General features: G+C 40.8%; 2 protein-coding genes and 1 long non-coding RNA gene across 5 annotated transcripts; all 3 read left to right on the top strand.

Moving 5' to 3' along the window:
* Window positions 1-3,787: 3,787 nt before the first annotated feature.
* LOC119785118 lies at window positions 3,788-6,673 on the top strand. 2 transcript variants are annotated; one of them, XR_005281010.1, is made up of 6 exons: window positions 3,825-3,935; window positions 4,030-4,106; window positions 4,335-4,426; window positions 5,651-5,784; window positions 5,890-6,033; window positions 6,617-6,673. It is a non-coding gene; the product is annotated as an uncharacterized LOC119785118 (long non-coding RNA). The 2 variants fall into 2 exon arrangements; XR_005281009.1 differs by lacking the exon at window positions 4,030-4,106 and having other exon boundaries at window positions 3,788-3,935.
* A 5,840-nt stretch (window positions 6,674-12,513) lies between these two features.
* LOC119785079 (HERV-H LTR-associating protein 1) lies at window positions 12,514-42,833 on the top strand. 2 transcript variants are annotated; one of them, XM_038287475.1, is made up of 15 exons: window positions 12,517-12,659; window positions 12,860-12,948; window positions 13,172-13,228; window positions 17,461-17,544; window positions 18,155-18,238; window positions 19,595-19,678; window positions 19,755-19,838; window positions 21,381-21,437; window positions 21,719-21,799; window positions 23,341-23,373; window positions 23,477-23,566; window positions 25,487-25,960; window positions 37,391-37,532; window positions 38,867-38,949; window positions 42,259-42,833. In XM_038287475.1, the coding sequence occupies exons 2-15, from the start codon at window positions 12,864-12,866 to the stop codon at window positions 42,300-42,302; spliced, it is 1,482 nt and encodes a 493-aa protein (XP_038143403.1). In that variant the 5' UTR covers window positions 12,517-12,659; window positions 12,860-12,863; the 3' UTR covers window positions 42,303-42,833. The 2 variants fall into 2 exon arrangements, 1 of the variants encoding a protein (XP_038143403.1); XR_005281006.1 differs by lacking the exon at window positions 42,259-42,833 and having other exon boundaries at window positions 12,514-12,659; window positions 37,389-37,532.
* A 335-nt stretch (window positions 42,834-43,168) lies between these two features.
* Window positions 43,169-58,925, top strand: LOC119785065 (otoconin-90-like; the record flags this gene model as incomplete). The annotated part of the gene is made up of 11 exons (XM_038287463.1): window positions 43,169-43,679; window positions 49,383-49,445; window positions 49,610-49,678; window positions 50,730-50,904; window positions 51,150-51,256; window positions 51,336-51,467; window positions 53,627-53,692; window positions 55,642-55,710; window positions 55,899-55,976; window positions 58,191-58,346; window positions 58,839-58,925. Coding segments are annotated over exons 2-11 (982 nt in total), but the record flags the coding sequence as incomplete, so codon positions are not given.
* Window positions 58,926-63,027: the final 4,102 nt, after the last annotated feature.

Here is a 63,027-nt window from a genome sequence, read left to right as displayed (position 1 = left end):
TGCAAATGTATTCTTACTTGATTTTTTTTAAGTTTTTGTCTTTTTAATTGCACCAGTTATTAATAAAGTAATAAACTGAACATAAAACCTGTGCTTTAAGTTTTTTCTATAAATAAACATTTTTCTGTTGTTGCATTTCATTGGCATTAAATGTATAATTTATTTTGATGTCATACGGTAAACTTCGTCTATAGGCTACAATACTCTTTCTGCTGTGTCCTGTTTAGCCAATATAGCTCTGGGACATCGAAAGGAATAAAGGGAGAGAGAAAGAGATAGAGACGGTAAAAAGGGAGGGGTAGATTAAAAGAGAGAAAACAAAACAGAAAACATAAAGGACACAGAAGAACTCCAGCCTCCTTGAAGTCTGCTTCTGTATAGTACCTGCATGTGACTAGAGTGAAAAAACAGCAAAAAAAGACAACAGACAACCAGAGTAAACATCAAAATATCTTTCAGAGCAGTAGGTATCCCTCAGATATCTAATCAGTATGATTGACATATTTATGCATGAGCATCAAGGGCGTAGGTTTGATTTCAACTTTGGTAGGGACACTATTCTTCAGTTTCATTGGTCCTTTGCAAAAATATGCATGCTCTTTTTTATGCTTAATGTGAGCTTCAGGGCTCATTTTTTTTAAAGAGAACAGCAGCATTTCTTGCTACATTAATACAAATCTTATAAGCATTACATGCACTAGATGCTGTTTATCAATATTTAAAGCATCACTGGCTCTGATGAATGTGGAATTAGGACTTTTTCCACTTTGAAAAGGATTGCATTTAAATTTACCTGCCACTAAGACAGTGTCTGTTTAACCAAACATAGTCTATAATATGTGGATTTATCCTGTGTTTTCTACTGAAGATAGAGAATTGTGCAGAGGTAAAACCCACTCTTATTTTTTTTTATCTAATATGCTCTCTCTGGATCATGCAAAATAATACATTCAAGGGACGGCAAATAAATGTATTGTATTTACATGTGCACTGGAGGAACTGACACTGAGCATTTAAAGTATTAATATTAGAAGTTGTACATCTGGGCTGTAGTTACTCTGTGTAGCTAAATTCATGTATTTTATCTATGGCTGAAACAATTAATCATATTAACAAATTATTTAAATAATCGTGAACTAATTTAGTAATTGATTAATCGTAAACTGGAGTATAGGGCCACTAAAATGTGCCTTTAACCGACAGAGAGACCCACTTAGAGCAGGAATTATACCAAGATTATAAAAAATATGTAAACATTTTTGCATTTAAGAAGTAAAAAAAAAAAAGTTTTTGTCTGTCAATATTCTCCATCCAGAACTCCTCCAAAGGAAACGTTTAAACGTTTCGGTTTCACCTGGTTTCATTTCATAAAAGATCTTTAAGGAGCCTTTGGCTATCTGATTAAAAGATAAAATAAAAGAAATCCTAACGTTGTTCACTTACATTTCTCAAGTTCCACAAATCAAAAAAATCTCTCCTGCTTCTTTACAGAACTCCAATCAGAAGCTTTCGCCTGTTTAGCGTAGATAATATTTTTTTTAATTCGGACTAGTTTCGTAGCCCAATAACAATATTAATTTATTTTAACGTCTTTTTTTTTCGCGCTCCAAGCACCCGCGCGCACATAAAGACTAGAAAACACGCAATCAGAAAGAGAGAAGGCAGAACTTAAAGGGATAGTTCGGTATTTTTGACATGAATCTGTATGGCATCCCGATCACCAGCGGCATGCAATCACACTGACTTACCCCTGGCAGCGTCCTGTGAGCAGAGTTATCGTCCAGTTTTGGTCAAGCCGAAAGTAGTCCTGCAGGTTTTTAGGTACAGCGAAATAAAACGTTTCTCTTCCCAAAACATTATGTGTCCAAAAGAGTGATATTTTCGCATCCCAAAAACATTGTAGTGGAAAAAGTCACACGTCGTTATCAATTGGTCCTATTTTCTCTCTGTTCGTATCAGTGCGCGCCGTCATTCCTTCCGCGGCGGAGGGAGACATGACTGTTGTTGGGCTCGCTGTCTGAATGACGGCGCGCACTGATACGAACAGAGAGAAAATAGGACCAATTGATAACGACGTGTGACTTTTTCCACTACAATGTTTTTGGGATGCGAAAATATCACTCTTTTGGACACATAATGTTTTGGGAAGAGAAAAGTTTTATTTCGCTGTTCCTAAAAACCTGCAGGACTACTTTCGGCTTGACCAAAACTGGACGATAACTCTGCTCACAGGACGCTGCCAGGGGTAAGTCAGTGTGATTGCATGCCGCTGGTGATCGGGATGCCATACAGATTCATGTCAAAAATACCGAACTATCCCTTTAAGGCAGAATAATCAGAGAGTTAAACCGCGCTGCTATGTGAAAGGGACAGGAAAGAGCAGGCAGCTGCAGCTACCAGGCAGAGAAGCTGCGAGAGGAAAAGAAGCGGCTGCTGTATTGTAAATTATAAACATGTTGCTCACATCCAATTATTGGTAGGGACAAATAGGTCCTTCCAAAATTTTAGTAGGGACATGTCCCTATGGTCCCTATGCAAACCTACGCCCATGATGATGAGCATGCTCATGTATAAACATTTTATGCCATGAAGAGTGGACAGATTGACCCAGTATTCAAGGAGAGACAGTCAGTAGGAAAGTTCACAACGTTTATTAAAATAAAACAAAAACTGAAGTGGAGCTCAGGCTCATGGACACTGCAGGAGGGGGGCGGGGCACCGCCCAATCTCAGACACTCTAAGGGAGAAACAAAGGTAAGTGATCACGATCATCTGACAGAAGGTGATTATCTGAGTTGGCCACTTACCTGGTTTACAGTCCAGTGCTGCAGTCCCAGTGGACATGCTGGAAGCTGATCCTGGTCAGGGATCCAGAACAGACAGGAACAGGATCCAGATCAGACAGGAACAGAACAGGTGGCAGGATCCAGACTTCTAGGCATCCACCATCTCCCAGGAGGGTTCAGAGTCTGACTGGGACCACACTGTAAATAATATCCGTAGAATTAACAGTAAATTCCTGTAAAATCATGACATAAAAAAACTGTAGATGCAAAAACAATGAAGCATTGTGTAATTTACAATGATAAACTGTAAAACTCCTAACCAAATAAAACTGTTCATTTTACAGTAAGAATATGTTGAATAGATCAGAATTTTTTGTATAATTAGCAAATTAATGTAATTTAAACACAAATTAACTGTAATGTCAAAAAAAAGTCATACAGTTAAAATTACATCATTGCCCTGTTAAATAAAAGTCAGTGGCCTAGGCCCTTTGGCACATTTCATAAAACGAGTTGTTGCCTCGGCAACCGCCCGAGCCGCTTGTCGCTTGGACTGCCGTTACCAATCAGCTACCTCTGGAATCCCACAGTCAGAGAGCACTGAGTCCATTAATGGTACTCATCATAAGGGGTCTTTGGGCTGCGCTTCGACTGATCCCTAACCTAATTTTGTTTACCATTTCGTAAAACTCTAAACCAAATAAAACTGTTAATGTGTTGAAAAGACAATACTTTTTATTTTTGAATAAATTAGGAAAGGGAAGCTTTATGTAGGTCTAGTTAACACGGGATGCCTATCCATGATATTTGAATGGAAAACACAGCTGAATCAAACCATGGCCATCTGGAAGAGGACTTATTGAATTGATTCGCTGCTCTACATATATTGGAATTTTTCATGGAACCAATCATTGGTAAGTAAACAATTCTATTTTCTGTTTATTCCTGCTATGTAGGTTAGTTTATTTTACAAATACTTTGTTCTTTGCAGGAGAATATCAAATTATTTTGGTTCAATGTTAGCTCCGCCCATTCACAGGCTGTATTTGCGCATCAGCGTCAGCGTCCCACGCAGTGGCTACTAGCTAGGTTGGTAACACGTGCGTGTTCGGCTCTGTGGCAGTGGCACTTAACAGACACCAAGTTTGAGTAAGTAATGTCTCTGGTTCTAGCATCAGGTTAAGTCAAAAGACAATTTTGTGAAACAAAACAGCGCGTTTTTATAGATTTCAATGGCTGATAGGCGAACTTCACATTGCTACTGGCTGCTAGCAGCTAATAGCTATTTTGCCTGTTTCAAGCTCCCCACGCCATGATTCAGTAAGTAATGTCTCTGGTTCTAGCATCAGGTTAAATCAAAAGACAATTTTGTGAAACAAAACGGCGCGTTTTTATTGATTTCACTGGCTGATAGGCGAACTTCACGTTGCTACTGGCTGCTAGTAGCTAATAGCTATTTAGCCTGTTTCAAGCTCCCCACGACATGATTCATTGTCATTTTTGCGGGAGAACATTGCACACGTTAAAAGGTTCTGTGTTGCATTGTAGGGTTGTGATGTTCCATTATGTGGAGGACACTTGCCTGGCTAGAGAAGTGGACATGAACAGAGTGCCCTTGACTCCCACCATTGTTGTATGTGGTAAGTTACCCTCACTCACAAATATATCCCAAATTTCTTCATTTCTAATTTAAATTATGTTCATGCATCATCTGTAATTGTTTTTGTCTCAGCTGTTAATTTCAAATACCCCCACTCATTCTCTCACACACTCACTCACACATTCACATGAACACTCTCACACACACACACACACACCTGCCTTCCAAAGACTGAACACATGCTCTCTCATTCACACACTGACCTCTATCTCTTAATTGTTTCAGTTTTTTTCAGATTTTTTTTTTTCATTTGCATACATATAGTACACACACTTGTTTTTACACTTGAGCTACGAGTCACCCCTTGCTCACACTGGCTCCGGTGCAGTTACCGAGCCGACGGAGACCGCAACTCCCGCACACCCCCTCTCACACCGCCCTTTTGACTACGGTGCGGCTCTGCGGCTCCGGCAACAGGTCCGGAGATTTAACAGAAGTTCACTTGAGTTCACGTAACTTCACGCGATAACACGGCCCAAATAAAGGATTTTTGCGAGAGCTTGTTGCGGAGGGCTCCGGCACGCCGCAAGGATAGCTTTCTTGCGGAATTTTCTGCAGCGCCGGAGTGTCTCGGTAACCGCAGCCGGACAGCTCAGCAGCCGGTGAGAGAGGTTTACGTCTTTTTAATGACTTGGAATCACTGCGGCGCCGCACCCACCGCACCGCAACGGTAAGACCGGAGTCGGTGTGAGCCTGGGGTTACTGACATGTTAAAATGTTACCTAAATTGGTGACCAAAGTCTGACCATGCTGAGCATGAATCAGAATGTTAACACTGAACATTTTGGGTTGCACTACATGTTTCAGGTAGTCAATGTATTTCCGTACATTGAAAATGCAATGGAAACGTATTACAGGAACATGACTCTCCATGAACTAGGGGAAGATGCAATGCAATTTGCAATGTTTGGAAATACACTGACTACCTGAAACATGTAGTGCAAAATTTTCAATGTAAACATTCTGATTCATGTTAAGCATGATGAGACCTTTAATAATATATATATATTTTTAAAGTTGCATTATGTGGGGGGTACACGGTTGGCCCCTTAGCTCCCCGCCTACCAGTTAAACTTTAATTAATGGAAAACTGTAACCCATATTCTCACCTTTTTTGTCTTTTCCTTTGTACTGATTTGACTGGTTGAGATGGTTGTATCATTTATAGTGGTATATGTGTTTCTTCTCTCTTCTGTTAACCTAGATGTTTCTTCTCTATTAATCCGGAGAAGGGGACGAAAGTGGAACAAACAAAAACAAAATGGCTCCATGTGAATCCAAGAGTCCTTACTTTGATTCAGGACTTCTCAGACCATGAATGGCAAGCTATTTAAAAAGGTATGTGTGCTAGTGCTAATGCTACTGCTGTCCTTGATTATTGACTGACTTTACTAATGAAACTAATGGAGATTATGTATTTCTTTCTCTTCTCTATTCCATTAGTTGTTCCTTCAAGTGACTGCAACAGTGAACACCCATATGTTTCTCTAGATGTTCTTCTAGAAGCAATGCAGTTGCATGTTAATCTAAGCTTCTGTAACTTGGTTCATGACCTTTTCAACCATGAATGGCGAGCTGTTTGAAAAGGTACAGTACAGGCCAAAAGTTTGGACACACCTTCTCAATCAATGTTTCCTTTATTACCATGTCTATTTCCATTGTAGATTCTCGTTGAAGGCATCAAAACTATGAATGAACACGTGGGAATTATGTTCAATGCATCCAGAGAGTATTCACACCCCTCTCAATGTTTCAGCATTTGTTGCATTGCAGTCATGTCCTTCAGTCAAATAAGTTTATTTTTTCTCCCTGATCTAGGATCCGTGCCCCATAATGACAGCAAAATACAGAATTGTTGAAGTTTTGGCAAATCGTTAAAAAAACTGAAATATCCACATGGGCATAAGTATTCACACCCTAGCTGTCATTATGGATCACTGAGTCTAGATCAAGGAGAAAAAAATAAACTTATTTGACTGAAGGAGATGACTGCAATGCAACAAATTGTGAAACATTGAGAGGGGTGTGAATACTTTCTGGATGCATTGAACATAATTCCCACGTGTTCAGTGTACGTGTGCTAATGCTAATGTTGTCCTTGATTATTGACTGACTTTACTAATGAAACTAATGGAGATTATGTATTTCTTTCTCTTCTCTATTCCATTAGTTGTTCAAGTGACCGCGACAGTGAACACCCATATGTTTCTTTAGATGTTCTTCTAGACTTAGACTTAGACTTAGACTTCTTTATTTGTCATTTTGTATGCACAGGGTGCATACAGAACGAAATTGCGTTACATACAGCTTATGAACGTTGCATTGATATTTCACAATGGCACGAGTTATAGAAAAATACAAAAAGTGCAGCAGTGGTCAAAGTGTGAACAGTGCAGAGGATAAGAGACAGTGTGCAAGTTGCAGTGGTTCAGTGCAAAATGGCATTTGTGCAAAAAATGCGTTATTGAAAAATACAATGAGATGAACAATTTAAAGGGCTAAAAGTTAAAAGTTCAGCAGCATTTGATGCCCGATAATGTGCAATAGGTGCAGAGTTCGGATTGTGGATCAAAGGTTCAACAGTCTGATGGCAGTGGGGAAGAAGCTGTTGCACAACCTGGTGGATCTGCAGCGGATGCTGCGGAACCTCTTTCCAGAGGGCAGCAGGGAGAACAGTCCATGGTGGGGGTGTGAGGGGTCTTTGATGATATTACGGGCTCGGGACACACAGCGCTGTGATGAAATGTCCTTAATGGAGGGAAGAGGAGCCCCAATGATTCCTTCCGCTGTCCTCACCACCCTCCTCACATTCTTCCAGTCAGAAGCTCTGCAGCCTCCACACCACAGAGAGAGACAGCTGGTCAGAACGCTCTCTATGGTGCTTCTGTAGAAGGTTGTGAGGATGGGCGGGGGCAGGCGGGCTCTCCTCATCCTCCGCAGAAAGTACAAGCGCTTCTGTGCCCTCTTCACTAGAGATGAAGTGTTTACAGTCCAGGTGAGGTTGTCCGTGATGTGCACCCCCAGGAACTTTGTGCTGCTGACCACCTCCACAGCTGAGCTGTTGATGAGCAGTGGAGCATGGTGGGGGCGGTTTTTCCTGAAGTCGACGATGATCTCCTTCGTCTTCTCCACGTTCAGGATCAGACTGTTTTCACTGCACCAGTCCACCAGCTGCTCCACCTCCTCTCTGTAGTCCCGGTCGTTGTCGTCCCTGATGAGGCCCACCACCGTGGTGTCGTCCGCAAACTTCACGATGTGATTGGTGGTGAACCTGGGGACGCAGTCATATGTCATCAGGGTGAACAGCAGGGGGCTCAGGACGCAGCCCTGAGGGGAGCCCGTGCTGAGGGTGATGACATCAGAGGTGTTCTGACCGACCCGGACTGACTGAGGTCTGTTGGTGAGGAAGTCCAGCAGCCAGTTTCGAAGGGGTGTGTTGAAGCCCAGATGTTCCAGCTTTCCCACCAGGTGCTGTGGGATGATGGTGTTAAACGCTGAACTGAAGTCCAGGAACAGCATCCGCACGTGGGTGTTCTTCTCCTCCAGGTGGGCCAGGCTCAGGTGAAGAGCAGAGGAGATGGCGTCCTCAGTGGAGCGGTTTCGCCGGTAGGCAAACTGGAACGGGTCGAGTGTTGGGGGGAGACTGGAGACGATGTGTTCCTTTACCAGCCTTTCAAAGCACTTCATCATGATGGGAGTCAGTGCGACGGGCCGGTAGTCGTTGTAGCAGGTGACTTGAGGTTTCTTTGGCACTGGGATGATGGAGGCAGACTTGAAGCATGCTGGCACTGTGGCTTGCTCCAGCGAGGTGTTAAAAATGTCCGTGAGGACACCAGCTAGCTGACCTGCACACTCCTTGAGCACCCGCCCAGGTATGTTGTCGGGACCTGGGGCCTTCCGCATTTCTAGAAGCAATGCAGTTGCATGTTAATCAAGCCTTTACCGTGATTCTCAAGCTCTCCATGAATGGCGAGCTGTTTAAAAAGGTGTGTGTGCTAGTGCTACTGTTATCTTTGATTATTGCTGACTTTGCTAATGAAACTAGTGGAGATTATTGTTTGTTTCTCTTCTCTATTCCCCTAGGTGTTCCTTCAAAGTGATGGAGCCGATGAACACCTATATCACCTTTTTTCGTGGCTCTATATTAACAAGGTTCACATTTATTCACTCACAATCCCTCTCTCTCACAAACACAAGTGCGACCACACACACACTAATGATCTCTTTCTCATTATTTTTTCAACAATAAATTTGCATTATTGTGAATTGTATATTGTCTGACGAGTGGTTTGTTACAGCCTGACTTTTCATTTAGAAGTAATTTGAAGCAATGTAGATAGTAAGACTGTAATATATATATATATATCCTGTTGTTTTTCCAGAATGATTTTGTTAAAAATACAGTACAAATGTAAACATCTTTAAAAAGAAATGTTGTTTTTACGGAAAAAAACTGGCAGCTGTGGTTGCCAGAATAACCCCGTTAAAAATACAGTACAAATGTAAACAACATTACAAAACAACTTGTAAATTTCACGTCCTAAAACTGCTTATTGTACATTGAATAACTGCAAAATGTACATTTTGTCATAATTTATTGTACATTAAATCCCAGTAAAATGTACAAGTTGTTCCGTAATGTTGTTAACAGTTTTGTTGTATTTTCTACGGGATTATTCTGGCAACCACAGCTGCCAGTTTTTTACCGTAAAAACAACGGATTTTTTTTTACAGTGCAGAAACATGACCAGGTGGTCACGGAGCAGACAGGATGAGGTGCAGATAAGCAGGCTCACTGGAAGAGGGTAGCCGAGACGGGACGTGGAACCAGAACTTGATGCAGGACTTTAAACGGGTCTCCTCCCTGGAGCTAGGCTTACTGGAATAAAAACTGAACCTCCCCACATATAGAGCCAAAAACCCAGAGGACTCTGTGGGGGAGGAACAGTGGACGATCAGGAGACGAGACAAACACAAAATCCCTCTTTCCACTGGCTGCCAGGATCCAGAGCATGAACCAAGGCAAAAACTGAACAGACAAACTAACAAAAAGACAAGTACTGATCTGGCACTGAATGCTCAGGCTGAACTGAATATAACCAGCCGGAAACAGGTGAGAGGAATAAATTATAATTGAGGCAGGGAGGGAAAACGACAGGTGAAAGGAATGACTAAGGGAGGGCAAACAGGCCAGATCATGACATTTTATGCTCAATAGCAGGTGTGGGCAGCCCAAGAAACGCCCCACAGGGCCCAAGACCCACAAAGAGGCGACCAGAGCCCCAGATATCCAAAGGCACCCCAATTCACTGGGACAAGGAGAGCAGACATAGGGATAGCCGCACTCACCAGATAAGGGCAGACAAGAGCAACCCAACCCCAGGGGGCCCGGTCCTTGAGGGAGCCAACCCCGGAGGCCACAGTACTGAGCACCAATGAGGTCGTGGTAGTGAGCCCATGGGCTCCTTCTATGGCCAAGGTGTACCCAGATGAGAGATAGGGGGCCTAGGCCCAGGGGCACACATTCTGTGGTGGAGACCATACAGGGTCAGAAGGCCTAGGCCCTGGCCAGCAACCACCAGGAATGAGAAGGCATCCAACGAAATACTCAGCCCCGCACCTAAAGAAACATCAGCGCACCAGCAAACACAGGCCCCTCTCAGAATCAGAAATACTTTAATAATCCCAGAGGGAAATTACTCACCTGCGGGGAGCATAGGAAGGCCAAGGAGACGTTCATAATTTGGGCCTATATTGTTTCAATAGGTGGGAAGGGAGGCAACACTCAACCTGATAAGTAGACAAAGACAAATTCACATGGATTCAGTCACATTCACACAATCCCAACCTATCACCCTAATATATACAAGCACTAAACAGAAATTCTCAAAGGGGCAGACGCTAAACATACTCTTACGCTCCTCATGCATACACTATCCTCCAGGTCTAGGGTCCAGTCCCTGTGGGGGAACAAGCCCACAGTGTAAGAAGGGGGCAGTCAGCTGGAGCTGTAAAGAAAAAAGGTCTGGGACCGGGCACCACCTGAGCGTGGAGAACATCAGTTTAGCCAATGTCTATAGCCCCAAACACTGCCCAAGACCCACCCCTGTGAGGGAACCCCCAAATGGCATTGACCACAGCCTCTCCACAGCATCCCCACCTATGTAAACTGCACATTCACTACCACGGACGCTAAAGCTGATAGCAAACCTGTTGAAGCACCGAACTCGCCCTAGCCTGTCAACGATGTTCCTGGCCCCCACATCCAATTGAACCTCTGATACCCAAGGTTGCAAGGCAATTGCAGCCCAGCCCTGCCCCTCTTGACCAAGCAGCCAGATGCATCCACACACTGTGGTTGTATCCCAACAGACGTACAGCAAGGACCAGGCCAAACCCTCCAACATCCTAGATGCCCCTTCCTTCAAGAACTTAGATAACACTTTCTCCAACTTTCCCAAAACTAAAGGACTGCTTTTCAGTAATACTCAGGTTGCAATAATAAAAACTTTCGAAATACAATAGGCCTTCGCAGCGCTTTGCTGCTCGGGCCTAATAAGGATGAGCAGTGGGCTGGCATCATGGGGCACCTGGGAAGCAGTGTGGGTTTAAGGGTGTTGCTCAGAGACCCAGAGTGGCAGCTCTTGACCAGGGGTGTCAAAGTCGTTCCAGAAAGGGCTGTGTGGCTGCTGGTTTTCTTTCCACCCAAGCAGTAGCACGCCAGAATCCAGTCATCAGGTTAAGACTAGACTCACCTTGATGAGATAAATGGAGTCTGGTGTGCTACTGCTTGGGTGGAAAGAAAACCAGCAGCCACACGGCCCTTTCTGGAACGACTTTGACACTTGTGCTCTAGACCCTAACCACTAGGCTGCCAATCTCAAATCCAATTGTACTCTCCTCAAGGGGTTTATGTTTCAGGAAGTTTCAATCTTTTTTGTGGAGATCATTTTCTATCCCAGTTGTTCCAAGACAAAGGAAGCTACAGATTGAATCATGCCCAGGATCCAATCTTTACCTTCAGGTTAACTTAAAAGGCATATGAGTTACTTTTTAAAGTAGCCATGGAACTTGCAAGATATTTCTCTGTGACTTGGATAACCTTTCTAAGTTATCAAGTATTTGCTGTGCCATAAGCCATGATCTTATTTTTTTTATATAAAGTATATTGTAACAAAAAAAAAAAATCATTATCTCTTCCTACAAAGTGAGGAGCCACAAGGGGCAGTCTAAATGATGAAATTCATTCAAAATTCATCCCCAGAATTTTGCTTTGGTCAAAACTGATATTTTTACACTGAAGTCAAGAAAATATAATTTTTTTAATCATTTTTAAGAAACTAATTACAATCAGCTGGTTAACAAAAGTTGACTGTAACACTGTCTCCTTAGAAACTTGCTAAAGTTACTTCAGAAAGCCTTTTTTTTATATCGTTATACTGTAAATAAATTCAAATATATTACATGCATTTTTATTTCCTGTGTGCTTGTTTAATGTAAATTCACTCTATTGTAGAAAAAAGGTCAAGTACATGAAAAACAATGCAGACTGAAGCGTTTGTTAGCTCAGTGTTTACCTAGTCAACATGCCATCCTCTAAAGCAGGGGTGTCAAAGTGGTTCCAGAGAGGGCGTGTGGCTGCAGGTTTTCTTTCCAACCAAGCAATAGCACACCAGACCCCAGTCATCTCATCAAGGGAGTCCAATCTGAAAATGATAACGTGATGAGATGACTGGAGTCTGGTGTGCTATTGCTTGGTTGCAAAGAAAACCTGCAGCCACACGGCCCTGTCTCGAACCACTTTGACACCCCTGCTTGAAAGTTTTGGACAATTTCAGCCAATAAATTATGACGATTGACGGGGCTTTAGAGTTGCTGATAAAGATCAATAATACTTTAACAAGGTTTTTACATGTCAGGTATGTAGTTCTGTGCTTGATTTTTGTGGTGCATTGCCACAATTGAGCAAACTGAACTACAGCTTTCCCCAGAGGGCTGATATTTTTTGCAGCAAGCTGTTGAAGGTGGTGAAGGATCAGTGTCCAGCATGCAGCCAGACACTGAATTCTTTTGTGCGGCGCTCTACAAGATGCCGGCCTGCTGCCAACAGCTGCTGTTCAGAGGGGAGAAAACAGGTCTGGTTTAATCCTCACCTGACCGCCGCTGAATGCAACGCACACAGAAAGGTTGCATTCTGCATCCTGGAACACAAGGTACCATCTTTGTATCCTGATTAGCGCTTTAGCAAAATGCTGTGTGGCGAAATGTAACAATTCTTTATCAAAAAATGACACAAGTGTAAAATTGGATTGTTTACCTTCAAGAGTAGGAAAGGAAACAATTTAAAGTTTTTTGGGTGTTTTTACCTTTTATTCCACATTTTGAGCCTTTGTGTGTTCCATGGCTCCTGCAGGACAATGGCAGGTTTAAGGAGTTTTCTGCACTATCCTCGCTTCTGTTGTTTTGTTTCTGCTGCTTTGCTCTTCATGGTCTTCAGCCAAGGTTAGTACTCTACATCTTTATTGATAGTGAACAGGAATATATTTTAACATAGGTTGAATTTTATTTGGGCAAAATAGATTTTTTTAGATTGATATTTAGACTGCCATTGCAGGAGTTAAAATTTGTTAAAAGGTTTATTAAAGTTCCCATCTTTGCTGTGGTATGAAATCTGTAATAGAAAGTGACTTCAAAAGTAAAAATTGTGATTCTTCTTTCTCTACAGAGTTAAGAAACAGGTTGCAAGAAGTGAGGCACAAGAGAGACTTCAATAATTTCTCAGGTATCCCTGTTTTAAGCTTGAATGAGTATAAAGTCCCCCTCTTGAATCTCAGTATATATTATTAATTAGCAATACATTATCTCTGCTTACAAAAAATAAATATATTGATTTTTACTCAATTTAGAATCATTTTGTGGAATACATGAATTTAGAGCCCACAATTTTACAGAGATTACATTAAAATGTCCCGATGCATGCAAAGCACTGTCTGCAACTTACAGGATATTTCAGCCTGAAACACTCACTCAAACCAAGAAGTCAATTAGAAGTTTATTTATAGAATATTTAAATCGTTAGCGCTCAGACCTCAGCGGGGAAAATTGACGCTTGAATTTAATTTGCTATTAGGCATGAGCTGATGAATGAGGATGAAGATGAAACTCCAGGGCTGAAACTGGTGGTGGAAGAGAGATAGAAGGGAGATGGATGGCAGCTGGAATGAGACGCAGAGTCATATGAATATCTGTCTGTGTTGAGCAAGCATGGATCGACGGTGGAGTGAAAAACTTCCGCTTTGGGAAGAAATCTCTGGGAGAACCAGGCTCCCACTGGACTGGCTTGGGATGCCTCGTAAATGCAGTGAAACCAGAGGAGTCATCTGATGGAACAAGGCAGTAGCAGAGGGAAGAAAGGGAAAGATGGAGCTTGTGACAAAAGTGGAGAATAGGATGGAAGAGGGTGAATCTAGGACATTGAATTGAAGTCCGACATTGCAAGCAAACGTAGTGGAAACCTTGTTGGGTATCAAGTTTAGCTGGGAATAAAAATGTCTTTTAAAATGGGCTTTGAGGGCTGATTGGACTTTGTGGAGGTGCTATCTGACGCTGCTTGGGTTGCTTCGAAGATTGGATGGGGTAAGTGATTTAGTTTTTTCAGTTGAATTTTCACCGATGCTTCATTTCTACATGAAAAAAAAACTTAGATATACAAAGAAGAAAATGAGAGGAATTTTTTTGATACCATATTTAAATCTTTAGCGCACAGACCTCGGTTGGAAACATTGGCGCTGAAAGGGACTTAGATTATAGACATGAGGTGATGAGAGTGATGATAAATACCACCCAAAAATGGCCATGCTGAGGCAGTTGTGTGATCAGTTGTAAAAGGTGGATCAAGTGAATAGAAAAACCTGGAGGTTAGAATAGAAAATGAGCAACAGAAGGGTGCTGTGAAGGATTGCAGGGAGAGAGGAGCCACAAAGGCTCACGGCAGAGAGGCGATCCCAAAAGGTTTTGAGAAAGGATGCTGAGCCACAAAGCCTTGCATAAGGGATGTTAAGCCGGTAAGGCTTGCAGAAGGGATGCTTTGCCATGAACGTAATAGATTACTTAACATTGCTGAGAGCAAGAGCATGTAGAAGTTGACAAGAGACAAATTTATGAGAATGGGGTAAGAACCACCACTATTAATCACAGCAAAAAACGTACCTAGAGGCTTTGTGGCAAGCATTGTGCAAAAATTAAGAAATGATCAGAGCAGATGTATGAGCAGATTTTTTTTTGCCCTTTTCTCCAGTTGTGCAGAAATCTTTAGATCGGGCTGACTTTCAGCCTGATCTTGCGTCGTGTAGTGTACAGGAGGTAACAAGTGGGGATCAGCCTCTCCTGACCACTAAATTGACAGACTGTAGTAGTCACGTTTGCTCAGCCATGTCTTTGTCCAAATATGTCGCTTTCTGCACATAAAATTGCACAAATTGCCAAGGCAGCGCGTTTCTCTCTAGTGAGCTTCATATTCCTCTTCTACTCATTTGGCTTCCGGGTAGACGAGTCCGGCAGCGCCATCTCACTGTGGAGCTGAGCCTGACATGGTTTTTAGACTTACAGTGTGAGCAGATAGATCACATCAGAGTGGTGGGCCGCACAGTGTGAGAACATCGGGGCATGTATGCCTGGCTTAAATTTGAACATTGAGAGAAAGGGGCAAAGGGGACCTTCAGTTTGAGCGATGAAAACAGCAGGCGCCTCTCTCTTTAGAGTGTTCTAGAAATAATGTGTAATAGTTCATATGAAACTGATGGTCGGAAAGAGATAAATCTCTGTTAGGATTGAAGTGAATATTAGGTGAAACAAAATCCTCTTATCTCAAAAAACCTTGAAGGCCAATAGAAAAGTATAGAGAGAAGATGCTGAACTAAAGGATGAGTAAGAAGGAGAGTGAAATTAAAAGCTCCCTGAGGATCGGAAGAGTTATTGGTCTTAAGGAATCAAATGGGGTTGAAGAATATTTAGCTAGACCTTTAAGAGTTTAAAAGAGTAGTTTGCAAAAAGGCTACGAGAGCAACAATTGAAGCATTTAGAGAAAAAGGTGATACCTAATAATAAACTAAGAAAGTAAGAAGTTAACAGCAGTGACTGTTAGCATTATAGACAAGACCACACCAACCAAGACCAAGGATTACCGTGACCGAGACAAGGCCAAGACCTTTATAGGCAGAGATCGAGACCAGACCAAGAAATGTAGTGTGCTCTAAAGACGGGCATACACTATATGATTTTTTTGCCCCATTTCAGGTTAATTTTTCAGTTGTGCGAGAATTTTTCAATTAGGCTGACTTTCAGCCTGATCTTGCGTCATGCGTAATCTAATGTAATGTGGTAACGAGAGGCGATCAGCAATTCACAACCACCTCCCGATCAGGAACCGTAAGATCGGGAGAAAATCAAACAAATTCAATCAGCCGTTGTGGGCAAATCACTCAGTGCGCAGCCCCAAACAAGGATTTCTCTTCTTCCTCTCAGACGAAAACACAGAAGCATGGCGGGAGTACGAGTTAAATGGAGTTCTTTCTGTAAAATTGAAAGACCACGTTTGCTCAGCCATGTCTTTGTCCAAATACGTCGTTGCCTTTTTTTTTCAGCCTTTCAGGCTTTCAGCACACAAAATTGCCAATGCAGCTATTTCACTCTAGTGAGCTTCATATTCCTGTTTTACTGGTTAAGCTTCTAAATAGACAAGTCCGAGTAGCTCCTTCTTACTGTGGAGCTGAGTCCGACGTAGGTTTTAGATGTATTGTGTGAGCAGGTAGATCGCATCAGATATTTGGGTCCCACAGTGTGAGGACATACATCGTAAGCTGTGAACTCCCTGTGATTTCATCATACAGTGTGAGCTGTAGATGCGTCCAGCGTTTGAAAAAATTGTACAGTGTATGCCAGGCTTAAAGGTCTTTTCTCTGCCTCCTCGATTTTGGTTGGTGTGGTCTTGACTGCAACACTAATGATTGTTAAAGCATTAGGAAATAAAAGCCAAAACAGAAATAATGAGCACAGGATATTTTAAGGCCTGAAATTTTTTTTTTGCAAATAACTGCCATACAAAATTGAGAGTAGAGGGAGCTAGTCCTGATTTAATGTAAAAACTGGCCGAAAGCAGGTACAGTTGTGGACATTGGGACGTTCTTTTAAAATAAGTTCCTCCAGGGAAGAAGGGTTCTGAACCTGTCAGCAGCAGATGAAGCTGAAAAGCAGCATGTAATTAAGCACACAGGAGACGCAGTCTGTGTTACTCCAATTTTTCTCAGCTTATGGCTGGTTTATGAGATGACGTTTACAGTTGCTTTCCATGACTTACTGCAAGTAAAGTAACCTGCTGCAACTGAAGGATTGTTTCCAACAACTTGAAGGGAAGTGGTCTGAGAGTGTTGGATACTTTCCTGAACTTATACGTTTTCCAGAACATATTTAGTGAATTTTAAATACTCTTCTTAAACAAACAAGGTGCTTTCCAGAGCTTGTTTCATGCTGCACAATTTGTAGAATTTACAGGTTCTTTCTCAGGATATAGAATATCCTCACCTAGTCAAGCTTTGATTGAAGTTGCATAAAGTTTTCTTGAAATTAGAGTGAAGTTTATAAGAAAAGAAACTTGTATGGTTTAGAAAACAAAAGTGGATTCTAAAACAACAATCTTTAGTTATCTGACAACTTTTTGTCTGCAATGTGTTTTTTTCTAATTATAACTTGAAAGCTAATGGCTCAGTAATGTCAGGTTTTCATCTGAGCTCTCAAAGGAATAAAGAAAACACATACCAGCTGATATAGACAATATAAATTAAATTTGACTAAACATCAGCCTAACCTATGTGTGTCACCATTAACTCCATCCTGGTGAAAATGCCGATGAACTGTTCCCTTGGGACTAATCCCCACCCATCATTCTCATTCTGATGAATTTGCCAGTCTCATCCAGAATAATCTCCATTTGATTCTCGACCTGCTTTTTCTCCCCAGAAATTCCAGCAGAGAACATCATCGATCCCACTGCCATCGACCTCACTCCACTGGTCAATACATTAATAAATTCAAGCCAATCTGGTAAGTTGTCATAGCATCACTATACCTTGGCTCTAAATCTATCACCTGCCCCAGTTTCTGTCCTCTAGAGGTCAACTGTAGGCTGCGCAGCTTCAGATTCCACCTTGAGAGGAGGACGGTCCGTTTTTTCTTAGATCAAATATATTGGACCATAGGTGTTTGTTTGAAACGTGTAATACTAAGGTTTACTACTGTGTGTGTGTGTGTGTGTATGTATTTGTGTGTGTATATATATATACATACACATTGACCTAACAGTCATGTTTTTGGACTGTGGGTGGAAGCCAGAGTACCCGAAGATTACCCACACATGCTGAGGGAGAACATCCAAACATATACATATACATATATATATGTTAGGTATTCTTTGTGGTTCCTCCCTAACACTGCTGAAGACTTTTAAAACAGCCTCAGTCAATTGTTTTACATTGCTTCTGAACAATCTTTCAAAGCTGAAAAAGGACCCCCTCCCCTCCAAAAAATAAATAAAAATCACTTTGAAGTTTTAAGTTGTGCATGTTTGGAAAGTTGGAAATGTGTGTTGAATAATACCAAGCTATGCTGTTGTGGTAATTATGATGGTGGTTGTATAATGCTGTTTGTGTTTTAGGTTCACGGCACCTCTTCTCTCTGCTCAGTGTGACCTCCTACAGCTCCCTGGACCTCCATAAACTTACCTTGTTGGTCTACAACAGTAAATATTATCTAAAAAACTAAAGCACTCATCACAGTACCTTTAAGTCTTATGCCTGGTTTATACTCAGAAATCAGGTCGTCTACATGTGTGTCACAGTTAATAAAGATATGCCCCACTCCATTCCGCAGTCACTCTGGTTCACCTCCCCAAAATTGAAGGTGACCACAGACAATTCCGCAGATAGCTTCGCAGGGAGGAGAGAAAGGAGGCCTCTGATTGGTCAATTCAATACAATTTGGGGAAGTTCCACAATCTCCAGTAGTCAGCCGCAATGTCTTCCCACATGGCTGGTGTGGGTAATGGCAGAAACTCTGGCTGTAGTGCAGTCCACAACACCTGGCACACCGCAGACACTATCCCAGACACCGTGCAGGACTTTAGGTTGTTGCTCTGTGCAACAGTTGTTGGTTTGCACCCGAAGCCAAAACACGCAGCCCCACAGCAATTCCTTTCGGGATCACTCACGGTTGAACTGTGTTATCTGCCGTTGGATGAGGGGTTGTAGAGAGTTTGTGATTGTCTCTCTTGCGTTGTGGTGTGGATAGCGCAGACCGTGCTTCACAATTGAGCATAAATCAGAAATATCTGGGTCATACCTGCGACAAGCTCAAGGCTGGTTTATGCTCAGAAACCAAGTCTCCTGCATGTGTGTCGCAGTTAACGCAGATATTCCCCCGCCCCTTCTGCAGACACTCTGGTGCACCTCTCCAAAATTGTAGATGATCGCAGCCAGTGTCCCAGACAGCAGGTCTGACTGGTCAAATCTACATCCGCTGGTACCTTACCGGCCTGTTTTGTTTGTATGACATGTCATTGTGGACTCGTAAAGATGGACCAGCTAGAAGAGTGAGGTGCGTGAGAACGCTGGGACCCTTTTTCCACCTGGATCCCTGCTCTTTTTTTGTCCTCATGTCCCACCTCTGTCGCACAAACCTTCCCCTTGCGTTTTTCCACTTCCTCACTGCCTCGGCCATATCTAGACCTACAGCTAGTTCATGATTGTCCCTCTTGTGTTGTGCTGTGGAATAAAATAGCGCAGACAATGCTTCAAAATTGGGCATAAATCAAAAATATCTGCGTCATACCTGCGACAAGCTCACCTCGACACACTGCTGCAAGTGTATACACAGCCCAATAGTTGCACCGACTCGTTCATTTGTAAATATTTCCACCTAGTGGTGGTAATCTGTTAAGACTACGTTAAGTCTTAGGACAAGTTTATCTTGGGATTAGAAATTGCTTTCTTTCATTATTGCAAATGTAAAAACATCAAGAAGAACTAGAAAAGTTAAGTAAACACTGATCAAATGGATTCTTGACTGCTCTACTTTCTTCTTTTTTTGTGCTTTGTAGTTTCTGACATCAAAAGTTTAGAAAGCAGTTTGTTCAGAAGGCGGTTCTGCTATTGTGTCACTAATGACACAAATGACCTAACAGGTAATATATGTTCATCCCTTCAGATCATAACCAGCAGATCCTCTTGTGAATTTTGTTGTCACCTGTATATTCTAAGACTTCACAGCAATTCTTTTGGACGTGATGGGAAACTCAACAAGTTACCTGCATGAGTTGTTTAAGTCTTCCTCCATTCTGTCAGGTGGGTGCTTCTTGATACAGTCTATAGAAACACCATACATCCATCATTACAAAAAAAGTTATTGAAGTGATTCAATTGATGGAGAAATCCCCCATCTTCTGTTTGTGCTCATAGATCAGCTATTATTGTTGAACCTGATTAGGGGCAGATTAATCAAAAAATTATCTATGTACTTACAGGATTTATGGCATCTTTTATCCCACAAAAATCAGCTTACTCAACTCAGAAAGTTAATGTTTGATCTAATTATCACATAGATAAAAAGGAGAAGCAGACGATGAAAAATCCTTGTCTACTCCTCACCAATGGTCACCCCACTCCAAAAGAAACATGTGTTACTGTCATCATTTTTGCCTCATATGCAGGAAACTGGGGTCAGTGGCATGCATCGGGGGACAGGTCGCCCCCCGAGTGGCCTTATTGTTGAAGAACACTTGCTAAAGTGCTCTCTCACAGGAGCCAAAATGTCTGATTTAAAAAAAAAATTCGGAAGCCAAAGCTCTTGCTAAATTGCCTCCTTGGGAGCTAAACCACGTGGCAAAGTGTCCCTTTGGGAGCTGAAACATGTGCTAAACTGCCCTCTTGGGAGCCAAAGTTCATGGTAAAATTGTCCCCATGGGAGCCAAAATGCATGCTAGACTGCCCTTTCGGGAGGCAAAGCGTGTGCTAAAGTGTTCCCTTGGGAGTCAAAACGCATGCTTAAGTTTCCCCTTTGGATTAAAAATGCATACTTACATGCCCTCTTGGAGCTAAAACATGTGAACGGTAGGAACCTGCATAGGTTTAGGAACCTTGGGTTCCCAAAATGTGTGCTAAAGTATCCTCTTGGTGGCAAAAGTGCACTCTAAAGTATCCCGTTGGGAGTAATAACCCTTGCTAAAGTCCCCTCTACAGTGGTGGGTATACCTTTTATGTACCCTTTTTTTTCTTTATCCCACTGCCCTTAAAAAAGGTATGTGAAATCCAATGCTTCTGGTTAGGATTAGGCAGCTGTAACGCCAGGACCTTTAAATAACAAGTAAGTTCAGGCTGAGAGGCTTCAAGGAGGACAGAAACCAAAAAAAAAAGCAACTTTTGGAGCCTATTCCAGTCGCCAGTGGGTGAGAGTTAGGGTACACCCTGGACAGTCCACTACAGGGCCTTACAGAGATGAAAAACCATGCCGCTCACATTCACTCCTAAGGGCATTTTGGAATGTTCAATCAACTTAACGTGCAGGTTTTTGTACTGTGGGCAGAGAACCCAGAGAAGATCTATGTAGACACATGGAAAATGTGCAAACTCCACACAGAATGGCGCTTGATGCCCCAGGATTTGAACCCAGAACCATCTTGCTGTGAGGCAATGGTGCTAACCACCATACCATGGTGGTATGGTTCATAATGAAAATATTTTTGTTTAACATCTCTGATAAAATGCTTGTTTAACAGTTTTTTTAATAGATTAACTCCAGTTAAATTCAGCACTTGCATTCCTGCCAGAAAATTTAACCATTACTGCAAACTTCACCCTGTTAATGAAGTTCTTCTATCTGTGTTTCAGTCAGTCAAAGGAACAACTCAGAGTGTATTTATATCTGCGTGATGGCGGGGAAGATGGGTAGGTAAAGATCTGCCACAGTGAGTTTAGTTCAGATCAGAAATAATCTTCAGCATTTTAAATGTTTATATGCTGCCATTGACATCTCTGTGCTTTAAGTTGTATGAATGAATAAGGGTTTAACAGAAGATGTTGCTTGCATTAAAAATATGGGGTTGGGTGGTGGTGGAGAGGGTTTTATTATCTTTACCTCAAGATAAGGGAAAAAAATGTACGTTTTTATGTTGTGGAAGTGACTAATCATGTAGTAGTTGTTCTGATTAAATGTGTGTTTTGTCCAGGCAGAGACCTGTCTGGGCTGTGGGACGTCGGCTCCATCACTCCCCTGTTCAACCAGACTATTGTTGAAGGACCAAACAAAGGTTTATTAAAGCTTCAAGAACAATTTTCAAGAGAAAACTCAGCACTAAGTTTGACATCATAAAATAAATCTAGTAGACTTACTCTTAGGTAACGCTGCCATCTGCTGTTTGTTTATTTAATTTATTTATTTTCCTTTTAGGGATTAATATAGTATTTGTGAAATGAATTGAATTTTCACATAAAAATATTATCAGCGATCTTAGCAAGAAAACATTAAGTTGCTGAATGAAAATGGAATAACAAGTTAAAGAACCAAATATCAATCGAAATTTTTATAACTGATATAGGCTGTAATTGTAAACTATGATGTCATGAATCTGATTCAGAAAGTTTCTCTGATGTAAACTTGGTTTTACAAAATACACAATATTTTACTTTCCAAAGTAAGAACTTCGTGTAAGCCAATTTTTTATTTTTGTTTTGTTTTCCAGAACAGTGTTTTTGCTGCATTTTGTTGTTTTTCATTTACATTGGTTAGAAAGCTTATTTTTGTTGAATCAGATCACTAAACTAATAGACCACCGATGGCTTTTGTGATTACACCGTCTGAATGTCAACAAGTTTAAGAAGTGTTTAACAAATTAAAATTATAGATTAAAAAAAATTTCAATTTCTTTTAATATCAAGTAAACCAGAACTGCTGGCTGCAAAGCATATTAACCAAATTATTTCCATTTTTAATGAAACTAGATTTTAATCTGCATTCATTGAAATATTAATTCTATAAATAATCTTTTGGAATTGATATTTCTCTCAGTAACAAGTTTGAATAGGTTTTTAATGCATTTTAAAGTTTTGCTCTTTTGTTAGTATAAGGAATTGGTGTTTACAAACCCAACAGACAAAGCTGTAGTTTAGTAATAAAGTAAGTAAAATTTTAACAATAATATGTGTTGAGGACAGTAGAGGTGAATAAAATTCAGCAAAAAATTGCAAAAAAAACCTTATCCATCAACGCCACTGCAGTTCTAGGTGCGCCTTCCTTCTTACTGTGAGTCATAATGAAGGAAACTGTCTTTCTTAGTAGAGCAGAAATAAGTCCTGCACAAACCACTAAAAGTCTTCTAAACAAAAAACAATGAGTCACAAAGAAGAAAGTAATAAAAAAAACATATTAAGGTGCTTTTAATGCTTTTTAAAAAATCTGGTGCTTTGATCCCCCTTTTTAATGCTTCCCAGGAAACCTCCCCATGATGCCTTTTATCAAAAAAAAAACATTTAAATAATACTTTCTCAATGCTGGCACGAATAAAACCCAAGATTATTAAACACCGTTATTCTTCAGTTGATGTCATTATAAAACAATAGTTTTTTCAGGGAAGTTGGTTTATTTCTGCTTGACTTATGCTTTAATGCTGCTAATAATTTTTGCTGATGCTAAAAATCTAAACTGGTGTTTTTTTTTCAAAAACATTTGTAAAACTCAACGCATTTTTTTTTCATTTCATCATCAATCTTTTCATCTAAAGTTTTACTGCAAAGCTCTTATAAGTTTATCATCTGAAACTTAATGAGTTTTTCTGTTTTGTTTCTTTTGAAGTGACTAACCTCTCCTCACTTCGACTTCCGGATGGTTGGTACATCTGTGCCTTTAAAGTGTCTTTTAAAAAGCTGCACTCATCGCTGACACATTAGTTATTCAGTTCTCTTATCCAAATGTTAATTTTAACCCTCAGAATGGCACCAACTGCCCACCAATCTGAGTCATGTCTCTCCGTCTAGAATGAGCTCCATGCTGAGCAGCCGAGTCTCCTCTACTGCTAATGGTGAGTTTTCCCCAGGGCAGCCGTTGAGAAGAAGCTAAAAAAAAAAAAAAAACTGCCAAAACGTCTGTGAATGTCCCTGTTATTCTGGCTAGCTTTCCTGACCACAGTTTGTCCTGAGCCAATGAAATTTTAGGCCCGCTGCTAATGTTAGTATGTTTTTCTTTGTGCTGCGTGGCAATGAAACTTATAAATCTATCCTAATATTTAAAATTAGAATACATCGTTGACCTGTGAATCAACTCTTAAACACAATTTTAGCCTGAATGGGACCATTAGGTTTTTGTATACCACTAGGTAAGTTCCCAGAAAGGTTACCAATAACTGGCTGTCCCGAATCTAGTGTTTATTCACTTATAAAGTACTTCTGTCAAACTTTTACTGTACTTACCTTTTTTTTTTTTATCTTAACTGGTTAAAATACACACAGGGTCTTAACAGCACATAAGGAATGATAAAATAACTAGGAAGGTTGCAAGAAAGTTGCAGAAACTACTATGTAATTTCCAGAAAAATACTGAGTAAATTAAACAAGGCAACTAAACATATAACAGTTCGGTTCCTGAAATAAATTTTAAAGTTCCAGAGGAGTAGTACGCTCCAGTCAATTACTAAGGAAGTAGTTTTAAAGGAAGTTTTACCAAAAAGGTTCCTAGAATGTTATTGGAAAGTACCCAGTTCAGTCAAAGGAAGTACCTGGAAGAACTTCTGGTTCCAGAAAAGTACCACATGTAATATACTGTATGAAACTCAACATCTCCTGCCTTAAAGGAATAGTACACCCAAAACACGATTAGCCTTCATTTTCTACTCCCCCCCATGCTGAACAACACTCTGGAGTACTTTTTTGATATCTCAAATGCATCTGGAGATCTGGGAGGCTTCTTGCTGTCTGCTGACATTCAAATAATGGAGGTCTATGGTGCCTGAGGCAGAAAAGGTCCATAAAAGTCCACAAAAAACGTGTCAATATTCCTCCATACTGCTCGTCCAATTTATTCCAAGTGTCCTGAGTGGGTAGCGTCCATAATTTACTCGAAACCAAGTCATTCAGAATGTTTTTAGAGCATAAACAGTAGTGTATAGGATTTCCTAAAAGCGCGTTCACGAGTCTACGGAAACCGCGGCAGACCAAACCAGACGAAAGTGTGCATTCAGCTCGGCAAAGAACTCATGCTCTTCCTCAACACTGAAGTCCTCAGACATTTTTCTTTCGTTGTTTCTTTCTTTGCACAGGTAAACAGCACATTTCTTCTTCTACGCTTGCATTATCGGCAGAGCAGACGCTGAATGCGCACTTTCATCTGGTTTGGTCTGCCGTGGTTTCCGTAGACTCTTGAACGCGCTTTTAGGAAATCCTATACACTACTGTTTATGCTCTAAAAACATTCTAAATGACTTCGTTTCGAGTAAATTCTGGATGCTACCCACTCAGGACACTTGGAATACATTGGACGAGCAGTATGGAGGAATATTGACACGTTTTTTGTGGACTTTTATGGACCTTTCTGCCTCGGGCACCATAGACCTCCATTATTTGAATGTCAGCAGACAGCAAGAATCCTCCCAGATCTCCAGATGCATTTGAGATATCAAAAAAGTACTCCAGGGTGTTGTTCAGCATGGGGGTGAGTAGAAAATGAAGGCTAATCATGTTTTGGGTGTACTATTCCTTTAATTAACTGATCAACTGATTACAGAAAATGTAAAACTCAAGCTAACAGTTTTCCATTTAGCCTTCAAAGACAACCAACCTTGTGACTAAATGAGAAGTCAATTAGACATAAAAAAAAATAAATTAGGGAATTGATAATATTTCTGCTTCCTTTGCTGTTTACGTCTTTAGGTATTTCTCTGCACGGTGAGGCCTTATTCGGTTTAGAAAGTGTGACCATTAGCATCCTTTTTTTTTTTTTTCCTCAGCTCTGCCAAACCTGAGCAGAACATCTTCAACAACATTAAAGCTCACGGTCACTACCCCTGAACACCCAACATTCTCAATGTCTACAGAAATCACAGAAAGTCTGTCAACGGTCTGGAGACCAGAGACGCCAAACACCCGGAGCAGCCAGATATTAACCACTCTACTGAGCAGGACGACACAAGCTGCTCCACAGGCAGTGGTGATAACATCAGCTTTAACTGCATCATCAACCAGAACCACCAAACAACCAACCACTGCTACAGTAACGTCAAAGTTCACATCTACACCTCCTGCAGCCACAGCAGTCCTTTCAGCACTGATGAATCTGATTGAAACAAACACGTCTACAAGTGAAAGATCTCTACAGACAACCTCCATGAGACCTTCAACCATCCGACCAACAGGACACCCTACAGCGCCAACAACCAGCGGAGCAACAGCAACCAATCAGTACAGAGAGACAGAGAGACCAGGTAAGCTCCCATTACACCGAAGAGGTTAAATTGAATGGAAAAAAATAGATTTCCTGGTGTGAAGAAAAGGTAGGAATATTTTGAAGTATTTAATTCAAGGTTGCTAGACATTCTCAAATGAATTCCAAAATTTTTTTTTCCCCTGAGTAAAACAGAGTTTTAGTGTTTCAGATTAATAAGCACAGGCGGATTTAGAACGCTGGTTTTTAGTTGGTTTTCAATTTTTTTTTTGTGGTGTATCATTAGAACTGTATGGATAATTAAGGAATATTAGATGTTTACCAAGGAAATGCTGCAGATGTAAGCAACGCAAGGCAAGTTTAGTTGTATAGCACAATTCAGTACATGGACAATTCAACTGGATTTAAATGAATTAGACAATAAAATAGAAGAAAAATAAAAGCAGAGTAAAAGCAAATAAAGATACAAAAAACATGATAAAAGCAGGTAGTAAAACAAATAAAACAGTTGGTCTCAGGCTTTCAGCTCTTTTACAGTCTTATGGAAGTTTGTTCCTGATAAGTGGAGCATAGGAACTAAATGCTGCTTCTCCATGTTTGGTTCTAGTTCTGGGTTTACGGAGTAGGCAGGAATTTATAGAATAATAGAATGATTTTAAAGTCTATTCTCTTAGCTACAGGGAGCCAGTGGAAGGACTTCAGAAGATTATCTAATCCAATAAAAGGGATTTTATCTTGAATTACCAAAGTCATTAAAGGTTAAAGTCATTAAAGCCTTGTCTTTTTTTTTTTGTCCTGTTTAGCCAATATAGCCGTTGGAATCCATGTTAGCTAGATGATAGCCCAACATCTTTTCTTTTACAAAAACACCAGTATGGCCTTTACCATAAGGTTCTGCTTGATACTTGTATATTGAACTTTATTGAACATTATTTGGGGAATAAATCGTATACAATGGACACGGAAATGGAGGTGAGAAAGAAAGAGGATATAAGAACTAACGAGAGAGAGAGAGGATGAAAAGAGAAAATAAAACAAAAGAGAGAATTAACAACGCAGAAGATATAGTCTCTCCCAGAGGTCTGCCTCCATACCTGTATGAGATAAGAGAAAAAAGAAAAAAGAGCACAACAGCAAAAAGAACACAACAGACAACTGTGACGGGGTTCTATTATGACTTGGTCAAACACATAAATGACTGGCCAATGCCGGAGATAAGTTTAGTGATTGTTTTTTATTCAGTGATCTTTTCTTCTGGTGAACAAAGACGGTTGGTGCAAAAATATTTACATGGACATCCAAGGCAGGTTAAAATCAGAAAAAGAGCAGTACCTTCAAAAAGTCAGAATCCATCACCTTCAGTGTGACATCTCAGGAGTCCAGCCACAGACTGACTCCCTGTGGAAAAGAGGCCTGCTTTTAAAGCTATAGGCTCCACCCACAGAAAAAAAAAAAATAAAAATAAAATAAAAACTAAACAATTACTTCTAATTCACTAAGTAAACAAAAATAATGATTTTGATAATGATGACAATAATAATAACACCATGCTAAAGAGAGAGAAAAAATAAAAATAAACTTGTAATCAAAAATACAATACTCAATTTAATACAACACACTCTGTACGTTCTGATGACATCACTACGTCATCACGTGACTCCCTCCCGGCGAGCTACAATCCGGAAATAAACCTGTTTGAAAATAGATGCAGAAAATATACTTGGCTGAAAATAAGCAGGTTAGAATAAATGTTAAATGAAAACCGGACCATCGCGTGTGCACCCACGATGAACGGCGCCAGCCCAACCTGCAACAAAAGTAAGTGATTGCGTACGTGTATGTATGCGTGTGTGTGTGTGTATGTTTGTGCGCATGCTGACACTGACTTATTCCTAAGTCCCAGCTGATGACGGCTCCTCCGTCACACCACCCGTCTCCTCTCCAAGGTTGGCGAAACTCGGCAACCTAGAAAGAAAGTCTGCCACTTTATTAAGTCTGCCACTTCTATGACAGATGTTAAATTTGTAAGGTTGCAAGGACAAATACCACCTAGTTAGACGATGGTTACTATCCTTCATGGTGTTGATCCAGGTTAGGGCACGATGGTCTGTCTCCAAATCAAATTCTCTGCCCAGAAGATAATACTTGAGACTTTCCAGAGCCCACTTAATGGCCAGTCCTTCTTTTTCCACCACAGAGTATCTCACCTCCCGAGGTAGCAGCTTGCGACTCAGGTAGAGTATGGGTTGCTCCTCTCCAGGATCTCCTTGAGCCAAAACAGCTCCTAAACCAACTGTGGATGCATCTACTTGGACCAGAAATTTCCTGCTGAAATCAGGACTTCGGAGGACAGCAGATGAACATAGATGAGCTTTCAGAGCGTTAAAGGAGTCTTCACACTCCTTGGACCACACAACAGGATTCTTCTGGTCTTTAGCTGTCAAACTGGTGAGTGGAGAAGCAAGTGTAGCAAAATGAGGCACAAACCTTCGATACCAACCAGCTAGCCCCAAGAATGATCGCACTTCCTTCTTGGTTCGAGGGCGGGGGCACTTTTGGATTGCTTCAACTTTGTCCATCTGTGGTCGCACCTCTCCTCTCCCCAGCTGGTAACCCAGGTATCTGGTTTCCTGTTGTGCCCAAACACACTTTGATATGTTAAGTGTCAACCCTGCTCCTGCAATCTTTTCCAACAGTCTTGCTAGATGTGACACATGCTCCTCCCAGCTATTGCTGTAAATGACTACATCATCAAGGTAAGCAGCACTGTAGTCTTCACTTCCTTGCAGCACTTTGTCCATTAGCCGTTGGAAGGTGGCTGGAGCACCATGGAGGCCAAACGGCATTACCGTAAACTGAAAAAGACCAGAAGGAGTACGGAATGCTGTGTACTGTCTGCTTGAAGGCTCCAATGGAACCTGCCAATACCCTTTACACAGGTCAAGGGTGGTAATGAACTTTGCTTGTCCAATCCTTTCCAGCAGCTCATCTACCCTGGGCATGGGATAGGCATCAAACTCTGACACTGCATTAAGCTTTCTGAAATCAATACAAATCCTTAGTGAGCCATCTTTCTTGCACACAATGACCACTGGACTGCACCACTCAGAGTTTGAAGGTTCAATGATACCTGATTTTAGCATGGTCTTGACTTCATCTTGCAGCTGTCCCACCAACTGCTGTGGAACTCTATATGGCCGCTGACGAATTGGCTGCTTCTCTTTTAGTCGAATTGCATGCTCAATCAAAGTGGTCCGACCTGGATTAGGAGAAAACAGAGGAGACAGTTTCTGGAAGATCTGCTGAAGTTGTGAGGCTTGGTGTGGGGTTAAGTGTCTGAGATCAGGGGTTGACTGTTCATTCATGACTTCAATGCCAGGAACCTCTTCTTCCTCCTCCATTGGCCTCAGCAGGCATGATGTTTCTGGAGCTGGATGTGATGGTTCTTTCCACTCCTTTAGCAAGTTCACATGATAAGCCTGTGTAGCTTTCTTTTTGTCAGGGTGGTAGACTTCATAGGTAGTAGGTCCCAGCTGTCGGCTGATGGTATAGGGTCCTTGCCACTTTGCCAAAAGCTTGCTGGTGGATGAAGGCAGGAGAAGCAACACCTTCTGTCTAGGACTTAACACTCTTTGTCGGGCCTGCTGGTCATACCACAGCTTTTGCTTCTGCTGAGCTCGAAGCAGGCTCTTCTCAGCCTCTTCCTGGTAGTCAGCAAGCCGACTTCTCATCTGCAGCACGTACTGGACTACACCTTTGGCACTGGATGGGGTCTCTGATACATCCCAGCTTTTCTTCAGCAGGTCTAACGGTCCTTGAACATCCCACCCATACAGGAGTTCAAATGGGGAGAATCCAGTTGATGCTTGCGGCACCTCACGATAGGCGAAGAGAAGGAACGGTAACCAGCGGTCCCAATCTCTGCCAGTGTCATTCACAAACTTCTGCAGCATCCTCTTCAGCGTCTGGTTGAACCTTTCGACCAGTCCATCAGTTTGTGGATGGTAAGGAGTTGTCCTGATGGCAGAGATCCCAAGCTGTTTGTGAAAGAGTTTTAGCAGATTAGAAGTGAAGTTAGTTCCCTGGTCTGTCAAAATCTGATCTGGGATTCCAACTCTTGAAAATAGCTGGACCAGAGCTCGAACCACCACAGGAGCAGTAACAGTATGCAGTGGAAAAGCCTCTGGAAATCTGGTGGCATAATCACATACTACCAGGATGTACTGATGGCCACGCCCACTCTTCACTAGGGGTCCAACAATGTCCATTGCAACCTTACGGAAAGGAGTGGAGATGACAGGTAGTGGCTGGAGGAGCGCCCGATCTGATTTACGAGCAGGACGAGTCTTCTGACATATAGGACAAGAAGCACATAATGCATTAATGTCATTGTACATTGATGGCCAAAAAAATCGTGAGCTGACTCGCATAAATGTTTTGTGACGCCCCAAGTGCCCTGCCCATGGAATGGTGTGCGCCAAATGCATGACAAGTGCTCTACAGCTAGTTGGAACTACCAACCGTTGCTTTTCATTACAAGCATATAACACACCATCTTTTAACACAAAAGTTTCTTTTCCCCTCCACTTAGCATCAGTTTTTTCTCCCACTCGTTCAAACAAAGGTTGTAAAGACACATCCTGTTTCTGTAAAGTAGCAATATTTTCAGGTATTTTCCAAATGTCATCCACTAATAAATCTGTTGACACATTTCCACTCAGCATTAACTTTTTCTCAAATTTTTTTTGCTTTCTGGATTTTCTAGTGTTCTTTGAAACCTCAAACAAGCTCTCATCAAAGTCAGGTAAGGATTCAACTTGTTCTTTGGCCTGAGAGCGAGTAACCACAGGACAGGAAACATTGCCAACTCCGCCCACGCCAGTTTGTATCTCTTCCAAAAGATGAAACAGCACAGGTAAATCAGTACCTAAAATAATGTCAAAAGGTAGATTTTCCACCACACCAACAGTTAGCAAATAAGGTTGATCATCAATAATGACAGTCACTTCGGCTTTTGGATAAACATGACAATCTCCATGCACACACAAAATCTGAGTTTTCTTTTCATAATTCACACAACCAACAGGTACAAAACTTTTTTTAACCAGTGATGTAGAACTACCACTGTCAATTAATGCAGTCACCTGCTGTCCATTCACAGTCACAGTTTTATGAGTTCTAGTTTCAAAGTTTTTGACTCCAGCCGGTTTTTCCACTCTGGGAGCATAACAGGAGCCAGTAAACTTAGTCTTCTTTAACGGGCACACCGAAGCCTTGTGGCCCAGCTGCTGACAGTAATAGCAAATCAATGTCTTACCATGAGATGGTGGATTGAGAGAACCGCTGGTACCTCTGACCTCCTGGCCTTGGTCTCTGGCATACCGTTGATGTCCAGTCTGTTGAACCGGTCGCAGTACAGGTTTGGAGAAACGTGTGGCTCCTCCTTGTCGTGCATTCATGTACTGTAGAGCCAACTTTGCAGCAGTCAGACCATCCTTCGGTTCATGTTCCTTCACCCAGGTCCGTACATCAGAGGGCAGAACACTTAACAGTTGTTCCTGGATGATGAGCTCCCCGACGTCCTCCTTTGAATGCTGGTCCGGACGAATCCACCGTCCGTAGAGGCCTCTAAGGCGGTGATAGGTTTCAGTAGGAGTTTCACCAGCAGGTACACTTGCTGCTCTGAACTTCAGTCTGTACGTCTCAGGTGAGATGTCAAACTTTGCTAACAAAGCAGCCTTCAAGTCTTTGTAGCAGTGAGCACGTTCCTCATCCATGGCCGCATAGGCCTCCAGCGCCTTCCCAGAAAGGAGTGGAATGAGACGGCAGGCCCATTCACTCTGTGGCCACCTCCAGGTCTTGGCAATGCGCTCAAACCGCAGCAGATAGTTTTCAAGGTCTTCTCCTAACTGATAAGGAGGAATCTTTGGATCAGTGGTGTAACTTACTGACTGAGGTTTATGGCTGTGATAACTGCCGTCGTCATCATCATCATCATCACCACCATTATCATCGTCGTTGTCATCATTTTGTTCTGCGCCACCTCCTGACTGAATGTGAAGACGTGGTACTTGTTGTGGTTGCTGCAGGGACATCCTAAGATTTCGCAGTTCCTTTAGCAGTCCTTTCTCTCGCTTTTGCTGACCTGCCATAAAGTCCTTCATCAAAGTGAGAAACTCACGGCCAGATGCACTTGGTCCAGTGGGGTCAGGCTTTGGTCCACCATCCTCATCTGACACATCCGTCGTTGGCATACTCTCCCATGCTCTGTCAGCCACCTCTTCTTCCATCTTTGATTGTGATCGAAGACCAGATCGTTGCTTCAATGGACGAGATCCTCTTCTCCGGCTCGCCATAATCCCACTCCTGACACCATATGTGACGGGGTTCTATTATGACTTGGTCAAACACATAAATGACTGGCCAATGCCGGAGATAAGTTTAGTGATTGTTTTTTATTCAGTGATCTTTTCTTCTGGTGAACAAAGACGGTTGGTGCAAAAATATTTACATGGACATCCAAGGCAGGTTAAAATCAGAAAAAGAGCAGTACCTTCAAAAAATCAGAATCCATCACCTTCAGTGTGACATCTCAGGAGTCCAGCCACAGACTGACTCCCTGTGGAAAAGAGGCCTGCTTTCAAAGCTATAGGCTCCACCCACAGAAAAAAATAAAAATAAAAATAAAATAAAAACTAAACAATTACTTCTAATTCACTAAGTAAACAAAAATAATGATTTTGATAATGATGACAATAATAATAACACCATGCTAAAGAGAGAGAAAAAATAAAAATAAACTTGTAATCAAAAATACAATACTCAATTTAATACAACACACTCTGTACGTTCTGATGACATCACTACGTCATCACGTGACTCCCTCCCGGCGAGCTACAATCCGGAAATAAACCTGTTTGAAAATAGATGCAGAAAATATACTTGGCTGAAAATAAGCAGGTTAGAATAAATGTTAAATGAAAACCGGACCATCGCGTGTGCACCCACGATGAACGGCGCCAGCCCAACCTGCAACAAAAGTAAGTGATTGCGTACGTGTATGTATGCGTGTGTGTGTGTGTATGTTTGTGCGCATGCTGACACTGACTTATTCCTAAGTCCCAGCTGATGACGGCTCCTCCGTCACAACAACCAAAATAAAACAAAGAAAAAAAGCTTCAAGAGCAGTGAGTATCCATGTGTGTCAGAGTCAGAACCTACACAATACAATACACAATATTAAACAGAACGGTATTTCTCTGTAGCTGCAGCTAGGTATTTAGTATTAGTGTGTACCCATAAACACCTGGAACCAAATGCATAAGCATGCTTGTGTATAAAGGATTCACAAAGCTTCTTAAGGAGGAGAGTACGCCTTATAGCTGGTGTGGGCGGCCCCAGAATAGCTCTACAGGGCCCGGGACAGAAAAAGAGGCGATGCAAGCCTCATTATCCAAAGGTATCCCCAATAATGGGGACACATGGCGGTCAGACATAAAGATGGCTGCACCCACCAGAGAAGAGCAGACAAGAGCACCCGGAACCCGACCCATGAGGGGCCAAGCCCCAAAAGGGCCCAGTCCTTTAGGGGCCTCAAACCGGAGGCAATTGTACCGGGGTTCCACCGGGCTGCAACAGCAAGCCTATGTGCTTCGCAGGTGGCAAGCCATGCTGAAGGTGGATCCGGATGAGAGCCCCGGGGTCTGAGATCCGGGGGCACTACATCCCAAGCAGGAATCCTGCAGGGCAAGGAGGCCAAGAGACAGACACTAAACATTTTCTTATGGTCCTCATTCATACGGCACACTAACCTCCCGTGTCAGAGGGCCAACCCCTCTGGGAGGAATACACCCAGGAGGAGATCCCCAGAATGCCATTCAACAAATGAGCCACAAGGTGGGTTGACTGCACCCTACTTACCCAACCCACCCCACCTCCCAACTGGGCAGGTCCCAGCCAATAAATAAACCAATGTTTCTGACATTCTGACAAAAAAGCACATAACTGTTCAACATGTTACCCCTCATATTAGCTACAGAAATCATGGTTGACATTTTCCATATGCAGTCTGCAGGATGTTACTTTGCATGTGGTTCCAACATTTTCTGTGTTATCCTTAGTTTTTTACAATGACTGTTTGCTCAAATGTTTAATATTGGTGTCCAATATAATTTAATTCTCACTTTGGATTTCAGTAGTTGTGAAACTCTTTAAAATGTCCTCTAAAGTATTCATACACACACATTTCCTCAACTTTACCACCAATGCAACAGGCAACCTTTCCTCTCATAAGCATCTCTTCTCCTGAAAATTCAGGAATCATGACTTCTTTGTTGTTCTTTAGAGGTACACTGCTCAATCTCTAAGGGCCTTCAATGACAGCAGCTCCCTCTAACCTCTGACACTAAAACCATTAAGCAGAAATGAAAATGTCCCTTCCCTTTTTTTAATCTTGTTAAAAAAAACATACATATGATAAAATAAAGTATAATTTGTAGGGATCATCCACAGAGGTGTACTCCAGCTAAGTGGCTTGATGGTGCCGCTCTGCCCTGTTTGGCTCTGACAGCTGACCCGTTCTCAGGAAAGCAGCTGTAATCACATCATCAGATCCGTTCACCGTCATCTCTGGGCCCACCGACGGCGGCTGATTCAATTTGAGCCTGAAGGCAGCAGGTTGGGGTGTGTGTGTCTGTACGTTTGAGTGTTGGAGATGGAGGAAGTGGAGCGGGAGATGGTAGCCATGGCAACAGAAGGCGCAGCCCTCCTTCATAAAGCAGAACAGCATTAACTGTTAAAAAGGATTAATTCATAAATATCAGCAAATTATTCACACCCATCCTATATCTGTCCTGCTCCTGGATTATAGGAACATGGTGGACATTTCTTCTTACAGCGACTGGATTATTTAACTCAAATTTTCGATCTATCAGGTGAAGAATTTTTATAAACTTCACGCTACATTTATCTTCAATACTTTTATTTATGTATTTAAAACGAGACTTGAATATAATGGTTTATATAGGGAAATTCAGGGTAAATCTAGCTCAAAGACTTCCCTCTGCCCACATTTCCCATCAGCACCACTAGATGGCAGTAACATCCTGCTGTAAAAACAACCACCCAGCCTCTGCCACCCCCACAACCCTATGGGTTTTGCCTAGCAACAAACCAAGGGCTGCAGCACCCTGTGCAGTTTGTCACTGAGTCATTAGTTTGCAGTAAAATGAACGTTTGGCACCAAGCTCCATGTGTCTGCACCTTCTGTGTTGATGTCGGCACACAAACAAGGCGGCGATAGGAGGCCACAGCTGGTTACCATGAACTGAGCTGATCTCTGTCAGCTCTAACACAGCAGATCTGGAAAAACAAAAAAGCTGAAATGGCTGCAGAGTCTTTTGTGATTGATTTTTTGGATAAGATTTAAAGCCGATAAAAGATCCCTCTAGTTTTTAGCATATATTCTGTTGGAGCTTTATATTCACATATAGATTAAATGTCAACTTTGTCAAAAGGTTAACATAATAGGTAGATGCTCAATAAGCAGCTTGTAACAGGGATGGCATTATACTTATATTTTAGAAATATTCTAATAGTAACGCAGACAGGTCTTTAAATAATTTAAAACTGAGCACACTTTTTACCCCGATTAAGTTCAGTCCGACCTCAGTATATGTCAAACATTTTCATAGGTCAATTGGGACCCAGTTGGGTAAATTGGAACTGACCTTGACCCAACTGTAAACCTGTGCTGCCTACAGTCAACGGGAAAGAGAAACTGGTACAGGACAGCCGCTTGTGAACAGAAAGTCTAATCAGTGTTGGGTGTAATACAAGCAAAAGCCAGCTCATTACAGCTATGATGATAAAACCCTAACAGAAAAACACCAGAGAGAACGTCGGTAATGACATGGACGGGGGTCATTGCACAGCTTGTTCATTAATCAAGGGGGCCTCAGACTGAAGCAGGTGGAAGACCCCTGCTTTGAACTGTTGTCCTCTCAACAATTTCCCGTTTGATATGCTCTGTTGGCTTTAGTTGGTCTGGTAAATACTGCAACCTTCGTTCAGCAGGTCCAGTTATTCAGTGGGGAACCCTTAGTCTTTCCTCGATGAAGCTAAAACCATTCTGTTGGTGTGAATGAACAGTTTTCCAAGCTCTGTTGAGACTAGGGCCACTGTGCAGTGTGTCCCCAGCATTCATCGAGTGTGTTGCTGTGTGTCTCATTGTTGCTCTGCAACAGATTGGCGACCAGTCCTGGGTTTACCCAACTTCTCACAAAATGTCTGCTGTATATAGACACTGGCCTATACCCTGACGGAATAAGTGGGAGAGCCCCGCCTCTCGCCTCTAGACAGGTCTTTAAATCATAATATATATATATATATATATATATATATATTTTTTTTTTATGATTTAAAGACCTGTCTAGAACAGCCGTCTGTTAACACTTCATGTAGTTCCCAGAGGGTCCGACGGTGAGCGAAAAAGGCTAGTAAAGTGCATGAATACAACAGGCAGCATTATTAGAACTGGAAGAGGTGATGATGTCACATTTAAAGTTGGCATGAGGCAAAGTGGTTGTCGAGTGAAAGCTTTGTGACCTTTAGCTTAAGCAATATTGTGGTTATGTAGACATGTGTTGATGGGAGTAAGGTTCTAAAAGGGCCTAGTCAAAGTATAATATCTCCAGTTTACCTTCATTTAAGGATAACTTCTGTGTATTTAATTGAGTTCCTCAGATCTGATATTATGACCCTCCTTAACAGTGTTGGATTTTTAGAAAATAGCTTTCTTGGTTTCCTTGCAACAGAAATCTACGATCAAACTCTCTCTGGTAATTGAACGACACAACCGTACCGACCCCTATCATAATCTTTTTTTAATTTTTAATTTTTATTTTAGATTTTTCTTTTTATTTAATTAGAACTAGTTCCACAGTTACTGGCGACCTGTCCAGGGTGTACCCCGCCTCTCGCCCATTGACTGCTGGAGATAGGCACCAGCATCCCTGCGACCCCAATTGGGACAAGCGTGTAAGATAATGGATGGATGGATAGTTCCACAGTTACCCTATGCTGCCCTCCAGTGGCCTTTACTCCTCTGCTCATCCTCATTGAACCACTGCTCTGGATTTCACATCAGATTGACTAGAAACGTTTCTGGGTGTTTTTCTTATGAGTTCATGTTACCCTTTTTAATTTCACACTAAGTTTGGTGTAAATCACTGATTCCATGTGAATTAAGACCTCTTGAACAAAAATCAGGTGAAACATGATTATAATGAAGATTGCTATGATTTTTAACTTGTTAGTTTCTAATCTGCAATTAAGCGGCAAATGTTAAAGTAGTTTAGAGGGAGCAGAGCAGATTCGGTCCTCGGGCGTTTTGAGCGTTTCAATGCTGATTTGAATGTGTTGAATAGACCCATCTCTGACTGAAGTGACCTCCCACTCTGTCTCCTGAGAGGCTGTCCCTGGAGGAGGCTGGAGCCCAGCAGCAAAACGATGACGGTGGGTGAACTCAAGCTGCAGCCCTGCGTTCTCGAGCTCTGCAAGTTCTTCTCCCAGTGCCTCTGCAGACCATTCAGCCAGAAGACACGGACAAAAAGGTTTTTCTACAATTTTCTGATCACACCCCTGCAGGCTGCTGGTTTAGACCACAATGTAATCTATAATGGCAGGTTGTTGTACACTTTGGTTAGATACGAGGGAGTAATCCACCAACTGGCTGTCAAACCTCAAAGGAAATACCAAGAAACCTGGAGATAGGCCCTGTCTCTTTCCACAACTAGATATTCAATGAGGGACAAAAATAATTACATTTGTTATTCCACATTTGTATAATAAGAGTAATTTTTATGGGAATGGCTTTTCAATGAAAATCAGGTTTTATAGATATTATATATTCATTTGACCTGGTTGAATGATGGGAACCATGACCTCAAACAAGGAAAGCAAAATCTGTAGTACAAAGAAAACTAAAGCACATTTAGAAGGACATGTTTGTCTCTGGGCAATAAGTTGAAGGCAACTTTAGTCTTGAGCGCCATTTCAGTTGAAAAGGCATCAATTTATGAAAATAAACTTTTAGCTTAGTCTATATATTTAACAGCTACTTTATGTGAACACATTAATCTTTATAGAAGCGATGCTTTACAACAGATTCAGCTCATTATCAGTAATCCTTGGCTGATCTCTTCTTAGAGATCAGCTGAAATAATCTCTTCAGACTTCTTATCAAATCCAAGTTATTTTCTCTAATTGTAATAAACTACAAGAGTAAGTTGGTCTATCCTGCCCTTTTACACCATAAGCCATCGTCCTCAACCCTAAGCCAGACAGGCTACAATGCTTTCCTTGTCGTGGTGAAGAAACTCCAACTCTTAACATTGATCATGACTCAAAGAAAGGGACTCCAAACATAGGCAGGTAAAATTAGCATCTCCTTGGTTTAGAACTTCACCACAAAGAGTTGATGAGGTTGACCTTTAACTTATAAGTTTACAGATCACTGATTGGTTGGTGTATCTTAGCGGGATGCTAGTTGACCACTTGCTTTGGGGGTTTTTGTTCCACTGGTAGGAGACTCTAAGTTGGAACCAGAATTCGCTTGACTGTTAATTGATCTAGACGTTATGAGGAGCTGGATGTCTGAGTGTCCCTCCTGAACCTCTTACCTCAATGACTAACACTGAAATAAATGGCAGACGAGTTATGGACAGACATATAATGGAAGGCAATGCGTATTCTTTATGTTCCCTGTCCTTTTTCCAAGTTTGGACATGTTGGGAGCAAATAATCTGACTTTAGGTCTCCTTTAGTCATTAATTGTGTCCCAGATAAAATATTATGTCAGTGACTTCCTCTTTCCATGTCTATACTCTGGTAGGAAAAGCCTGATTTTTCATGCAGGATTTTCTGGGTTTTCCATGTCTTCCTACAGATACTGTGATGACAGCTTCCTCTGGTACGAAGAACACACGTTTGAGGTGTGTCGAAGAGTGAAGAGAGTTTCCTTCTCCAGAAGTAAGTGAATTGTAGAGGTGTGAAAATACTGGATCAGTCTCAGCAGAGGACACAAAGAAAAACTGTTCATGACAGAGGAATACTGGTTGATCAGTAAAGAAGCTGTCAAGCATCCTCCACCTTCACTTACTGAGGGGTGTTGTTGAGTCCCACCTCATTACATCAGCAGGTGTTTGTGTTCAAACGTCATTACGATGTTCATTCCTATATAGCGCTAATTCACAACACATTTAATCTCAAGGCATTTTAAAACAATACAGTCGGTCGCTTGTTTTTTTTGGTTGACTCTTCAGCAATCCCTCATGCTAAGCATGCATGTAGTGACAGTGGAATGGAAAACTCCCTTTTAACAGGAAGAAACCTCCAGCAGAACCAGGCTTAGTGTGAGCGGCCATCTGCAAAAGCCTACTGAGTCCAAGGAGACAGACGCTGGCATAGAGAAAGAAGCAGAGATACAAAAGGTAACGGTCAATCAGCTCCACATATGGCCTGGTCCAGAAAAGACACAGCCAGGCAGATGAGCTCCGAGCCAGCTCCCATGTCAGAGGATGAAGAGAGCACATCCAGCCAATCACAGTCAGAGAAACAGGACTACACTGAAAAACAGGTCGAGCTCCAACAATCTATAAACAAAGGTGTTGGTGACAGCAGCACAGCTGATATTTCTCTTCAGGATGGTGTCGCAGCCAAACAGAAGCAGACCAGCAGCAGGCTGAACATATAGCAGCAGAAATATAGAAAATAGCTGACTATTTTGGATGAGGTATTAGGTGTTGCCATAATAGGCCAAAGGCAAGACAAGGAGAAACATCTGTCTGGATGGAATTCTCCCCCACCAGATCCTGCTGTTCGCTCTACCTCCTCCTACTACTCTATTCACCCTCTGACTAAGCAAACATCCCTCTGTTTTTAACTATAAACTGTATCAAAAAGAAATATGAGCAGCATTTACCTAACCGCTGGTAAGTAAGCAGAAGAAAAACAAGCTATACTGTCTACATACGTATAGGATCCACTGAGGTTTTATTTGGTAGCATCTCTTTTTGGCAGCGATGGTCAGATACATTTTAGGTTTGTAGTTTAACCTCTTAACATCCACCTCATTTTGGGAAATCCTCACCTATTTTGCATACCCAAATGGAAAAGGAAATAACTGAGGAACTGTAAGCCTAGATTACATGTCTGATACATTATTTGAAAGCTAACACCTTCTTGTTTCTGAATATATACATGAAAATTGGGTGAGTAAAACACCCAAGCTACATCAAGCCCAAGCTGCATCAGTTCAATGCATGACTCAAAGTTGTTTTTTTTTATTCTCGAAAATAATAGGTATTTTTTGAACAGCAGTTATAAAGACATGCTTGCTTGTTGTGGCTTCTTGTCATGGGACATTTTGACATACTGCTATAGCTGTGTTAATTGTGCTTTGGTGCTCGCTGTGTCCATAAAATGATCTAGGTGGTTGAATTGTGGAGAATCTAAGCTTTCCAACAATGTCTAACATGTCCATATTGGTAAACATTTAACCAGTGTAATTTTCGTGCATTCTGAATTATTTGCAAATGCTTTAAAAATGCTGGGTTTTGAGAGGTTAATAATTAGTTTTACATTAAAATTAGAGCAAACAATTGTGTAGTAGTTCATTTGTTTAGACTGAAAGGTGGGTGGTGTGTGTTTGTTCCTTCATCTCCACTTTAAGACAGACCTACAGATCATCAGCTTTAGTCTGAGGTAAAAAGTCGAATTTCAACCCCAAAATTGACAAAATTTGGGGAAAATTTTTTTATTTTTGTAGGATTTTGTATCTTTTTTATATTCATTTCTTGACAGAAACACATCAGATGGTACTTTGGCTGGATACACTGCCAACTCTTTATCCACCATGGCTCTTTGAGGGGCCATCTAGACGCGTTTTAGAACAGAATAGAATAGAAAATCCCTTTATCGTCCCTAAATTGGGAAATTGTGGTGTTACAGCAGCAGATTATTGCAAAAGTGGTCACACAAATGTGGACCTTAAAAAGTGTATAAAAATCACAGATTAAGTGACAGAGTTAAAAAGATAAACAAATAAAATACTGTAGTGTTTTTTTAACAATATAAATACTGTGCATTTGGAAAGAATAAATAATCAATATACAGCTGTGGACATTTTAACAGTATTAGATATGTGAAAAAATATCAGCAACATTACAGATGTGCAAAACTGACAGCAGTATGTTATTGAAGAAGAAACTGCAAAAATCAGCTCTAATGTAACAACTTATTGAGGTTGTTTGGAACAGTGATGTTATAAAGTCTTACAGCTGCTGGGAGGAAGGATCTGTGATAACGCTTCCTGGTGCATTCAGGGTGCAGCCATCTGTCACTGAAGGAGCTCTCCAGTTCAGCATCAACTTCATGCATGAGGTGGTAGATATTATCCAACAGAGATGTTATTTTAGTTTAGGGTCATTTTGTTTCACACCTCCTGCACTGAGTCCAGAGGACATCCAATCACCCATCTCCATGTGTTTCTGGATTTTGCTTATGCATCCATGTTATGAGTACAAATGAGAGGAAAGAAAAACATCAGAGTATTTATCTTTAGTGTTTTAACAGAGCTTAAGGTCAAACAATTTCTTCACATCGGGCTTTAAAATTTTTTTCAGTTTGTGACTGAATTAAAATAGAGAAACAATACCAAATCTCTTTAAAGCTGTAATTGATGTTTTTTCATAACTGTTGTTGTTTAGTATTTAATTTTTATAGTTGGTTTATAGAATATATCTAAACCCTAACCTAACCCTTAACAGGTTTCTGTCGAAAACACTAAGATGGCTCTACATTATCTGATCCTTTTGATGCTCCGATATATTTTTTACCACAAAGCACTCTGTGCATTCATCCATGGAAGGTGTTAATAAATAAAGTACTTTTACAAAGCAGAACTTCTATTCAAACTGTATAACCTCTTAGGAGTTTGTTCATTAGATAACGAACACTCACAAATCGATAGCGTTACTATGGCAACCTGCAGCCTCATTAAACATTAACATGTTGAGAACCGTATGTCTCCAGTTTAAGGTTCTAAACATCAGTTTCTGCTAAATTTATCTGAAGAAATTTAGATCGCAGAAGGGAACCTTTGCAAGGTGAGGTTGTTGAATGTTTACATGTTTGCTCTAAGGAGGATCATTAAAGCTAATTTTCTTGTTCTCATATTGGTTCTTTTTCCCACATGAAGCTCTAAGCGGACAGAGGTTCCTCCTCTGGTGTTGGATACCCAGCTCTAACCCTCCTTCCTTTTTATTTCTCCCTCCACAGATCTGAAACAGAGATGCTTGTCAAAGATGTGCAGCAAACTGTGACCCATCAGGAAGCGGCAGGAAACAAAGAGCCGTTCATTCCCGAATGTGACAGGAATCCCAGACAACAGCTTCTGGAACAGCTGGAAGACTCACAGAGGAGAGCGTGTGGCTGGTTTCCAAAAGAAAAAAGGACATTTTACATCTTTTACCTGAATATTAGTGACCAATCAGCCATCTGGTTCATAAAATACATGTTTCTTACAACAAATCTTTAATGGGTTTTTAAAAAACAGCTCTTTTTCCTTTATTTTATCAATAAAGAGACTTCAATGAACACTCCAGTTGGTTAGGTTTCTCTTTTTAAACTAACCTGAATCATTTAATGGTAGGTGTGTATTGGTCAAAACTTTAAAAGATCAATAGATTGGCTTTTAAATGAACCTGTTACCATTATATAAACTTAACTCACCAGCGGGGTTGACTTATATTAACCTTTTAATGGTAAATGTGAGGTTAAACCAATAATATTTAAATGCTTGATTAGAATTCTTAATATTTAAAAAGTTTGCACATGACTGAATGTTATTTGACCTTAGACAAATAAAAAAAAAAAAAAACATCCAAGAAGAAGGTTCTGGGTTATCGTCTGGCAGCTCCTCGTGAATCAATAAGTTGGTGCTACGAACACAATTTTCTAACATTAAATTTTAGATTTTGCTTTTTGTTGATTCAGCTAAATGAATACAACTGAAATGGGTCTTTGTGAAGGTAAAATTCATCCAGAGTCTTTAAAAAAGGTTGGTTTGGGTCTGGACTGGAAATAAGAGGAAAGGGAAACTGGTTCCGAAGAGCTTCAGAGAACCTGTAGAGCCATTATTTCTGATAGGAGTTTCTTTTTTTCTCTTTAATGCATTCAGGTCTGTGTGTAGCAGCCGTAGCATCCCCACCTGTTTGAGACAAAGCCTCTCTATCACCGCTGCTGTGATTAAACCAACAGTCCTTCTGCTTCGCTGAACCCCTCCATTCCTTCCTGTTCGCTCTCATTGATCAAATGAGTCCAGTTTGTTCCTCCCCAGGTCAGAGATCTAGACCCCACAGGACAAAGGCCGCTCTGTGGATCCCCCTGTGGGATCCCATCTGTTTAGAAAAAAACAAACCCTGACATACCTGTGCAAGAACCGGACCTGGATAAGCTTCTGCTCAGGTGTCACCTGATAGCCAGTAAGAGCTGATCTTAAGAGGGCTGAAGGTTCTCCTCCTCGTTTTGAGTGGTAAACAGCTGAAGGAGCTGAAGATTCATTCTGCTGGGAAATAAAACCACACAGAGACGTTCTGACCCCCTTTAACGACTCCAGAGGCACAACTGGAGTGTATCTGGTTAAATGGTGTAGAGTGTTGCTCAACTTCAGCTTCTACAGCCAATAAAGAAAAACTGAGGTAAGATTTTCCTCTTGGCTTTAAAGTGTAAAATAAGCTTGAGATCATGTGTATCTGGAAATTAAAAATAAGTGTTTTTCAAATATTCTTTTCTTTTTTATTTACCCCAAAGTAGAATATTAGCTAAAGTAAATTCTTGCATCTTCCTTCTGGATTGTTTCTGTTCTGGAATGCTGTCCTTGGATTCAGTTAGTGGTGAAGTGAAAACATGCAGGGGGCCGGTGGATCAATAGGAAACCAAACCACAAAACAAACCAACAGCAGGAGCTAATCTAACATGTACAGTTTAGACAAGTAATGTAGAGATAGATGATGTCCTCCAGATGTCTATGCTGCTGGCAGCAGATCCTAACAGTTTCTAAAACTCTTTATAAGAAGCTTTCTAACACATTGATATCAGCATTGACTCTTCTTTGTGTTTGATTTCAACTCTTAAACCTAATCTTGGAAAGGCGACCCATACTTGCTGCCTTGAGTAGGCTGCATGTAGCCGGCTCCTCTTTCTTCAGAAGTCCAACTTTTCAATTAGATTGCTTCACATTATTCCATCTTTGAAAATCCACAAATTTTCTATAACTTTTATTCCTGCTCTTGAGTGCCATCTTTATCCTACTCTTTATTCGCGGGAATATTTGTGATTGAGAACTTGGAAGATGCTTGCTTACCTGGATGAGAAGCTACTTAACAGAAGGACTGGGATGGAAATCTTGTATTTAGATGTTCCTGTTAACTAGGACGAATCAGCTTCTTCTGTCTATCCTTCTACTTCCTATAGATTTTTTATGTTATGATGGTTTTCTTAGAAAGAAGAGACTTCTCTGGTCCCCTCTCTTGTACTCACATCACCTTCTGCCATTTGTGACCAAGCTCTGCACTGGTGGCAACCTAAAACTAGAGGTACACTATTTTTCATTTGATTTATACCAAATTAAAATGATGAGCAAAACATTCCCCATAAAAGTACAAAATTGTATTAAATGACATTAAATTATTTATTTTTCAAAATTCTTTTAAAGACGTTCTTAGTGTCTGTCTGTGTTAAAAATTTGAATCATATCTTTCTACATTTGCTTTCCTCCTGCCAACTTCCAACAGCTTTATTTTGCTCCTGTTCATGTGGGCACATAAAGCACATCTTTGTTTTTAATTTAAGTTTAATTGCAGAGCAGCAATAAAACCCTGAACCAATCAAACCTACACTACAGTATATACAATAAAACATGAGTAGGAAAGCTCGCTTTTTCGTTGAAATAGCTTCTTTTTTGTTGTTGCCACAATTCAACACAATTTCAATGATAATATTGTACATATGTCTTCATGTTTAAAGGAATAGTACACCCAAAACATGATTAGCCTTCATTTTCTACTCACCCCCATGCTGAACAACACTCATCTGGTTTGGTCTGCCGCGGTTTCCGTAGGCTCGTGAACTCGCAGGCGCGCGCTTTTAGGAAATCCTATACACTACTGTTTATGCTCTAAAAACATTCTAAATGACTTCGTTTCGAGTAAATTATGGACGCTACCCACTCAGGACACTTGGAATACATTGGACGGGCAGTATGGAGGAATATTGACACGTTTTTTGTGGACTTTTATGGACCTTTCTGTCTCGGGCACCATAGACCTCCATTATTTGAATGTCAGCAGACAGCAAGAAGCCTCCCAGATCTCCAGATGCATTTGAGATATCAAAAAAGTACTCCAGAGTGTTGTTCAGCATGGGGGTGAGTAGAAAATGAAGGCTAATAATGTTTTGGGTGTACTATTCCTTTAACTCCAAAATACTTTGGTATGTTGAGGAATTCGCTGTAAATAACAGGTCCTGCTCTTTCCAAATGGGCCCATGGCATCACCCCTCCACCTCTGTGCTTGATAGTGTCACGAGGAACCTTTTCTATGATTGTTCTGTCATGACCTTTAACATCAAACATGCTAGTTGGAGGCTACAGAATCTGACATGAGGTCTTAGTTTCACCGGGGCAGCCTGTAGTCTCTGATATGTGCTTGACATCTTTTATTTGTTTTTCATTAAATCAGTCTTTACAGCTTTTTCAGGGCGTGGGATCACAGAGATGTCTCTGTAGTCAGCTTTCTCCATCAACATGGATGCTTTGAGGCCGGTGAAATTTAGCCCTGGCTCCACAACATCCACAAGCCACTTGTGGGTGTTGTGGAGCAGAGCCACAGGTGGGCTGAGCTGTTTGAAGCCATTAACGGCTGATGTAGCGAACGCTGTAGGTCTTCTTTGGCGCAGCAGTAATAATCATTATAATGATGGGGGTAATTTATGGAGCAGGGTGTGAGATGCCGGAGTAAATGCAGGTCTCTGTTACAATCAGGCAGAGAGCAGCTGTGGCATTTTTCCTCGTCCTCCCTGATGACTGCGATGAGTCTATCTGGAAGATCAGCAGGTTTATCTGGACTTTCTCAGGGTTTTTATTCCGGGACAATGAAACGAAAAAAAAAAAAACGCAAACAACAAATGTTCCTATGTTCCTAGCACAACAACCTTTCAGCAAAAAAAATGTCTGTTTTATCCATTCAGATGTTCCTTCTTTTGTTCAGTTATCCATCCGTCAAATTGTTCATCCATCCTTCCTTCCATCTGTTACTCAATCCATCCAGGCTTTGATCAAGTCGTTCTTTCATCTATTCATTCACCCTTTCATCTTGCAGTGCATAATTAATTTTCACTCTTATTCACCAAACCGTCCAGCCATCCTCCACCAATCGATCTGTCCACCTTTCCCTTCTGTTGGAAATAGATCTAACTCTTCCTTGAGGTGAGAACCCCCCTCCCAGTTTGAGAAGCTTTAGATAGAGCTTTCCTGACCTCCGTTTTTCCCTTTGACCTCCATCGACTCATCTGATGGGACCATTGATAAGCTCCAAGGGCATGTCCATCTACCCTCTGGAGGAAGCTTATCTGACCTGTTGGTATTGGCATTTATCTCTGTCACTACCTACAGTACAGCCAGAAGGGTCTGAAGAATTGCTTCCCCATCCACCTCACTAGGTTATCTGCATCACACAGACGGTCCAGTCTGGTTTTGTTCGTCTCTCCTCACTCATTAAGGTCTGCACCTTCAGAGATATCTCTTCAAGAGGAACAAGCACTAATGTTTGTGATACATTGTTCATGTAAAACATCAAACATCAACGTGAGGAGTAGTTTAAGAGTGTCTGTTTGAAATAAAGCTGCTCGTAGTATCTATCGTGGGAGTGGACTTTTGACAGAATCCTGATGAGCTACAGAGGCACATAAAGGCAGTTACAAGGTCAGCCTTTTATCACCTGAAAAACATCCCCAGCATTAAAGGACTAATGTGCAAGCAGGATCTAGAAAAATTCATTCATGCATTTATCTTTAGTAGAATTGATTACAGCAACAGTGTCTTCATAGGTTTGTCTAAAAAGTCCATCAGATAGCTGCAGCTGATCAAACACTCTGCTGCCCGTGTTCTCACTAGAACATCAGCCCGGTTCTGAAATCCTTCCACTGGCTCCCTGTAGCTCAGAGAAAATACTCTAAAATCCTTCTGTTTTAATATAAATCAATGAATGGATCCAAACCTCAATCCATAACAGATCTATTGTCTGTGTATCAACCTGCTAGATCACTCAGGTCTTCTAGTTCCAGCCTACTCTGTTCACCCAGAACTAGAACCAAACATGGAGAAGCAGCATTTAGTTCCTATGCTCCACTTATGCATTCAGGGCCGCTGGAAGTAATAATAAACAGGGTGTGCTGTGAAAATGTGTTTTGTTTTTTTGGGACAAAAGACCTATGAGCCTAGAGGCCTATTTAAAATAAAATAAAATAAAAATTATAATAATTAGATTGAGATTAACTACTTTATTGTCATATACACTTCAGTGTACAGTACGCAACCAGGGTCTGTAACACACAGACATCATTAATCACATTAATCAGTTCTCAGGTGACTATATGCGCTATTAATTAAACTTCACAATAAAGAACTTTTCATTGGCTTTAAGCCAATTTGAAAAGTCGGCATTCACGGTGGGGGTTATCTTTCTTAAATTTGTCTCTAGGAATGACTTTTTTTTCTGACTGCTTTCTGATGAAGAAAACACAAAATATTATCAGTCTCTTCCACATAATGTAGCCACTGCAAACCTAGCAAACCGGTCCCACAGTACGTGAGGACATTTCATTACCACAACGCCGTGCAGGAAATTTGTACATTTACTTGTCTGCTGCCGCGAGCGGAATACCTCGGCAACAGCTAGCTTGCTCGACGTTGCAAACGTAACTTTCTTGAATTTGTGTTGCCTAGGCCTCAAAATAATATAATTAAAATCCAAATACACGCAAAAATATTTTCATATATTTATAAGAAATGTATAAATTGTGCAAAGTATTTTTAATGCATTTTTCAAAAAGTCTCCCTCTCGCTTCTAGGGGGTGCTGCAGCACCCCCAGCCCCTTCCACTTCCCGCCGCCTTGCCTGCAGTTACTGACCTCTGTAACCACAGTAAGAAACCTTTTTGTTCCAGAGACAAGTTGGTGAGCAGGTTTGAAGTGGGGTCTGGGCAACAAGTGGCTCATTACAGCCAATATAAGCTCCTACTGTGGAAGGATGCAGCTGAGTTGTATGAAGAACAGGTTTGGCGAAAAGAACTCCAGAAGCTTTATTTTCCCCAACCAGTTTGGCCCTTAAGCAGTCTTTCTTTGATCAGTGGTTCAGGGTGAATTCCCTGATTAGATGGACTGCAAGGTGCCTCGCCTGGACCGGAAGAACCAGAATCTGAAGTCAACTGTTAAAAAAAAGTTGCTTTTTGTACATTAAAATACTCCACCCCTACAGTTATTAATGCAAAACCAGCAGATGTTGGATAGTTTGGACATGCTATGTAACAAAATACATATTTGATTTCTCATCAGATTGGTCAAGACATAGATTTTTAGGTGATCATACATTATTTATAAATTCATAACTTTAACATATAGTACTGTTTACTTTACTTACCCATGTCACAAAAGCTCGTTTTTGCACAGAGCCCCCTTGCTGAACTCGTTGCTGTGGAGCTGGTCTCTTCAGCGTCTGGTGACAATTTCAGTTTTGAAACATGCACGTTGCTTTGCTGCGTTTAGGCGCTGTTACGCCTCCACTGTATTTACTGATTTTAGGCATCATTTTGCAACAAAAAAGCACATGGATGGTCTAATCGGCACGACAGCCTTCCAAAAAAGAGCTCCTATAAAAAAAAGTTATCAAATGTAATTAACGGCTGAAGCTCTCTTTCTGAGGTGAGCTGTGTCTGTACAAAAATTTATTCTAGACAACTTTATTAGTCCTAATTTGCCGATAAGAGCATCAGGAGGTCCCTACGCTAAAGGAACAATGATAGGCACCTTCCTTAGGAGCAGCGCTATTCCGAATTCATTATGGCGACCGCTGACACACTTCTGCTTTGGCTTAAGTGGCCTTACCAAGTTGCTTAATGGGATGGACCCACAGAGGTCAAAGCAGTCATGACTGAAGGATCATGTGTGGAAGGGCCGGTGCAACTTGGATTTAGAGCCAGATAGAGGCCTTGGTGGTCTGTTCTCTGGTTGTTTAGTCGGATGTATTCTTTTACAACATCTACTTTTCAAAACTTGATCATCTGTCTTTGTTTTTATTTTTTTTATAATATTTTTGCATATAATATTTTTGCATAAAATGCTCTCTGTGTGACTGCAGGAACTCATCATGTTTCTGCTGTGGATCTCCATGCTGGTAGCTGCTTTCAGCGGTGAGTTCCTTCCCAAGAGCTTCATCACTGAGCCTCCTCCTCTCTCTTCCATGATGGTTTCCTATAATTACACTAATTACACAATGATTTATCAGTTAACAACCGATGTGTTAAATGTTGCATGCATGAATTAAATCAGCTTTTTACTCTGTTTTTCCCCACAGGGCTTTCTGGCAGCTCCTTGGTTTGTCCGAACCCAGAGGACAGCAGCCAGAACGCTGCTCATGTAATTGGTGAGATTCATGTCTTTTTTTGATCTTTTTCTTTTTTCGACTTTTAAACTTCAGGCATCTTGACGGTCACAACACAGAGTGCTTGGAAGAATTTTAATTAATGACTCAAATTAAAGGTTGCTGGTTCACTGGGTCGAGAGGATGAGTCTATGTGATGCTGGATCAAAGCCTGCAGGAAGCAAACTGTTTTCTTTGGGGAATCTGGTATAAACTAGTTTAATTAGTGGGTTTTTGTGTTTGTGAAGCAAAAGCCTTTTAATTTCAAACCAAAGAAAAGTTTATTAGATGGTGTTGGTTATTATGTGAACTTGTGTCAAGCTCTGTTGTGAGCTGTAGCTCATTGTTCCAATGCATGAAACACATAGAATCTTTACTACAGCAGTAAGCATTGGAGATGGTTTTCCTCACATCCAACTTACAGTTTGATGTGTCCCAGCTCCACTTGTTTATTTACCCATCACTCAAACTGTAAATATAGGCAACTTTAGGCCTTTTCTTGTAGCCATTTCCCTAATGACTGAGGTTCAACATAAAACTCACAACTTAAACAGTTCCCCCTCTACTCTCCCATTTTTCAGATGTTACATGATAGTTTAGGCAATCAGAAATTCATTGACTATTTATTTAGTGTCAGGCGATATGTATGAAAAAAAAAACTGTAAATGAAAAGTTTCAAAATATCTTTTAGTTGAATTTAATCTCATCCAGGAGGGGTGTGTCCTGCAAGTCAATGACTGGATGCAATCAGCTAGTTTTCCTATCTTTCAATATGAACTTATTGAACTGTCTCCATTAAGTGCCTTGAAAGGACTTGTGCTGTGAATTAGCAAGTTTAAAAATAAATGTTTGACAGTAATTTTGTCATCACATATATTTAGTAAGAAAGAAAAACTTTTTTTCTAAATAAACTAAATGGAATTGATTTGCCCTCCTGGAACCAGCGAACAGGGTAATTAATAATTAAATTTCACTGTTAAAGCTGTAAGTCAGATAAAAATCTAATGAAAGGTAAATTTTTTATGTAATCAAGTCCATCCTCTTGCTTTGTCAGATTGTCTGGGTCCGCGCTTCACCTGGCTCAACGCTGTCTTCGATAATTTCCCCCTGCTGCTGAGCTTTGTGTCTAAGCTGCGGTGTACATCAGGGGTTTGTCCCCGGGACCTGGAGGATTACGGCTGTTCCTGCAAATATGTGGCGTCTGGGAACCCTGTGGATCCTCTGGACACGTAAGAAGGGCCCAGATTAACTCAAAAGGCTTGTTAAATCCACAATTTATTAATCCAAGGTAGAAGTGAAGCACACATTTTACTGCTTATTTTAAATATTTTTTTCATGATGTTGAAGTTAGCAACGTGACGACAGCTGTTTAAGACATGCAAAGTTTTCTGTAGATTTTACCTGATGATATCTCCTCTTCAGGAATTTCCTTGTTTACCCTTAATTTTCTAATCTTTGATTTTACTCCCTTCAGCTGCTGTGCCATTCACAGACAGTGTTACCAGGATGCTGCCCCCTGCAGGCAGCAGCTGCCTCCGCCGCCTTATAACTTCAGCTGCTCTGCAGCAAACAGCAGCTGTGGTAAGTCTCAAACTAAATGCAATCCCTACAGATGCTGCAGGAGTGCGTGGGTTTACAGAACCTTATTTCTCTCCTGCAGAGTTTGATGACCTGTGCCAGCAGAGGTTTTGTGAATGTGACCAAGCTGCCATCCACTGTGTGACTCAGAGCCCCTTCAACTCAACTCTGAGGGGCCTTGCAGAGTCGTTCTGCTCTGCTGGAGCTGTTACAGGTGGCTTTTACTTCTTGGCCTTTTTTAACCCCAAAAAAATGTTTTCCTTTTAGTTTTACAGTGAACTAATTGGAGGTATATACAATCCCCTAACTGGAAAATCAACAGTTACACTTAAAATTTTTTATCTTTTACTGATAATCATATCAGATAGTACAGACTCAGAAAAAAAAAACGTACACCTCTACAAATATTAGGGGGGGTGTTTCTTAGCAGTTTATTTGGTTATTTGTCATTTTCATTTGACCACATTTTCCCCGATACAAATCAACCAAGCTTGTATTTGCCAGGGTTTAGTTGAGGTTTTGAGACCCCAAATGCAGAGGCCAGGAGGCAGAGGTGAGTTCTTGTAGTTTTAATGGAGCTCTCACAGGCAACAGAAGCAGGAATCCAAAAATCCGACATAAAAATACAAACCAGAACCATGGAGACATCAGGGAAAACATGCATGAGGAGCCAGGGGAACATGAGGAACCAGGACGGAGGAACTGCACAGGGAGAGTACTTATGGGGGACTGAACACAGACAAGACTAATGAGCTGATTAGGAGCAGGTGTGAACAGAGGATTCTAGAAGGAGCTAGGGAAAAAGGAGACCAACACCAGAGAGGAACAGGGGGCAAGCAAAGAAAGACCTAAGAACTCAAAATATACCCAGAAAACACCAATAAGGCTAGAAAACAAGGAAAAACATGGATCAACGTGACATTGAAAACTCACAGAAAACTTAACAGAACCAAGACTGTGACAGTATTTCAAAAACATTCAACTCACTGCCAGTGGTGCTTAGATTGGTTACAGGCCCTATCCATCTCGAAACCAGCTTTGTGTTTTGAGATCACTGGCCTCATTGATCCCCAAATGAAGAGTTTATGGATGTTTTTATAACTCTTTACAGGTTCTCTTAATACAATCTTTGGTATGTGTACAATCTGTATCACTCAGACTTTTTGGGATAGAATTTGCCAAATTGGCTCGATGAAGAACGGCAACATTTTGAGATAACTTCTCTTTAACTCTTGAAGGTGTAAAAGAATGCGGCTTCAGAGCATAATGCTGCCGCCACTGTGCTTTATAGTTGATACAGAGTCTAGGGCTTAAAAGCTTCAACTTCTGTCTGACAATTAAGCTTTATTTCTAAGTGAACAGCTGCCTATGTTTTGCTTTGCATCTTCTCAGCTGATGTCGGTCTAAGACTTTCCTCACTTTAGAAGGTGACCTTGCTAATCCAGATGTTTCCAGTGCATTCAGCTGGTCAGGGTTCGAAACCAACTTTGTTTTGACAATTTTTCCTTCAGACTCTCTTGGACTCTATTTATTTTTCTGAATATGTGTCAACCCAGTAAGTGCTGTCACAATCAAAACCTTCCAATGCCAACAGCAACTAGCAGCTGCACTCCACCAGCTTGGTTGATGAGTGGATGTAGATATCAAGTATAGCTTTATCTACTTAGATAAATGACTGAGCTTTGGTGCTGCTGCTTTCAAGAAAGCATATTTTCTCAGTTCTGGTTCTGTTAATTGCTGGTAGAGCTTCATTAGGAGTTAATCTCTTAGTCACATCATCTTCTTCTCCAAACGATCCGGGTTAGAGACTAATTGGCTAGTAAGATCTCTCATTTGTTTGGTATTGCATCTTAAATGGAGCAGGTGAGTCTGAGACAGGAAGTAGTCCTCATGCTGCCCGCGTCACGCTTGAAGAGGGTCGGCAGAGTCGGATTGCAGGAAGCGGCTGACTCACACCTCAGCCAATTAAAACAATGACCTCCTGACGTTCAGTCCTGCTGCTTCTCGCCCACGTTCATCTGGGAACTGGAAATTCATTGATTTTTACAGAGCTGCTTTGATCCACAAGTGTCTAAATATAGCTGTAAGAAGGGGCTGAGGGGAGCTGGAGGAGTTGAAGTGGAGGTTATTAAAGTAGAGAAGTCAACTTCACAGAGGAAAGTTAGTGAAGCCTGCTGGAGGTCTTTAGGATGCTTCAAATTGAGTTTTTCTCCATGAATACTGATGCCAGCGTCCTCTGTTTGAACCAAGCCCAGCACATGGTGATTGTTCCATCACTGAAGGACAACCTTGGTTTTAAAAAACCTCTGTTAATGTAGAACTGTTGGGTGTATTTGTGCAGACAGTAACTGTCCTCGTCCTTCCTCTTTCCAGATGTTCTCACAGCAGCTAACGACTCTGCAGCACATCAGCTCCCTCACTCCTCCCTGCTGTCTGCAGGTAAAGATCCAATTTTAGGAAATAAAGGTTTGGACTCTTTAGTCTTTAAATGGGGAATAATGAATTATTCTAAAAGCAGAGCATTTCTGAAGGATTTCAATAAATGAGCTGAGTACTTTAAATGTGACTGATCCATATAGGCAATGTTTATACACCTGATGATATTCACATTATTTGTTGCATTCATTTAACTGTTGGTATGGCTAAAAGTGAGAGAAATCTACATAATGTCTTATTCTATGTAATTGTGAAAACTTGAGAGAAAAATAAATGTTAAAAAATGTAAGAATCTTTAGTTTAACATTGTAGTTTTCTGCATTTCTTTTATTATTTACATATTCTGTAATAAATAAAACTGCTAAAAAAAACACAATTAACATGACTTAAATAATCTCTATTACCCATTATTGAATAAGACAGACCATTAAATCTCAGGGGGGTCCAAGGCAACCTCTCTTTGATATACTTTCAAGGCTGTCTTAAGAGGTTATTTCAAATTTTTACAGGATTAGGTTTATTATGTGAGATCAACATGATACTTTCGAGCACTTACAGTATAAACCATTATGTCACGGTAGTAAAAACCTATTGGTTACTTTCCTATACCTTCAAGCTTATTTTTATTAATTAATATGCATCAATAAATGTATTTATTAATGGATTTCATTTTACAGGACTTACAGGGTCCTACTCTAAAACGTAAAGGTTACTGTTTAGAAACCTGATCTGTTTTTTTTTTTTATCTTTTCCAGTTCCATGTATAATTATCATTACTTACTGTCTACTTCCCGGGTTTATTACAATGACTTCAGGTTAGTTTATAAAATAAAACACAAAAAAACTAGCACAGCATATTTAATTTGATAGCTGATTAAGAGGCTTTTGTTGAATTGCAATAATCAGAATCAGTTGTGCTAAAGCAGAGAAACCTATAAAAACCTGCATGATAGCAGCCCTCGAGGACCGACTTTGGGAATGCCTGAATTAGAAGTTCTTGAACTTTCATTTTATGGAGCTAGATGATCAGATTTTAAGGATCTATTTTCTATAACTTACATCGACTTTGTCAAATCTTAGTTGTTATATTCAAAGAAATATCATGCTACCATATGGAACTTTTTTTTTCTTTTTTAGAATTTGCAGATTTTCTAAGCTATGGTACAAACTTTCTAAAACTTAAAGATTATATTTTCAGATTTAACAAAAACCTTCGGAATGTTGAGGGTGTGTTTCTCAAATTTTTAACTTACTTTATCAAATCTTAAAGGTTACAGAACTTTTTAAAGGTTACTTTCTGGAACTTGCAGAGCAAACTCATGGTACCTTTTTAAACTTACAGGCAGCATTTTTACTATTCACAGCTTAGTTTCTGAAACTTCCTCAGCAAACTTCCCCAGTCTTTTCCTAGAACATCTGGCTGTTTTCTCAAGCTTATAGAATACTAATACAGAAATATTAAAGGAAACCACAGACTCAGCTGTGGTAATAGAAAAAACATAAAACATGTCATGGGTTTCTGTTATTGTGTGTTAGAAATTAACTTGTTTTGATTTAGGCTATCTCTGATGCTGCAGATTATGGGTGTAGATATCTAAAAGTTGTTTTTATAAAACTAGTTTAATACATATCTTATCAGCTTATTACAACTTTATTTTGAATTTGATATTAGCATGAAAAGTGAAGATAGTGACGCTGGGAGTTGGTGAAAAGTCAAAGTTATCTGGTTGAGATAGACAATGACCCATAACTGTACCGTCATCCTGGTACGATCAAAGATGCAGGATTGCCTCTCAGTCAACCTATGTCTACTTTAGCAACACAGCTTCTAACCCTTTCAATAAAAAAAAGCTCCAAACAGAATCAACTCATTTCAGAAATCAAAGGAACCATGTCAACATTCAGGTTTCTTGTTCTGATCTGAAATCTGATAGATGCGGTTTGTCTTTTAGAGGAGCTTGAAGAAGGTGCAGGGGAGGGAAACCAAGAAGAGACGAAACACCACAGCTTGATCTTTAGAGGTAACCATTTTAATCTCCTGTTTTCGTTTTTTTTTTTTTTTATTTCTCTGGAAATCGATCTTTTCCCTCAGCTATTTGGGGCCAATGGTACCACAGCTTTCATGGCACCAGAAATGATTTCTCAGCTGTTGGCTCTTACCTCTGAATGACTCACTTGGCTCAGAGGTTTCCTGTCGCTGCATCTACAGATCTGAATGAGGAAGCAGGCGAGTGGGAGGATGTAGCTGAGGATCAGACGACCCAAAGTCCTGCAGAACTCAGCCCTGGTGAGCCAGAAAAGGCAGATTCTCTAAGTCACGACAGGAAGTTATATGAATACATTTCTAATAAGGAGCATCGAATCATCCAATGAGGTGTTCACCAGAGGAATCTTCCAGGTTGAGCTATAGTGACATGAACAGACAAGGAGACACAGAAAAAAAGAAGAGACTATAAAAAAAAAAAACACACACATATATATATATATATATATATATATATATATATATATATGTGAAAAAAAGAAGAGACTATAAAAAAAAAAACACACACACATATATATATATATATACATATATATATATATATATATATACATATATATATATATATATATATATATATATATATATATATATATATATATATATATATATATATATATACACTATATTGCCAAAAGTATTTGCTCACCCATCCAAATTATTGGAATCATGTGTTCCAATCACTTCCATGGCCACAGGTGTATAAATTCAAGCACCTAGGCATGCAGACTGTTTTTACAAACATTTGTGAAAGAATGGGTCGCTCTCAGGAGCTCAGTGAATTCCAGCGTGGAACTGTGATAGGATGCCACCTGTGCAACAAATCCAGTCGTGAAATTTCCTCGCTCCTAAATATTCCACAGTCAACTGTCAGCTGTATTATAAGAAAATGGAAGTGTTTGGGAACGACAGCAACTCAGCCACGAAGTGGTAGGCCACGTAAACTGACGGAGCGGGGTCAGCGGATGCTGACGCGCATAGTGCGAAGAGGTCGCCAACTTTCTGCAGAGTCAATCACTACAGACCTCCAAACTTCATGTGGCCTTCAGATTAGCTCAAGAACAGTGCGCAGAGAGCTTCATGGAATGGGTTTCCATGGTCGAGCAGCTGCATCCAAGCCATACATCACCAAGTGCAATGCAAAGCGTCGGATGCGGTGGTGTAAAGCACGCCGCCACTGGACTCTAGAGCAGTGGAGACGCGTTCTCTGGAGTGACGAATCGCGCTTCTCCATCTGGCAATCTGATGGACGGGTCTGGGTTTGGCGGTTGCCAGGAGAACGGTACTTGTCTGACTGCATTGTGCCAAGTGTAAAGTTTGGTGGAGGGGGGATTATGGTGTGGGGTTGTTTTTCAGGAGCTGGGCTTGGCCCCTTAGTTCCAGTGAAAGGAACTCTGAATGCTTCAGCATACCAAGACATTTTGGACAATTCCATGCTCCCAACTTTGTGGGAACAGTTTGGAGCTGGCCCCTTCCTCTTCCAACATGACTGTGCACCAGTGCACAAAGCAAGGTCCATAAAGACATGGATGACAGAGTCTGGTGTGGATGAACTTGACTGGCCTGCACAGAGTCCTGACCTCAACCCGATAGAACACCTTTGGGATGAATTAGAGCGGAGACTGAGAGCCAGGCCTTCTCGTCCAACATCAGTGTGCGACCTCACAAATGCGCTTCTGGAAGAATGGTCAAAAATTCCCATAAACACACTCCTAAACCTTGTGGACAGCCTTCCCAGAAGAGTTGAAGCTGTTCTAGCTGCAAAGGGTGGACCGACGTCATATTGAACCCTATGGATTAGGAACGGGATGTCACTTAAGCTCATATGTGAGTCAAGGCAGGTGAGCAAATACTTTTGGCAATATAGTGTATATTATGCCAAGAGAGACATTTTCTGAATCTGATCTGCCTGATTTTTATTTTGTTGTTTGCTTTGTTTTAACACTGCAGCTCAGGAGAATTTCTTTATTTATGAAGAGCAGGGGTAGAAGGTTGGATTTTTCCTAAGTAGGTTGATGAAGTCTCTGTTGTAGTTTTCTCACCAGATGGTAGATTTCATTGATTGATCTCAAGTTCTGTGCTTCTTGGATGTTGAGAAACTTTCATGTCATCAACACTCTCCACCATTCATATGGAACGAGATGGTCCAGGTTCTGCCTCAATTCCCTGTAGGTTTTTAGTACCAGATCACTTTCTGAGCACCATAAGCCAGAACCTCTCATGGCTTGCATCATTGCCCATTATCAGCCCTGCTTTAGCAATGTGGCAGCTATCCTCACCCAGACGTTAGAGGGAGAGCTGAAGTCTGAAGTGTGAAAAGGCAATGTGAAAATATAGATGGATGATGGTTGATTTCCTAATAAATTATTTTATGGATTTTTAAAACAAAACTTCTGTAACAAGGATATCACACAAAAACCCACGACTTTGATTAAAACATCCCATCTTCTGCTGCAGATCCAGTTCAGCTTCTCCACAAAGAGCAGACCCGTAACGAGGCGTCCGCCCCACCCAGCTTATCAGGTTTATATTATGGGACAAAGATACCTCCTGCTGACAGTGCATCGTCTGTTCTAACTACAACAGCCCAGAGGACTTCACCACTGGATAAAGGTGACAATTATTCTAAGAAAAGAAATGTCAAACACTCTTGTTTAACATGATCTATGATGTCTTTCTTTTTTTCATAAACAAAGCTTTTGATGTTGGGTTTGTTGGAGTGAAAGTTGAAATTCACCTTAAAATTCCACAGTCTCAGACAGACATTTAATTTAATGCTAATGCGATGCTAATCCACAGGAGATAATGAGCACTGGTTCTGGTTTGTAATCATATGCAACACCAAATGGCCAGCTGAGGTCATTGAGTAATATTCCAACGGCATTACTGTATGATTTATTGTTTAAACATTTTAACATGCAAATGAAATGCAGAAACACATTTATTACATTTCCAGCCACATTTGTGCTGCCTCTAATTTAATGGGTCATGAAGGAACACATTTATTTCCAAAAGAAAATATTAATTCAACACTAAAATGCTGCCTATAAATATAAAAACAACTCTGAGAAAGTGGGCCTGAGATTTTATTTTTACTATCTGTAGGTTTAGATAGTTTTGAATCAACAGCACAGGTCAGCCCTAAGATGGAGCAGGAGGAGGAAGAAGAAGAAGAAGCATATGAAGACAGTGGTGAGTTTGTTTTCTTTTGGTTTGTTTTTCCAGCAGATTTGGAAAAACAGTGATATCGTCATTAACCAGAGCAACGAAATGAACTCTCTGCATTTAGCCCATCCCCTTGGGGAGCAGTGCGCTGCCACTGTCTTGGTTAAGGCGGTCTTGCTCACCGACCCGGAGCAGCAGTCTGTGGGAGTGGGGCTCGAAGTCAGAACCTCAGGATTCCAAGCACAATGCCCTAACCACCAGGCCGCCACTACCCAAAGCAGGCATTAGCATGAAGTGTCTTGCCTAAAAGACCCACACTGGCAGCTACCCAGGCTTCCTGTTTGCAGGACGGGTGACTGACCACTTGAGCTAGCCAGCAGCTAAGAGATACAGTAGTTGTTTTCCTCACACATGATATTTGCTCTTTAGCGTCTCTGATGAATGTTCCATAGATTTATGAGTAGGAAAAACATGCATTACTTATATTTGCTGGTAAATCCAAATATTCACAGATTTTCAGTCTGAAGAAAAGGGAAAGGGTTTGTAGAACCAGCATCAGCATCCGTTCCACCCAGAAGCTGTTTCTCTTCAGTCTTTTAGATCAATGTGAAAACAGTTATTCTTTTCAATCTTGCTTCAATTCATTGGGATTTACAGAGAATTTTTTTCTGTTCATTTCCATCCATCCATCCATCCATCCATCCATCCATTTTCTAACACGCTTAATCCCAAGTAGGGTCGCATGGGGTGCTGGGGCCTATCTCCAGCAGTCAATGGGCAAGAGGCGGGGTACACCCTGGACAGGTCGCCAGTCCATCGCAGGGCAACACAGAAAAAAAAGGACAAACACTAACTCACGTACACACTCCCACCTAAGGATAATCTAGAGAAGCCAATTAACCTAACAGCAGCGGCGTAGGAAGCGGGGGGGACGGGGGGGGACATGTCCCCCCCAAAATAAAAGCCAGGTGGATATGTCCCCCCCAAAAAATTGTACCGCAAAATATTAGATTTTGACATTTTTTTACTAGCGTGCTTTTATTTTGAAGGCGCAGCATAGCGTTACGTCACTGTACTCCCCCTCCCCTCTCTGAACTGCTGAGTGAGAGTGAAGGGAGGGAGACAGCGATACAGAAGTCAGAAACTTGTGAAAGAGGTAAAATGGTCTGTCGGGATGCTGCCTATTTAAAACGTCTTTGTTGTCAGTTCACTTTCATATATACAGGTGCTGGTCATAAAATTAGAATATCATGAAAAAGTAGATTGATTTCAGTAATTCCATTTAAAAAGTGAAACTTTGTATATTATATTCATACATTACATACAAACTCATATATTTCAGATGTTTATTTTGTTTAATTTTGATGATTACAAATGACAACAAATGAAAATCTCAAATTCATCATATCAGAAAATTAGAATATTACTGAAGACCAATAAAAACAAAGGATTTATAGAAATGTTGGCCAACTGAAAAGTATGAACATGAAAAGTATGAGCATGTACAGCACTCAGTATTTAGTTGGGCCTCCTTTGGCCTGTATTACTGCAGCAATGCGGCGTGGCATGGAGTCGATCAGTCTGTGGCACTGCTCAGGTGTTATGATAGCCCAGGTTGCTCTAATAGTGGCTTTTAGCTCTTCTGAATTGTTGGGTCTGGTGTATTGCATCTTCTTCTTCACAATACCCCATAGATTTTCTATGGGGTTAAGGTCAGGAGAGTTTGCTGGCCAATTAAGAACAGGGATACCATGGTCCTTCAACCAGGTACTGGTAGCTTTGGCACTGTGTGCAGGTGCCAAGTCCTGTTGGAAAATGAAATCTGCATCTCCAAAAAGTTGGTCAGCTGCAGGAAGCATGAAGTGCTCTAAAACTTCCTGGTATGTGGCTGCGTTGACCCTGGACCTCAGAAAACACAATGGACCAACACCAGCAGATGACATGGCACCCCAAACCATCACTGACTGTGGAAACTTTACACTGGACTTCAAGCAACGTGGATGAAGTGCCTCTCTTCTTTTCCTCCAGACTCTGGGACCTTGATTTCCAAAGGAAATGCAAAATTTACTTTCATCAGAGAACATGACTTTGGACCACTCACCAGCAGTCCAGTCCTGTTTCTCTTTAGCCCAGGCAAGACGCTTCTGACGCTGTCTGTGGTTCAAGAGTGGCTTGACACAAGGAATGCGACAGCAGAAACCCATGTCTTTCATACGTCTGTGTGTGGTGGTTCTTGAAGCACTCACTCCAGCTGCAGTCCACTCTTTGTGAATCTCCCCCACATTTTTGAAGGGGTTTTGTTTCACAATCCTCTCCAGGGTGCGGTTATCTCTCTTGCTTGTACACTTTTTTCGACCACATCTTTTCCTTCCCTTCGCCTCTCTATTAATGTGCTTGGACACTGAGCTCTGTGAACAGCCAGCCTCTTTAGCGATGACCTTTTGTGTCTTGCCCTCCTTGTGCAAGGTGTCGATGGTCGTCTTTTGGACAACTGTCAAGTCAGCAGTCTTCCCCATGATTGTGTAGCCTATAGAACTAGACTGAAAGACCATTTAAAGGCTTTTGCAGGTGGTTTGAGTTAATTAGCTGATTAGAGTGTGGCACCAGGGGCCATCAATTTTGAACCTTTTCACAATATTCTAATTTTCTGATATGATGAATTTGAGATTTTCATTTGTTGTCATTTGTAATCATCAAAATTAAACAAAATAAACATCTGAAATATATGAGTTTGTATGTAATGTATGAATATAATATACAAGTTTCACTTTTTAAATGGAATTACTGAAATCAATCTACTTTTTCATGATATTCTAATTTTATGACCAGCACCTGTAGAAACTGAATCTTTTTGGTTTAGTCATCTTAGTCTTGTACGAAAGAGGATTAGGGCCACTGGAAAAAAAAAAGTTAACTGATTTTTAAATTTTTTTTTAGTTTAACATGGGTAAAAAAGTAAGAATTCTGACTTTTCTCAGAATTCTGACTTTTTTCTTCTGACTTTTTTCTCAGAATTCTGACTTTAATCTCAGAATTCCGACTTTAATCTCAGAATTCTGACTTTTTTCCTCAAAATTCTGACTTTAATCTCAGAATTCTGACTTTTTTCTCAGAAATCTGACAGATGATTAATATTTCTAATCAATTTACAGTGTTTTTTTTTTTTTTTGGGGGGGGGGGGGGGGGGGGGGGGTACTATACAGATATATAAAAACAAGAAGGTCTAACTAAAAAAATAACCAGAATATATGTTTAGAGTAAAGATTTACTACTTGTACACAAGCACACAATTTCAAATCTGCTGAGCTTGCTGTGCAAGAAAATGTAAAATATACGTATAAAGAAATATAACAGGAAGTACTGCTAAAACAAACTAAATGTTAAATAATGTAGATATTGGTTTAAAAAATTCTTCAGATTTGGAAATTTGGAAGGAATACATAATTTTGAAATTAATCAACAAATCTGGTAAAAAATAAATAAATAAAAAATAAAAGTTGCACTTTTTTACTTGAGGAATTTGTTGAATAACTTCACAATTATGAGTTTAACTAGTTGGAGGTAATGCTACACTTCTCTGCTTCCTGTCCTGCTCATAAAAGGTAAACATTATAAACCCACCATTCATTTTCTACACTATTTGGAAAACACAACACAAATGTAATATAACAAAAGTATGTTTAAAAACAAACATGTTAGCATCAAGCCATAGCCATGTCTGTTTTAGAGACTAGCTCTCTTGTTTTAATGACCTTCTGCTCTTCCATTTATAAGGGGGACCCCTCGGGCACATCAAAAGTTGCCTAATTCTGTAATTTTTCACCAATATGTCACTGGCCATCTAAAAAAACTCAAATCTTATCGTGAAGTGAAACTCCACCTTTTTTTCTGTCCCATTACATTAAGATCCAAAAAATTTGAGATTAAAGTCAGAAATTTTGAGAAAAAAAGGCAAATTAGAGTTTAAAATCAGAAATTTGTGAAAAAAAAGCAAATTTGAGAAAAAAATCAGAATTCATTTTTTTTTGTATTAAAACGAAAAAATTTAAAAATCACTTTAAATTTTTTCAGTGGGCCCCAATCCTCTTTTGTGTTTGGGTGATCCATCTCAATATTTTAACTGTAATTT

This window comes from Cyprinodon tularosa, unplaced genomic scaffold, assembly GCF_016077235.1.
Source record: "Cyprinodon tularosa strain WSP-4 unplaced genomic scaffold, ASM1607723v1 ctg24, whole genome shotgun sequence".
Classification (NCBI taxonomy): domain Eukaryota; kingdom Metazoa; phylum Chordata; class Actinopteri; order Cyprinodontiformes; family Cyprinodontidae; genus Cyprinodon; species Cyprinodon tularosa.
Note: the sequence above shows the minus strand (reverse complement) of the source record. Positions and strands in the feature narration are given on the sequence as shown.

What these genes read in the sequence shown, in the direction of transcription:
- LOC119785079 (XM_038287475.1), top strand. Translation starts at nt 12,864, where the DNA reads ATGGCAGGTTTAAGGAGTTTTCTGCACTATCCTCGCTTCTGTTGTTTT. An exon ending in AATAAATTCAAGCCAATCTG is followed by an intron (nt 17,545 to 18,154) that starts GTAAGTTGTCAT and finishes TTTGTGTTTTAG; the next exon opens with GTTCACGGCACCTCTTCTCT. An exon ending in GTCTTCCTCCATTCTGTCAG is followed by an intron (nt 19,839 to 21,380) that starts GTGGGTGCTTCT and finishes TCTGTGTTTCAG; the next exon opens with TCAGTCAAAGGAACAACTCA.